This window comes from Silene latifolia, chromosome Y (assembly GCF_048544455.1).
Source record: "Silene latifolia isolate original U9 population chromosome Y, ASM4854445v1, whole genome shotgun sequence".
NCBI classification, from domain to species: Eukaryota; Viridiplantae; Streptophyta; class Magnoliopsida; order Caryophyllales; family Caryophyllaceae; genus Silene; species Silene latifolia.
In genome coordinates, this window is record NC_133538.1 from 474258404 (window position 1) to 474330492 (window position 72089).

At 39.1% G+C, this 72089-nt stretch overlaps 2 non-coding genes across 2 annotated transcripts; both read left to right on the forward strand.

The window, feature by feature from the left end:
* The first annotated feature begins 33884 nt into the window (after positions 1–33884).
* Positions 33885–33991, forward strand: LOC141636517 (small nucleolar RNA R71). The gene has a single exon (XR_012541123.1). It is a non-coding gene; the product is annotated as a small nucleolar RNA R71 (small nucleolar RNA).
* A 19022-nt stretch (positions 33992–53013) lies between these two features.
* LOC141634788 (small nucleolar RNA R71) lies at positions 53014–53120 on the forward strand. Its single transcript, XR_012539509.1, has one exon. It is a non-coding gene; the product is annotated as a small nucleolar RNA R71 (small nucleolar RNA).
* Positions 53121–72089: the final 18969 nt, after the last annotated feature.

Below are 72089 nucleotides of genomic sequence, written 5' to 3' on the forward strand. Positions count from 1 at the left end.
TCTTCTTTCCCTAAATAAAGATCCTCTTGGTCCCATTATTTGAATTTAGATTTGGAATTTGATTTGTTGAAATAAGGAGATGCTCTTTGTGAATTAGATCTTGCTTTTGCATCTTTTTAAAACCCTAGAATTTGGGAGTTTTTTGTTTTTGTGGAGTGAATGAGTGCTTGAGATATGTTTTGGAGTCATAAGAGAGGTGGTTTTTATATTGTAAGTGGAAGGAAGGATGAGGTGTCACAAATTGTGTGGTGGGGGAGAAATTAAGTTGCGAAAATCGGGAATAAAAGACGCAGGGAGACGAGCGGATTCGTCATTGGGACGCTCGGATTTCTGGGTACTGGGACAAGCGGATTCTCTAGGAGACGCTCGGATTCTCTTACAGAGAGAAATTTCAGAAATTATTGCTAATGAGTCGAGCGGATTCCCAATGCGACGGGCGTCCAGATTAAGACGAGCGGATTAGCACTTGAGACGCTCGGATTTTGGATCAGAACAAAACAGCTGCTTGTCAGCTCTCGTAGGACGAGCGGATTCCCTGTGCGACGCTCAGATTTCCTTCTTGGACGAGCATCTTTCTCGCGGGACGCTTGGATTTCTCCTGCTTTTCCTTTACTCGGATAAAAATGTTTCCCCACACTTGAAAATTAGTTCCTTCATTCATCAAAATGATTAGTGACCCTTCCTCACTTACTCTTATGGAAAGAATCATGTTTATGATAGAAATGCAATAAAATTAAAAGTATAAGTAAGAAGGGTTAGTATATTTACAAGTGGTGGTTTAGGGAGGACTCCACCAACTCTCCGTTTGATGATCTCTTCAAGGATGAGGAGGCCCGAGGTTGGTGACCTCGACCTCTCCAATCAATGATCCCTCATAATATGGCTTCAATCTTTGGCCATTGACCCTGATTTGCTTCCATCTTCCGATTTGATCTCAAAGTCTCCATACTTCCCTACCTCGGTGATCACATAAGGACCCATCCACCTAGAGTTCAATTTCCCGAGAAAGAGTCGATATCGGGAATTGAATAGAAGGAATTTATTTCCTTTGTGCAAGGCTTTTTGCTTGATTCTCTTATCATGAAGCAACTTTGTCCTTTCCTTGTAGATCTTGACATTCTCATAAGATTGTAGTCGGAATTCTTTCAACTCTTGAATTTGTATCATCCTCCTTTGACCACTTAATTTGAGATCAAGGTTGAGAGCTTTGATTGCCCAAAAAGCTTTGTATTCTAACTCAATTGGCAAGTGGCATGCCTTCCCATAGACAAGTTTGTAAGGGGAAGCTCCTATGTGAGTCTTATAGGCCGTCCTATAAGCCCAAAGAGCTTCATCAAGCTTCATGCTCTAATCTTTACGAGTCTTGTTTACAACTTTCTCAAGAATTTGCTTGATCTCTCTATTTGAAAATTCAACTTGACCGCTTGTTTGAGGATGGTATCCTAAGTCGGTTCTATGTTGAACACCATATTTGGTCAAAAAGGATGTGAGCTTCTTTTCGTGAAAACGCGTTCCTCCATCACTTATGATTGCTCTAGGGACTCCGAATCTTAGGAAGATTATTTTATTAAAGAGCTTAGTGACCGTTTTTGCATCATCGGTTGGGGTGGCAATTTCCTCCACCCATTTTGAGACGTAGTCTACGACCACAAGGATATATTTGTTTCCTTTGGATAACACGAACGACCCTTGGTAGTCGATCCCCCAAACGTCGAAGAGCTCCACCTCTAGTATGCCCCTTTGTGGCATCTCATTCCTCTTAGAGATATTTCCCGTCCTTTGACAAGCATTATAATGAAGGATGAATTCCCTTTCATCTGGGAACATGGTAGGCCAAAATAAGCCTCATTGAAGAATTTTTGCAATGGTTCTCCTTGCTCCATAGTGTCCACCGTAAGGTGATAAGTGGAATCCTTCCAAAACTCCTTGAATTTCCTATTGAGGGATGCACCTTCGGTAGAGCCCATCACTACACTCCTTGTAAATATTTGGGTCATCCCAAAAGTACCTCTTTACTTCGAATAAGAACCTCTTCCTTTGGTTGTATTTTAAGTTTGGAGGGAATACTCTTCCAACAATATAGTTGGAATAATCGGCAAACCATGGGGTGATATGTCTCTTAAGTTGTGTTTGAATAGCCATCAAGATATCATCGGGGAAAGAGTCATTGATCGGTGTTTCTCCTTCTTCATCATGAAACCGGATCCTTGACAAGTGATCCACCACTACATTCTCGGCTCCCTTCTTATCTCTTATTTCCAAGTCGAATTCTTGAAGAAGAAAAATCCATCTCAACAACCTTGGTTTTACCTCTTTCTTTATCAAGAGATGTCGAAGGGTACGGTGATCCGAAAAGACAATCACTTTGGATCCAAGTAAGTAGGAACGGAATTTGTCCAAAGCATAAACAATGACAAGAATCTCTTTCTTGGTGGTATCATAGTTCACTTGGGAAGAATAAAGAGTCTTGCTTATATAGTAGATAGCATGTAGAGCTCTCCCTACCCGTTGGCCAAGAACCGCTCCAACGGCGTAGTTACTAGCATCACACATAATCTCGAACGGTAGTTCCCAATTTGGTGGTTGAATGATCGGTGCCGAGGTTAGTGCTTCCTTGATTCTATTAAAGGCTTCAACACACTCATTAGTGAAATGGAATTGGGCATCTTTATCTAAGAGTTGAGTGTGGGGTTTCGCGATTTTTGAGAAATCTTTTATGAAACGGCGATAGAAACCCGCGTGACCGAGAAAACTTCTCACCCCCCTAACATTCACGGGAGGTGGGAGTTTCTCTATCACCTTAACCTTAGCGTTATCGACCTCGATGCCCTTTTCTGAGATTAAATGACCCAAAACAACTCCTTCATTGACCATGAAGTGACACTTTTCCCAATTTAAAACGAGACTAACATCTTCACATTTTTGCAATACAAGAGAAAGATTATGCAAACATGAGTCAAAGTCTTTTCCATAGACGCTAAAATCATCCATAAAAACTTCCATTATAGTCTCTAGGTAGTCGGAGAAGACACTCATCATGCATCTTTGGAAAGTGGTGGGGGCATTACACAAGCCAAAAGGCATCCTCCTATATGCAAAAGTACCATAAGGGCATGTGAAGGTGGTCTTGTGTTGGTCATCCGGGTGTATAGGGATTTGAAAGAATCCCGAATACCCGTCAAGGTAGAAAAAGAACTTGTTGGAGGCTAGCCTCTCAAGCATTTGGTCAATGAATGGTAGGGGAAATGTTTTTTTCTTGTCGCGGAATTAAATTTTCGATAGTCAATACACATACGCCAACCGGTGATCTTCCTTGTGGGTACTAGCTCATTCTTTTCAATTGTCACTACCATGGTACCTCCTTTCTTAGGTACCACTTGAACTGGGCTAACCCACAAAGAGTCCGATATGGGATATACGATTCCCGCATCAAGTAATTTCATAACCTCTCCTTTAACAACTTCTTGCATGTTAGGGTTTAATCTCTTTTGAGATTGGATGGTAGGTCTATGGTCCTCCTCTAGATGAATTCTATGCATACAAAAGTTGGGACTTATCCCCTTAAGGTCATCTAGACTATAACCTATAGCCTTTTCATGTTGTTTCAACACATCAAGCAATTTTCCCAATTGGTTTCCAACAAGTTTGTCATTAACAATCACGGGTTTGGTCTTAGATTCATCAAGATAAGCATATTTCAAATTTGGGGGAAGGGGTTTTAAAGTTGGAACTTGTACCTCACTTTCCTCCATTGAAGGTTCATTGAGAACTTGCTCCATTTCCATTAGACACTCCATTCTCATGGCATACTCAACTTGTTCTTCAAGCTCACTAATCTCATCATACTCAAATTCCATGACAAACTCTTCTTGATTTTCGGTTTGTGTGATGTCCTCTATGATTGCTTGCTCTTGTTCCATAGGTTGATATGCTTCCACAAGGATGTTATGTACTAATTCGGATTGCTCATGAGTAAGTTTTTTGTTAGCTAGAGCGGCCTCAAAAAAATCTACCTCCAACTCCCAATGCATATTTTTGGCCTCACTTACTTCCAAGGCTTCCAATGCTTGCATGGGGTCTTTGAAGAAAGATATACTCAAGTGGTCCTCAACAAAACGATCTATAATATCCATCTCGCAAAATATCGAACAACTTGAAAATAATTAGAACAAACCTTGAGGAGTCTTACTTCCCCAAGGCAAATAAAGACACAACTAATAACAATCAAAGAAAAATCAAATCAAGTTAACACCGTCCCCGGCAACGGCGCCATTTTTGGTCGGTCCGCTTAGAGCTTAGATTTCGGTTACTTGTCGTTAGGAGCACCTAGACCAAAACAATATTTATAACTTCACAAACAACTCTACTACTAGTAAAGAGGCAAGTACATGTCGGATCCCAAGGGACGGGTATTGATGTAGGATTTTCGATTGCAAGTAGTGGTGTCTAGGGGTGTCAGACTTTGGGTTGAGATAAGAAGATCACTAAACTAAATAACAATAAAAGTAAACAAGTAAGATGACTAAAATGAGATGTAAACAATTGATTAAAAGCACTAGGGTGTCATGGGTTCATAGGGGATTCATGGAAATTGATCATACAAACATATTCTCAAATTTTAAGCAAGCAATTACTGTTGTTATAGGATCGAGTTAGTTTATATCTTACAATCCTAGGAAGGTTTGGGTCTCGAAGCCGAATCGATTAGCTTGTACAACACCTACAAGTCGACTTAATCCTCCCTACTCAACTATATGCATGGTCTAATGAGACTCGAGTTGGTTTATGTCTTACAAGTCTCATTGAAAAGGTAAGTGATGGGTAAAAAATGCAAGGATTCATAGGCTCGCATTTCATCAAACATAACATGTGCATAAGTTGAGATCACAACAAGCAAGCAAATAAATTATGTGAACATATTAGATTAAGCATGAATCATCCCCCATGTTGTTTTCCTATAATTCCCCATTAACCCTAGTTAAGGAAACTACTCACTCATTATCAAGTTTAACATATTAACAAGGTTGTCAATCATATTAACAAAGCAAAACATGATGAATAAATGAAGATGATTAACAATAATTAAAAAGGGATTAAGAGAATTATACCTAATGATGATTCCAAAATAATAATGCAAAGAATAATAGAAGTACTTTATGATTGATGGAAGGTTGTGAATCTCCCAATAAACCCAAATAATCTTCAATTGCCCAAATAAAAGATCAACAATAGAGAAATTAAGGAAATGAGATTTGTATTAATACTTGATTAAAGTTGATTACAAGATTAAAGAGAGATTAGAATAATATAAACTACACTAAAGATTGATAAGAAGAACATGATAATCTAATTAGACTAATGGGGTATTTATAGTGGGGATTAGGTGCACAAATTAGGGTTACTAAGGGCTTAAATGACGATTAAGTCCTTGAGGAATCGCTCCTCTTAAGAAAAGATGCGGGTCTCCTTTTAGCTAGTATTTCAAAAATATACGCATCTCGAATGGAGAAGGAAGAGGACGTGTTGCTCTGGAGGACAATCCGAGCGTCCAGAAGGTCGGGACGAGCGGATTATGTAGGCATTGGACGAGCGGCCTTGCAGCTTGGACGCTCGGATTGTGGAGCTTCTGGACGGGCGTCCCGATAGGTAAGACGCTCGGATCCTAGTTCAGCATGCCATTTCTTCTTTTCTTCTTCTCTTATTCCAACAATCCTTCGGGATTTTGTCGGAGATGCAAGGATCTTCTTCATCATTGCCCATCTACTACATTATGTACAAAGGCCTTCTAGTCTTGTCTTCTCTTTGATGCTTGGTCATTAGATTCGATCAATTTAGCTCTATTTTGCCATGAAAATGCAAGGTTTGCACTCCTCTCCTACCAAGAAAACAAAACCTCAAAGAATATGCAAAACAAAGGACTAAAGATAGTAAATGACCCAAATATGCACTAAAAAGCATAGGAACGAGGCTAATTCGGGGACTAAATATGCTCAAATATTGATCACATCATTTGTTTCCATATCTGTGTCATTCCTAAACTCCTTCGTGTGTTTAGTAGAAATAGAGACCTTCGGTCTCCATATTTGGCACGCGAGTGTCCGCCCTTCTCTTCTCTCTTTGCATTCTAAGACCACGGTTTTGCTTTCGACGCCTACGTGCTTGATCAATCGACCACGTAAGATCAGATCATTCTGAGTCCCAGTGACGTTGCAAAGACCGACCAATTTGACCAACTCCACCTTAATCAATTTAATCAATCTTTTAAATCCTTCAACAAGGGCACTTTCCACGCATATTCGAGTCGAGCAATTACTAAACGATAACTTAAGTCAATCTCATTTCATCAAACATATAAGTCTGAGGGTGTAAATCCTATTTTATTTATTGTCCTTTTATTTTGCGTCATTAATGTAAGGTCTATATCAAAACCACGTTCAAAACCGTCTTTAAAAAAACCACCTTTTAAAACCGTATTTACAAAACAGCAGAGATCTGACGTCGAGAAGAAATGCAGCAGCAGCTGCACCTCTTCGAAGAATCGTAGCATATGTTGTTCCTCTTTCTGAGGCCGCCGCTGCTCCTGCTCTTCTTCTTCTTCCTCGATCTTTTGCAATCTTCTATTTGTGTTATTTCTTTCGTGTCTTTTGTTCGTTTCAATATATAATCATGTTTTAACTAATCCTTTTCAAATTATATCGTTTAATTCGACTTAAATCCCTTATAATTCAATATTGGCGGGTTTTTGTCATCTTATTCAAACCCGGATTTTAGAGGTTCGATTCATATCGATTCTCTGGAATTCATCTTTTGTACATGCTTTACTTTATTTAATTTCAATTTATTTGATTCTATTCAATTTTTGATTTCGAATTTCGTTCTTTTTATATTTTCGACATGAGTTCGTATAATCATGTAAATCACTGTAAAATCTCATCTTTAATTCATCTTATGACAATATTAGTATGCATGTAATCTGCTAAATACTTCTAATTGAGTTCTAGTATCAATAATCAATCTTAAATTACCAACGACCATTAAAAACTCGCGATTCTGACTTCACAGCCAGAATCCAAGTGGAGAACAGAGGAAGGAAGTGCCGCGCCTCTTCCAGAGGACGCAGCAGATGCTGCGCCTGTTCTGGGCTAGTTTCTGTCCCTGAACTCTTTCTAGCTTTGACGTAGCTTCTAATTACGTAATTAATCAACTATTAATCCTATTATCACTTCTAATCAGGCGTATTTTCATACTTTTATTTTAATTTCACTTTTCTTTTATTTTCTTCTTCAAAATCCCGTTTTGAGAGTGCTTTTGACGTAGATCAATTAAACCTTGTAATTTTAGTAATTTAATTATTGTAATTCTAATTATTTTAATTCGTTATTATTATGTATGAGTTATTTACTTGGTTTTCACATGTAATTAATCTAACTTCCAACTTCGACCCAATTGAGTGCTAAATACGTGTTCACCGACTTAGTTTAATTCACATGCTAGAATTAAAACATTGTTTGTTGCATTGCATGCATTACATCGACATCATATCAACTATGAACAACTTCCCTAATCATTAGTAGAGGCCGCTATCGAGGCGGGCGGGATTAGGTGTTCGATTAAAGTGCTTCCTAATACGTACCCTCACCCCTTACTCCAGTTATCTCTGGACATCCATGTTCATTGGCATCTTCGAGACTCATTCTAGACGTAGAATGCTAAGGGTAACGAGTTCTTGGTGTCTTTGTCATTACTTTGTGTCTTGACATAGCACAAGGTATTCGAACGGTTTCCAATTTTTCCACAATAAATTAGTGGCGACTCTACAAATGCAGACTTATTCAACCTTTCACCGGTTTCAATGCCTCACAAATCGGTAACAGCCCATGGCGTACTTTGGCAAACCAAGGGTCCGTGGGAGAAGTGTTGCCGCCTAGAGACCAACGCGCGGGTGGCCCATGTCTACATAACCAAACAATAAGAATCACAAACCATCACTAATAACTCCTTAATCCCCAAATCAACCCAAATCAGGGTTGCTTAACTTATAACAACAAATTGATAAGGCATAAAGAATACTTAATACCGCAATAGACACGGAAACAAGATGTAAAACTCCCAATTGATCACCCTTGGCCTTGAAAATAATGTAGATGATTAGAGAACGTAGTTAAGTAGTTTAGATTTTGTGAGAAATGATTTTAAAATTGATTATAATCTGCTTAACACGTCTTTTATACTTCTCTAATCATTTTAATCAAAACCGCGGAAATAACTCGTCAGACTGGGTATTCGGTCGAGTAGTAGACATACTCGACTGAGTACGTCCTACTCGACCGAGTATCTGTCATACTCGACCGAGTGCAACTAAGGCAATAGCCTGCCTCAAAACACTCGATGACCCAGTATGTCGAGTACAGCCTACTCAACCGATTTCACTATGCTCAGAAATATGTGGTATTACAGTCTTCCCTCATAAAAGCGAACTTCGCCCCCGATGTTCACACCCATACCTGTAAAACCATGCATAAACCAAACTACTAACCACACAAATCGAAAAGAACACCAACCATACCCCCAACCATAACCAAACTATGATCACACAACTCGAACCACAACCAAAACTGATCTTAAAACTACCTAAAAACATATGCTATCATCTCCAACCCCCCCTTAAAAGACAAACGTTACGACCACATAACCAAAAACTTAATCAAAGAGATATGGATAAGGCTCCCTCAATGCCTCTTCCGACTCCAATGTAGCTTCTTCAACATTATTGTTAGACAATAACAGCTTAAGGAAAATGGTTTCACCGTTCCCTGTCTCGCGCACCTTACGATCCAATATTTCCATTGGCCCTTTCATATAAGTAAGCGCTTCATCGAGCTCAATATTCTCCACCTCAACCACATGAGATGGATCACTCATATACTTTCGAAGTTCTGACACATGGAACACATTATGTACCCGATCAAGAGTTGGTGGCAAAGCTAGCCGGTAAGCCACTTCACCTATCCGGTCCAAAATATCATATAGCCCTATGAATTTCTGGCTCAACTTCCCTCTTTTTCAAAACCTCATAACGGCGCGTATATGCGATACTTTCAAAAGAACCTTGTTACCCACCTCGAACTCAATATCCCTACGATGCAAATCCGCATCTCTTTTGCCGATCCTGAGTTGCCTTCATCTTTTATCGAGTCAAATGTACTTGCTCAATCATATCTTGTACCACTTGTGGTCCCAAAACCATAGTTTCAGCGCTATTATCGCAACACAGTGGACTCGTACATTTCGTCTCATACAGTGCCTCACATGGTGCCATCCCAATACTCGTGTGATAGCCGTCTTGTATGAAAACTCAATCAAATCACGTCGATCATCCCAACTTCCACCAAACTCCATCACACAAGCTCGCAACATGTCTTCTAAGGTCTTGATGGTCCTTTCCGTTTGACCATATGTCGCAGGATGGAATGTCGTGCTATTCTTTAAGGTAGTTCATATCAAGTCTTGCAACTCTTGCCAAAATCGCGATATAAACCTCGCATCTCTATTGGACAAAATATCTTTTGGTATCCCGTGAGTCTTACCACATGCTTCCTGTATACATTAGCCAGCTGATCTTATTCCAAGTGTAACACCCCCTTCTTACCCGACCAAGGTAACTGGAAGATGTTACCATCTCGGTTTCCCGAGGCGGTAAATCGAAGATACAATCAAGAAACATCTTATATAAATAAAGATTTTAGTGGATTACATAACCATAAACAAAATATAAATGTAAACTATACAAATTACAAGTCGACTACCATCTATGTCATCTATGCTATACAACTCGACTCCGAGTCCAAGGCGCGGCCCAAATCCCGATCACGTCAAGAAGAAAAACCTGTACTCAACCAGCTCCCCATATGATCGGAAATATCATATGGATCTGAAGAGTCACGGGCGAGAACACCTAGAAGGGAGAGGGAGTGAATTAGGTGTCTATATAAAATTTAAGCTTAATGAAAGTTTATTGTAAAACTCTTAAACACTTTAAACAATGCTTAGATGAAAGAAGAAGTTGATACTTAGAACTAGAGAGTTAGAAGTAATCAACTACGATTAAGCAAGCAGAAGTTACAGTGTACTCAACTGTTGATTTTGAAGATATAAACGTGAGTATAGAGTGGCAGCAGAAATAAAACGAAATAAACACGACTAACGATGTTTTTAAAACTGGTTCGGTCACTACTCCGCGACCTACGTCCAACGCTATTTTATTAAACGTCTTAGAAGTAAACTCATACAAACTAAGACCACCCGGAATAATAAAACAACTCCCAAACCTACTCCGGTTGCTAATGCTTAAAAGCTACTCCGCTTCCAATACTTTTGCTTTGGGCAACTCCGCCGAAAGACTCGTGCTTAAAGCTACTTCGCAATAAGGCTTTTGCTTTGGTCTAATCCACCGAAAGACGCCGTGATCAAAAGCTAATCCTCTTCTGAGACTTCATGCTCAAGGATAACTCTATCCTAAGAATTTGGTTTGGTTCTACCCGGTTGTTACAAGACTCCACTTATCTCAATGTTGTTCACTCAATTGAACAGAGGAGATAAAGTTTACGTACACGGGATCCTTGAATACGATTAAACGACTAGATGTAACACAACAAACTCAATAAAAGACTCAAAGAGAAAAAAAACAAACTTGAAAAATGATTCAAAGATTTGTAAGTGATAAACGATTTTGCAAAGTTAATTTACTTGATAAAGCATAAGTCTTTTTCAGTTTAAAACTCGTTTGTTGCACACTTGTAAAAATAAATTAAACAAGGTATTTATAATGTCCAAGTAGTATACTTTACACATTAAAATATCTTACACTCATAAGCACAAGTGATTAAAATATTGTAAGTAGTTTGCTTGAGCAACATGCACAAGTTAACCGAATTCTTCATCAAGCAAGCGAGTATTCTTCGTCAAGAAATTGGTGCCAAAGAATGCAAGAAATCAGATTGTGCACCCACAAATATGGGTTGAGTTTTTTTTACCAAGAAACTAGCATAAATGGTTGTGTTTATGGGAACCATAAACATTTCCATAAATGTAAAAAGCAAACAACCCATTTATAGAAAGTGTCTTATTGTGCAAGCAAACTCCCTAGCAAGACATTGAAAGCTTTATTTTCTTCAAGGACATCAAAGCATTTTTCAGAAAACTATTTGTGAACATTGAAAGCATTTTAACAAAGGTTCAAATATTTTCAAAATAATTCTTTGAAGAACGAGTCAGAAGTAACAGTTAACTGAACTGTTGTTTTTGCACCTAAACGTAAATTCAGGTTAAAGATCTACTTACAACACATGACTTTAACACAATTGACTATCTTCATCTTTCATCTGCATGATGACTTTCTTGATAACCTTGAATTGATAATTGAAGCTTCATGCTACATGGTTAAAACTTAAGAGGCACACTGTAATACCCGGTAATTTAATGGCATGGTTAGTATCTAGTCAAGATGGAAATGTGTTTCATAAATAATAATTGGGCATTTTATAATTTATAACTTATAAATAATATTTACGTAACACCCGTCACAAGTATGTACTAAATTAGTTAATTAATTAGAAAGACGGAGTTAGATCGATGACTAAGTTAGGACGAAGTAGGAAAACAGAGTAAATAGTAATACTTTTATTAATGCTTTTATTAAATAATACCGTGTATATAATAATAATAATAATAATAGTAATAATAATAGTAATAATAAGTATGTAGCATCCAACGTATGATCCACACATATATAAACAAGCAAGAAACCTATAACCTATCTGATATTCGTATAATAACCGAAGAAAGAAAGAAAGAGAACGGCGCAGACGATAAGTGGATTACCAACGCGTATACGGTACACGATATCCATCTCCTTTCCGTCACCTCCTTTCTCTAATAAATCAGAGGTACTAACCGTTACTATTATTACGTTTTTCTTTTATGTGATACATGAACTACCCAGTCGTATAGGGTCTAAAGATAACGCCGATATTTCCGGCTGATATAGTGATTAGTGTAGGAGGTTAAGATGTCCGTGTTGGGTTGAATGATGATCAGTTTAAGAGTCCTTTGCATCACGGATAAGGGTCAGTTCCGAGTCATTTTCGTTCTCGTAATTAGCTAAGGCGTGCGCCTGTTTTGGCACATTTCTTGTTCATTATTGAGTCCGGTCTGAGGAGTCACGAGATGGATGACAAGGGATTGCTATGGCCTGATTAAGGGTGGTGTTTTATGGTGTTCTAAGGTAGTTTAGCGGGTGTCATGGTAGCTGGACCGAGCATGTTGTCCTACTCTGTTTTGCAACCGTTATGGCGAGTTTCACCGGTGTTTTGCTAGTACCAAGGAGTGAGTCGAATTCCGTAAACCATACCATGTATTAAGCTGACTATAGTGAGTAATTTGGGTAGCCATTTAAAGTCGATTCGTTTCGTTGACGCCGGGTCGGGGCCATATTAGATGCATCGTGTGGTGATTGTGAAGCGGGTTGTGCGAGGTTAAAGTGGAGATTGATCAAGGGGTCATCAGGTATGTCAGATTACGAGGTGCCTGGCCATGGGTGCTGCTTCGGGTCGGGGGCTGCTGATGAGGTACGAGATGGTGGTGTCGAGTGAGAACGATGAAGTCTAGAAAACCATTGTCGAGTCTGATTATATAGTTTGGGCTAGTACCATATGAATATATTTATATGGTGATAATGGCTGGTTGTCTAATTTCGTATTATGGGCAAGTGTAGCTTTTGGTTTTATTACTATTTGTGATTAGTGATGGTTTGTTTATTAATGTGGGTAATTAGGTAGATTATAATTAGTGGTAGTAGTGAAATCATTGGTCAACTAATAGCTTAAGGTAATTGGTTTTAAGTAATGATATAGTTAATTTAGTAATTAATGGCTATGTATAATATTGTAAGATCCGACTTCGTAGAGGATCACTATTACCTTGGTTTGAGTGCTCGAATTCGCCAAAAGGTAGGAATTTCCTACTTAACTCGGGTTTTATTGTTAAGTGGATGTATATTTAATTCTGACGGTTGCTGAGATTAAGGTTAATATTGTCATTTATTATTGGAGATATTGTATTTGTGTATGCTAAGATGTTGGCTGAGCTGTATAACGGGATTATTTTTGAGTATTTGTTGTTGGTTATATTTGGTATGGAGAGTTGATTATTCAGTTGAGCATAACACGGAGGGTGTTACTGCCAGTTGTGCATAGCGAGTGATCGTTACTGCCAGATGTGCATAGTAAGTAATTACTACTGCCAGAGATAGTTGTGGATAGTAAGTAATTACTACTGTCAGGTGAGCATGGTACGCAAGTACTACTGCCTGTTGAGCATAGCACGGTGTTAAGGGGGTTATGCTACTGCCAGTGATGTAAGTGAGTTGAACGGATGAAGTGATGAGAATTTGAAGGATGTCTATTTTGGTTGAATTATTATTGTTGTTTACTTTATTCCTACTCAACCTCGTGGTTGACAGTGTATTCGTGAACACCTGTGATGAACCGTAACTGGGGAGAAGACTTGGCAGGTACTAAAGATTAGCTGACTTGGGAGCATTAGGATGTGAGCTCGACTTGGACCATAGATGTTGTCTAGATCACTTAGTTGACTTATACAACCTTATTTATTTAATTTCCGCTACGTAGTGTATTGTAATGTTAAGGTTTAAATTTAATTGGTTGGCAATGTAATAAAACCATTATTTCAGTTAAAGTTATTAAAGTACTTTGGTTTGTTTTAATTTGTATCACATACCTCGGGCAACCGAGATGGTAACAGTCCTATTTATTGGGAATCTCTTGCTATAGGCTCCTAAATAAATGGGGTGTTAAACACACAATTAAATAACAATGAGATTAATTTGTCTTAAGGCAACATCAACATTAACTAATCAAATTGGGTCTCTTCAATTTCCCCCTTTGATGATGACAAGACAAATAAAATTGAGTGTGTCATTCCCCCATAGTCCATGGTCAAGGTTAACAAGTCAAAACATGATCAAAATAAGATGCATAAATACATGGTCATTGAAAATTAGTCAAATTTCTAATTTTCCTAAGTAGAACATTTTACCGTCAAGTTAATATAATTACGGTGTACGCAAGCCTAAGAGTTATTGAATCACCACCCGCAATTTTAAACAACTTCCCCCTCTTGACATCATCAAGTAGGAAGAACACATAGTTTAAACAAGGATTAGAGTTATACAAAACAAATTGTTCAACAACTAACAACATAACCAATATTAGCAAATAATATCATAAACATAATTTGTAGTTTCCTTTATTAATGAAATGAAATGATATCTTTTTGCAAAAAAATAATATCACAAACATAAAGCCAAGGCAAAAAAGAGATTAGAGAGGCTTTTGTATTGATTAGGCATTAGCCTTGGTTATGGCAAAAGGCTTGGCACGATATAGGCTAGGCACGATTTTGAGCAAGAGATTAATCATCCACTTCTTCATCTACCAACCCGTGAACCATCTCCACAAGCTCTTTATTTTGACCCTTAAGCTACTTGAGTTCCTTACGAAAACCTGTCACTTCCATACGAAGACCCGTACTCTCACCCATGAGAGTATGTTGAAGATCCAACAAAACCTTTACAACCTTGGTGAGACGTGTCAAAGAAGACGTATGCATAGAGGAGGAGTCAACATCCGTAGCCTTCATACCCGACCAAATACGAGCAACTTTATCATCTTCAATTTTCAAGTACATTTATGATAAAACTCCCAAGTTTATAGTGTCACACATGTGATCAACACCGAAACTTGTTGAGTCAACAAAGTCCATTTTCTCAAGAATGACCGATAACCACATCCCATAAGCTAACACGGTGGTACTATCAACCTTACGCTTTTCTACTATCTTAGCAAGATGATCAGTGTGAAAGAACATCAAAGCGGGTAGGTTAATGTGAGGGTGTTTAGCAAGATAAAAGATCAACCACATGTCTAGCACACCACACACGCCACGGCTCTCATTGCATGGTATCAAGGTTTTATAAATGAAATTGAAAAAGAAACGATGGTTTACTTTGATTTCTCTTGGCTTAAGTGTGATGGGGGATGAAGCTTTGGGACATAGAAACTTTGTGGCGGTCAAGGAAGTTACACCATCAATAGTCGGCCAACCACGCTTCGGAAATAAGGACAACCCGGTTATAGGAATACTGAGCAAATTCTCGACAATCTCAACATTTAGAAACAAGGGTTTGTTATTGATCATGGCGGTAAGACTACCCGATTGTACATCGACTTTAACCGTGGTATAAAATTGAACGATCTCCGCTAAATAAACTCGATTATAAAGATTAAGAAAGTTCTCCCACTTTTTTTCATGAATTGCATTTTTAAAGAACTTAAAAGCGGGGGACGAATCATACCATTCGAGTTCATAGCAACAGCCCGACATAAAGTTTCCTTGAATGACATGCTTGCAACAATCAAAGATCATCATTGGAAAGCGATAACCATGAAGAATCTCGAGTGCCTTGGACTTGTTCTCATCGAGAAGTTGCTCAATAGAAATCATAGCACTATTTGATTCATCATCAACTTACTTTGCCATTTACTCCACTTTCCTTTTCCTTCAGGTCAACCGAGTTGACACTTTCTTAGCCTTGCCTTTCGGTTTGGGAACGGATTCCTCCTTGAATAACTCGTCATTCTCAAAGACGACATTTAATTTCTCCTTCTCAACCTCCGTTTCCACAACCTTTGCCTCATTCACGGTTTTCCCTCTTCCCTTTCGCCTTTTATTAACTACCATATCCTTCAACATCACATCACTACTTACACTCTCTTTTGATTTTTGATTTTGATTTCGATTTTCCATCACTCTTCTCAACCGATTTCTCAACACTCTTTTATTTTTCCTCACCTTTTTCAATTAATTTTTCAACACTCTTTTCTTTTTCTTTTTCCATGCTTTTCTTATTTTCCTCTCCTTCTTTTTCATTTTTCTTTCCCTCAAAGATTTTCTCTCCTTCAATCCCGACATCCTCACCAACAATCTCCTTTTCTTTTTCTTTTTCCTTATTAACAACAACATCAACTTCCTCAACTTCTTGAATAATTAGAGTACCATCATCATCAACTTCACCAACAACCCTTGAGATACCTTCTTCACCCTCGGTTTGGGTTGCATGCGGCATATTCAAATCAAATTTCTGAATGAAAACCCGACTTGAGAATCTCCTAGCTTTGGACACTGTTTTAGGACGATTTGCAACTGATTTCTTTCTTGTCATTGGGGCGTTTGGTACAAAGACTCTAGGTTTCTTTGGTGGTTTTTGATTTTGGACAAATTTGGAACCAATATTTTCCGTTTGTGGTTCAACCGATGAAACTTTGGTTTGTATGAGTCTCCTATTTCCTTCAAAGTTTTCGGTTTAGTTGATTATGGAAGCATTACTTTTATAGTGAATGTAAAAGTAATAGTTGGGAGGGGTAGGCTTTTGACGGTTTTGGAGAATATTTGGGAAAGATGGAGTTTTTTGAATAATTTGAAAGTGAAAAGAGAAGTCATCATATAAGAGTTGAAAAAGTTACATGTAGTAAATGAGGTGTAGGTGAATAATGTTGTTTTTTATTTGATTGGTTGAGGGGTGGAGTGTGTAGCCGGTTTTGGGTAGGTTTGGGCGGCTAGTTGCATGGGTAGTGGGTAAAGTAGGATATGATGGATTGATGATAATTGAGTGGCTCCATCTGAACAATATATTTACCATTGGATTTACATGCAAATTAATCATCTAATTCATTGAGTAATTGGTCGGACTGAATCTTTCGGTTACTTGTCGTTAGGAGCACATAGACCAAAACACAATTTATAACTTCACAAACAACTCTACAATTAGTAAAGAGGCAAGTAAAGATCGGATCCTAAAGTACGGGAATTGAGATGAGATTTCTATTGCAACTAGTGGTGTCTTAAGGGGTGTCACAATTGGGGTTTGATGTAGAAGATCACTAAACTAAATAGCAATGAAAGTAAACAAGCAAGATGAATTAAAAGGGATGTAAACAATTGATAAAAGGCACTAGGGTGTCTTGGGGCCATAGGGGATTCATGGGAATTGATCATACAAACATATTCTCAAGTTATAAGCAAGCAATTATTGTTGTGATGGATCGAGTTGGTTTATATCTTACAATCCCAGGAAAGTTTGGGTCCCTGAGCCGAATCGATTAGATTGTATAACACCTACAAGTCGACTTAGTCTTCCCTACTCAACAACATGCATGGTCTAATGAGACTCGAGTTGGTTTATGTCTTACAAGTCTCATTGAAAAGATAGATGATGGGTAAAAATGCAAGGATTCATAGATGATCGGTCCGTTTCGTGTTCACAATTTAATAGATGTTGTCGTTGGGTCACGTCCGAATCAAAACACAATTTATAGCTTCACAAACAACTCTACAATTAGTAAAGAGGCAAGTAAAGGTCGAATCCCAAGGGACGGGAATTGAGATGAGATTTCTATTGATACTAGTGGTATCTTAGGGGTGTCACAATTTGGGTTGATGTAGAAGGTCACTAACTAAATAACAATGAAAGTAAAAAAATAAGATGAATTAAAAGGGTTGTAAACAATTGATAAAAAGCACTAGGGTATCATGGGGTCATAGGGGAATCATGGGAATTGATCATACAAACATGTTCTCAAATTATAAGCAAGCAATTATTGTTGTGATGGATTGAGTTTGGGTTATATCTTACATTCCTAGGAAAGTTTGGGTCCCGGAGCCGAATCGATTAGATTGTACAACACCTACAAGTCGACTTAGTCTTCCCTACTCAACAACATGCATGGTCTAATGAGACTCGAGTTGGTTTATGTTTTACAAGTCTCATTGAAAAGATAGGTGATGGGTAAAAAAATGCAAGTATTCATAGGCTCACATTTCATCAAACATAACATGTGCATGAGTTGAGATCAAAACAAGCAAGCAAATAAACCATGAAAGCATATTAATTTAAGCATGAATCATTCCCCATGTTGGTTTCCCCTAATTACCCATTAACCCTAGCTAGGTCACTACTCACTCATTATCATGTTGATCATGCTAGCAAGGTTGTCAATCATACCAACAAAAGGAAACATGATGAATAAATGAAAGTAATTAACAATAATTAAAGAGGGATTAAAAGAATTATACCTACTAATGATTCCAATAATAAAGCAAAGAATAAAAGAAGTACTTGATGCTTGATTGAGAGGTTGTCAATCTCCCAATAATAACTCAAATAATCTTCAATTACCCAAAATAAAGGATGAACAAAAGAAAGATTAAGAAAATAAAACTTGTATTAGAACTTGATTAATTGTTGATTACAATACTAAAGAGAGATTTGATTAATATTAACTACTCTAATTATTGATAAGAAGAACATGCTCTTCTAATTAGACTAATGGGGTATTTATAGTGGAAATTAGGTGGATGAATTAGGGTTAACTAAAGGCTAAACTAGTAATTACACTTTTTAGATTGAGCAGGGAGGAGCCGGTATTTTTCGAAGGAAGGGTTTCTTTCTTTGTAGCTTGGAGAAGACGAAATTTGGCTGCACTGGAATCCGTGCGTATTGGAGTCGGGACGGGCGGATTCAGGCGGGGGAAGACGGGCGTCTTCAGGATAATCCGGGCGGATTCTGTGGCTGCTGTCCGGGCGTCTTTGAAGGAAGACGCACGGATTGTGTTTGAGGAGGACGGACGGATTGTGGACAATCCGCTCGGAATTTAGCTCAGCACTATTTCTTCTTCTTTTCTTCTTTTTTCTTCATAAAATCCCTGGGGATTTCCTCGGAGATGCAAGGATCCTTTCTCAATCATTGCTCATCTACTATAATATGTACAAAGGCCTTCTAATCTTGTCTCTCCTTGATGCTTGGTCATTGAATTCAATCAATTTAGTCTCGTTTTGCCATGAAAATGCGAGATTTGCACTCCTTTCCTACCAAGGGTTCAAAATCTCAAAGAATATGCAAAACAAAGAACGAAAGACAATAAATGACCCAAATATGCACTAAAAAGCATGGTAACAAGGCTAATTGGGGGGCTAAATATGCGCTAATTATGGTCACATCAAATATCCCCAAACCGAACCTTTGCTCGTCCCGAGTAAAGAGGTGACAAAGACTAGGACCATTATTTAAACTAACCTAATAACATAGCCGATTTGAGACAATTAGCGGGTCTCACTCCGCCCCTTCAACTCACAACAAGACAACCATGAGGTAGGATGCCTTCTTGCAAGGCAAGGTGGGTCTTGCCAAAATGGCGACACATCCAAACATTAATCACACAAAATCAAATAATGGATGCATCTACAAAAGGAATAGCCACTTCCTCATCAAGTGGCGGAGGCACTAAGAGAGAACAAATTTAAGAGCATGTAATCCTTCACAAATACTAGTTCAACAAATTACTAAGGCTAAGAGGATGGCACTAAATCACCTCCAAATGGTGTTAAACTAGACTACTTTCGTCCTCAATTTCCAAATGCTTTCGTCAAGAGCGATCGGATGGTGGTGGAATGATGATCCTTATGATGCTAGTAGCATATGACATGACAAGTCTCGAATTCTCTACAAAAGTAAAGGTCATGGATCGTCCCAAGCTTGACAAAGTGGCTTGACAAAAGGCTTTTTGGGAATGAAATGCTCAAATCTTTATAAACAAAGGGTGGATATGACTAGTATTCAAAATTGTCTTCATTTCACTTTCACATTTCAAAAATTTTAAGATGGGGTTTGTCCCTTCCGGGCTAGTGTCCTTTGCTTTCGCCAATCGCTTATTAGGCAACCGGTTAACCTCTAGACAATAGCTTTTCGGGGTGATAGTCACTCTGTCTCTGGGCGGCCTAATTCACAACCGTGTGGGGGCCCAATTCAATGGATCCCGCTCCAAAGCACATCGAAGTGGTACGCCTCCATCAAAACAACTAAAATTTCTCAACATTTCAAGATTTCATAACATTCGAGGTTTCCTTGGCATTAAATTACTTCCACATGACAAAATTCTTTGAAATGAGCACTTCAAGCTTATTGATAGAAAATATTTTTGGGTTGCCTTACCACAAGGTCAATCGAGGTCACCTAGACAAGTTAACCAAGTCCACATTGCATCACGGGGTTGGATAGGTGACTCACATGCAAACCCTTGACTAGGCTTTGGGTCATGGGTCAAAAGACACTAGTATGACACTATCTAGGGTGTTTTACAACCATTCTAGTAGGCAAAGTCTTAAGTTGAAAAAGTATTTGTAATGGCTTAGTTGCTCTTGTCAAAGTTCTCAATTAGGCACTTTTCAAAATGTTTTATCTAAATGCAACTACATGCAATGATGCAACTAATATATACATCCTAATGCAAGTGATTCTATCAACTAATATGACATATAAACTAAATGCAAGTCCTAAATTCACATTGTTATACCGCATCAATCAAAATAAAGCCACATAGTCATTAACATAAAGAGGAAAAAGGAGATTGGAAAGATTATACCATGCGGTCTTCATGATCCTCATGTCTCGGATGTTGCGTAGTCATTCAATGTGAACAAGGATAGAACAAACACAATATATACAATATATATATAACTACACTGCAAAAGGAAAAAACATGTTTTTGGGTTTTTCAATTTTCAAATTTTTATGGTTTTTCGAAATTTTTCAATTTTTTAATAAAAGTTAAGTTAGAATTCCCCATCCCCACACTAATATGGGCATTGCCCTCAATGGCCAAAATGATGGGAAATTATGCAAACATGATGCATGATTTCTACACTAAATGCAATCTACACTAATCTATACTACATGATGCATGGTTTTTGTTTATGACGGCGAGGATAATTTAGATTACCTCCCGTTGTGTATGCTTTAACTTCCCCAAACCGATCTAGACATTATTGCTAATGTCCAAGGATGGGTGTAGTTCATGCACACACTATGCAATGCATGAAACTAATTTGTCATTTTGGATTTTGAAAGGTGGGAACAATAAAATGAGAACACCTCAAAAGTACCGAGGTGTGAGTCCTCAATGGTGCTAGGACTACTCCAAAAATGATCAAGAAAAATAAATAAATAGAACAAAGAGAGAAATAGACAAACCTTTAGAGGGTAGGAGCCTCCGAAGCTTGCTAATCTTCGATCATATCATCACTATCATCATCATCCTCATTAGAAGCGGTCTCATTGCCACTTCCCTCTTCACTTGCTTCTTCACCTTCTTCTTCACCTTGCTCATCATCCTCTTCTCCTTCTTCACTAGCTTCTTCATCAATGTTATCATCAACTTCTTCATTACCAACAACCTCATTATCACCCGGAACAACCCTAGATGCACTCGGAAATAGGACTTCCTTATCCGCCCAACTAGGCAAAGGACATGATGGGTCAAGTAGTCCTTGCCTAGCTAAGTGTAAGAGGGGTGGATATTGAGCTAAGTAAGCATTTTTCTGATCCTCAAAGGCTTGCTTGTGCATTGCTTGCATGAGAAGAGTCAAATAATCATTTCTTGCTTCAACACCTTCCGGCTTGAACTCTTGGTACTCAAAAGGGTAAGGTGGTGTGACAATGGAAGAGGAGGGTATTTCAAGTTCACCCTTTTGTTGTTGGATAATATACTCGGCCTCTTTTGAAAGGGGAAGTAGATAATTGGTCCGGTGGACACTCAATCGACAAATCTTTGAAGGCAAAGTGAAAGAACTAGCCTCACTAGTGAGCCATCCATACTTGGTGTCAAGAGGGTTATGGGCAACCCACTTGTACTTGTGTATCATAGTATGCAAATCAACGAGATGACCACCTTCTTTCGCCTCATACTTGTTATCTTTGTTGAAGTTAGGATCAAAGTATTTAGCTAGGATAGTGACTAGGCCTCCATTCACAATAACGGTAGTGCCTTTCTTCCCACAATCAATATTTAACCATCTATCCACCAAGAGCCTTAGAAAGTTAAAAGGCTTGGTGAATTTCCTACCAACGTTCAAAGCCGACTTAAGAAGAACAAAATCGAGTTTGGTGAAATGGTTGGTGTCTTTTCTTGCATTGATGGTGTTCCCTACAACCTTGTGATATACTCTTATGCCCAGATGGTGGACTAAAAGAGCACGACTCGCATGAAAGTCTTCAAATTTCCTTTCGGAAATCGCCTCCCAAAGAGGGTCGGGGTCATATTTGCCAACATTCTTAAAATAACTCGGAGAATCACTAAGACCCAAAGCTTTACCCATTTCCTCAAAGGAGATGCGCCTACTAACATTAGCTAGACGAAACTCGATGGTCTCCATGGTCTCAACCTTGTTAACTTTCAAAGAACTCAAAAATTCTAAGGTAAGGGAGGGGTATGTCAATTCTTTTGATTCAAACAATTTCTCCAACCAAATGGCTTTGAAAAAGGCTCTAGTTTGCTCAAGGACACCCAATTTTTCTAAGGTATCTTCACATATAAACTTGGTGGATTGAAATGATTTTCTAGCAAACTTGGCAAAAGTGTCCCTATGGGATTTTGAAATGGAAATTACCTCCGGATAGTTTGCAAGTTGATCAATTTCCGGAGTAGTAGATGTTGTTGCTCCCATGGGAGGTTGTTGTTGTTGTTGCACTTCCAAGTTTGGGTTTGCTACCACCATAGCCAATGCTTTCTTTGCTTGAAGAGTCTTTTACCTTAATGAAAGTGTCTTTGCCTTTGGTGCCTTTGCCTTTGTTGCCTTTGTTGCTTCCTTAGTCCTTGCCATTGATGAATTAACCAAGAAGGAGTGAAAAATATTCAATTTCTAGTGCACCCAAATCGATTTAAAGATGAAAGGCTTTGCCTTTATGAATTCAAAAATCGACTCAAAGGTTGAAGATTTTGTGCTTGGTTTTTATTTTTGTTGAAAAAGGAGTGATTGATTTGTTGTTAAAAGGACGTTTTGATTTGATTTTGGTGAATGTTGTTGAGGAATTTTGTTTTTGTGATGGAGAGGATGAGGGTTTTGAGGGTTTTGAGTAGTGTTATGAATGAAGGAACGAAGAAATGAATGTGGGAGGGGGTTTATAAAACCCGAAAATTTTGAACTGCAGGGGCAAGATGGGCGGATTCTGCTCGGGACGGGCGGATTCTGCCTTTTCTGGGTTGGGAAAAACTCGCCTAAAGACGGGCGTCTTTCAGTGAAGACACTCGGATTTGCAAACACGGGACGGGCGTCTTCTGTAGAAGACGGACGGATTTCAGTCCAGGAATTTTTCTTGTTTTCCTCAGCCAAGAAGACGGGCGTCTTCCTTTCAGGACGGGCGGATTTTTGAAGACGGGCGGATTAGGATGCAGGACGCCCGGATTCGCTGACAGTCAAAAATATCAAAAGTTCAGCTCATTTCAGGACGTGCGTCTTCTACCCAATACGTCCGGATTGCTTGAAGACGGGCGGATTCTCCGGAATCCGCTCGGATTCGACCCCTTTGTTCCCGGATTCAGTTCCATCCGTGTACAATGCATATCCCTTGTCATTCTTCCATTCTTCTTCATATCTTGTGCTCTTCATTGTGGGGGCACTACTAAGGCAAGGATAGCCTAGGCAATTGCCATCCCCACACTAAGCCAAAGCACTACACATTAATTGAAATTATTAGTCCCTCCCTCACTTCTCTCAAACATGATAATTGTCTTGATTAAAGTATAAAAATCCAAAAATAACAAAAATGCAATACAAGAATTGAAATGCAAGTTAGGGAGTTAGGAATATTTACAAATGGTGGTTTAGGGAGGACTCCACCAAACTCTCATTCTTGATGAGATGTCAAGGGGGCATGTTCAAGGTGTTGTTGATGTTGCTCAACACCTTGAAAAAGTAATCAAAAGCTTGTTCATTATCATGGTAGAGGTCTTCAATAGACCTTGGCCCTTGTTGTCGGTCTTGATCGATGGCATTACCAATGTAGGGATTAAAAATCCCTTCAAATTCGTCGTCCCAAAGACCACAAACTTCATTAAGTTGATCATTGAAAATCTCTTGATTTGATGGAGACAACTTTCCCATTTCCTTTTCTTGGCCAATGAGGCCATCTTCTTCATTGCTTGTCTTTGATGAGCTTTGCAAGCTCTCTTTGTCACAATTCACTTGCTCTTTGAATGGAGCATCTTCAATTTTCTTCTTCCATTGGAGTTCCGACTTCTTCCTTTCATCCTTCCGACTATAATGATCGATCATAAAACACGGTTCATGTAAACGGGGAGCTCTCATAGTCTTGTCAAGATTAAAAGTTATACTCTCATCTCCCACTTCTAGAGTGAGCTCACCATGTTTTACATCAATCACCGCACCCGCGGTGTGTAAGAAGGGTCTTCCAAGAATGATTGGAATGTTGGAGTCTTCCTCCATATCAACAATGACAAAGTCCACCGGGATGAAAAACTTCCCAATTCGCACGGGGACATCTTCCCATATCCCTAATGGTGTTTTTGTCGATCTATCGGCCATTTGGAGTGTGATATTGGTGCAATTTAAGCTCTCCCATCCCCAACCTTTTACTTAACGAGTATGGTATGACACTCACACTAGCCCCTAGATCACATAAGGCTTTGTTGATCGTGGTGTCGCCAATGGTACACGATATTGAGAAGCTTCCCGGATCCTTTAGTTTTGGAGGTGAACTCCCTTGAAGTATTGCACTACTCACCTTAGTGAAGGCGATAGTCTCAAGTTTCCGGATCGACTTCTTCTTTGTGAGGATGTCTTTCATGTATTTTGCATAGGCCGGCACGTGATTGATTAATTCCGTGAAAGGAATTGAGACTTCCAAATTCTTCACAGTTTCCATAAACTTTCCAAGTTGGTCATCAAATTTGGGCTTGGCTTGACGACTTGGAAAAGGAAGTCTAATCACAATGGGCTCCTTTTCCTTGGCCTTGTCTTCACTTTTCTTTGAAATCTCTTCTTTTGATGATTCTCCATCTTTGGAGTTTTGCACAATTTCTTCCTTATCACTAGCTTCCACAACTTCATCTTCAACTTGCTTCTTCGGTGCTTCATACCTTGTACCACTTCTCAAGTGAATGGCACTGACCGTTTCATGTCTTGGGGGATTACTTTGAGGTGGTAATTGCCCCTTTTGTCTTTGTGAGCTTGAAGATGCTAGTTGAGTCAATTGTGTTTCCAACATCTTGGTGTGAGCTAGAATGTTGTTGATGGTGGTTTCTTTTGCTTGGCTATCTTTTTGCATTTGAGTGAAAAACTCTTGTTGATTCTTTTGCATTTGGAGGACGGCTTTTTGAACATCGAAACCTTGGTCATTTTTGTAACACCCCCATATTCAGAGGAGCCTTAACTAGGCCTTCCCTAGCATATAAGGGCGTTACCATCTCGGTTGCCCGAGGATAGTAATAATCAAATGTCGATAAGAGAACTATTATGTTATATTACAAGTGATTTAAACAACAAACGATATAAAAGGTACAACTCAAAGACTACTCGCTACTGCTATCAAATCTCGTGAAGACTCATCCCCGCCTGGACTCACCTATCAACAACATCAAGACTGCTAAGACCGACCGCTCACCATAAGGGATCACGGCGGACACATAACAAACAAACAACCACACAAGGTCGATCGAGATAAGATACGACAACAGCAACTACAATTACCAACACAATACAATGCTATCAATCTCAAACACAATCACAATAACCCAACCAACTCTGTCACTGACTGTCCACTGGACCAGCCCTGCCAGTGGGGGACCGCATCCGTTCCCACCAAATCCCCGCTCCTCATAATGAGCGATAACCCTGTCCCTTAATGTGCACATCCCCTTCCGTGGCAGGTTCCACAAAGGGCGAAACTAGGGCGTGAAGCCACTCCCGCAAGTGACCCCACTCAGCCGAGGACACGCCTCGAGAACCAGAGACAAACAACCACGATCACAATCACAGCCGCCACAATACAACTACGATACTAAACAACCACAATCAGCCACAACGACCGACATACTAGACAATCTACAGAAACTGAGTAGACGAACCTACCTTTAAGCAACTGCAACCAATCCATGTCGACAAACAACATATCCAGCGACCGAGCAAAGCCTATAACCACAATACAATTATATATTACTAACAAGCAAACCCTAACAGTAAAGAACAAGGACACGAATGATGATTATGACATACCTATAGGGAGAAAACTCAGCAAAAGACCGCTACCCGACTCAAGTGACGCTCCCCTAAGGCACAAGGATCTTCAAAAGGCTTCCATGGAGGTTTTGAGGTGAAGGGAAGGGAAAGAGGCGACTGAAGGATAGGAGGAAAGCGGCGGAAGTGATATGCGGATTTAACAAAACGCGATATAAAACCCTCGCTGAAAACTCGGTACTCGATCGAGTACCCAACACACTCGTTCGAGTGGCCCCCTACTCGATCGAGTAACCTAGCTACTCGATCGAGTAACCTAGCTACTCGATCGAGTAGCCTCTACTCTATCGAGTACCACTCATATCACGCAACCTAAGATGGTTTTGGCACGCAATTCTAAGACTACTCCCGCTCCCAAGGTCAGTCAACGCTGGTCAAAGGTTCTCTAAAAGGGCGGGTATTACAGTCTTCCCCCCTTAAAAGAACTTCGTCCCCGACGTTCAACTCACCTATCTCCCGCTCAAGACACGGAAACAACACGACCTCACCAATCTTCCTGCTCAAACCATTACTCCCTGGAAATACCATCCCCCATGTCATCATCATCACCGTCTAACGCTCTATTCATACATATATATATATATCAATTCTTACAACTATCACACAAACATGCTCACCATCAATTGTCACTCTATATGTATACCACTATTCTTACAAACTATTGTCTACAAAACATTAATCTCGTAGTACGAACCAGCACAAACAACGATCTCCCATCATATGGTAACAACTATCAACCCGAAAGATATCTCATAACAACTCCATGTTGCACAACTACACCACCATGTTACTCAACAACGCAATTCTATTACAACACATTGTACCACAACTGACTTTTTACAGCCGTCCTTTAAAACATACTATCATTTTCACTTCAACGCATGAATTACTCAACAAACTAAGGTAACCAATTACACTTCATACAAGTAAAGTGACCAAGGTACTAGAAAATTTTGCAATTAAACAACAAAACATTATAGGTAAACAAAACATAATTTCAAAATCAACCTTTTTATTTCGCGACATTACTCTTCCCCTCTAAAAAGGAACTTCGTCCCCGAAGTTCACCACCAAAATTACAACACATATTACCTATTACTTGCATCATAACATTAAATAAAACCATATTATTTGTTATGGACATTACTCACTAACTATATACTTGTTAAATTAGAAATCATACACAAACCTCCGGAATATCTAGTCACCGTGGACAACGCATGTTAATATGGTATGCACAAGTGTACAAGAAGTTATAACTCCGATAAATAGATCGTAATAGGGCGTATGCAACATTAAAGTAACAAGAAACTATTACCGCTTCACTAATTGTGACAAATACGCTTATAAAACTTCAAACACGACTTCCAACATATGAAATTAACGGCTCAAAGGTGTTACTACGCACTACTAACCATGTTAAACATCAAGCTCGCAATTATCAAACAATTACACACTTTTAATTTCGAAAATCTCCTGTAACAGTGCTACTCGATCGAGTATATACTGGTACTCGATCGAGTGCCATGCTACTCGATCGAGTGTCTTGGCTACTCGATCGAGTAGCCCAAAGATCAGAAACTTTCTCTCTTTCCTTCCTGCAGCTACTCGATAGAGTACGGGGTACTCTGTCGAGTACCTACAGGCCAAATTCCTTATAAAGCCTATCATAACCCAACATATATATACATGGCCGTCACATAACTTGAGTCGGGATGATTTCCCGACCCTAAAATCAATCCTGCAACAAAGTTAACTAACAATTCCGGCCTTATGGCCAACAATACATAGCCATAACCAAAGTTTTAACGAAAACAACTACCAAAGTCTAACCATACTACCAACGTCAACTACTATAAACGAAGATAAAAACAAGGAGTATCACTCCTGCTGCTGCTGCTGCTGCTCAACCATCACCTCATCATTTCCACCACCGCCGAAAGTACCTGCTCCCGATGACCCAATCCCCGCATCCACTCCTGCTCCTGCTTCTGGGCCCACGTACCATGGAGTCAAGCCACCGTAGGCAAAAGACTGAGGTGTCCCCCACGTCGACTGATCCACCCCGTAGGAATGGAAAACCCCTGTGTAGTCCCCAACTCCACTCCACCACACCGGACGCAGTCCCTCGGTCCCTATCCCCTGAGCGTACGCCATCTCGTGCATGTTCCGGAGTGTCAAGGTAGATGACACTCTCTCCGCCAAGTAACTAGATCGCGTCTCCGGGGTGTCGAGGTAAGCGTAGCACGGAAAAGGATGCTGCTGCTGCTGTGGTGCCACCGGCCGTGGCCTAGTCTCCGAGGTCCTCTCCCTCACTCGACGGGGTCCTCTCCCCAACCTAGGTCTCTCCACTGCCACAACTGACGCATTCTCGCCCTTCTTCGGCTCTGGCATCACCTCGAAAATCGTGTCGTCGATGCGGTAGGTCTGTAGATGGCGGGGTCTATCATCATCATCCTCCTCCTCCTCATCATCGGAGTCCACCGTCACTACCGCCGGCTCTAAGGGCTCCGTGGGTGGGAGGTGCTCAGGAGCAGGAATCTTCATCCAGCTCACGCCCCACACCCTCCAAGCTAAGCTACCGTCAGCCAAAGTCCTCAACCATTTCAGGTCGAGATAGTAGTCACGATCCATGGTGGGCACCGGGGTAACTAGAAGAACGTACTCCGAAGAAGCCTCGAAAGAGGTTAGCTTTTGAGCTAACCGAGTGGCGATGGCGCCACAACTCAAGTATCGGGAAGAGGCAGTGGCCATCAAGGCAAGGGCAGCACAAACCATCGAAGGAGCATTAAAGACCACTTTCCTGGTCCGCTCCGGGTTCAAGTAAGACATCAGAAGTAACACCTCATGGTTGTTCCGCTTACTGATATCCGGTCGATCATAAAGGAGGTTCGAGAGAGAACGGAGAAAGATCCTCAATGTGACATGCTGAACGTCATTAATCAGCATGTTACTCGAGGTAGGAGCTGGTTTCCCGGTCAGACAAGGCATTAGGCGGCATACACCGCAATCAGCAGAGATATCGGTGATGGAGTCCTTTGGAGGCTTGGCCAACCCAAGGTGAGAAGCAAATTGGTCCATAGAAAGCAAGAAACTAGTGTTCATCAACCGGAACTCAACGGTCTGGCCAGCGGGGTCATAGATAAAAGAGCTCATAAACTCCAAGGTAAGAAAAGGATAAGAGTGTTTCCTCAGCCTATACAAACCCATAAGGCCCAAGGTCTCAAAAATGTGACGGACATCCGTCTCTATCTCCAAATCCTCCAACAAAGTAGTGTTTATACCCCTTGTAGGTCTCATTTTGCGTTTTTGTAAAGCTACAAAACGCTCTCTCTGCTTGAAATCAATAAAAACAACAGAAGGGTACTTTGGAACTGCAGGTACCACAGGTCCACTCCCTTCCCCCATCTCAGGTGCATTACCCCTCCCCCGTTTACTTTGACGGGTTCCTATGTTCAGTCTCGGCATCTGTTTCGGCATATGTTCAAACAAACTTGTATAAACATGCAAACATTTACTTCACGTAATTCGGACTTTACACATTCAGCTAGGCATACAAATTTCACCCACAAATTTGACATGTGAATCACATAATTCATGCTATTAACCTTGAATATTAAGCTATGTACACACACTCACCAACAGTTTCCCAAATTTAACATACAAGCTCAGTTTACCACTACTCATAAGCCACGGTTGTGAAAAATTTATCATGGTGATTACACATGCTCAACAAATTCGAATATCCTAGCATGATTCTAAAGGTTGTTCCAAATACACTTCTAATCACATGTGAGGCATTCTTACTAGTTCATGGAAAAGAATAACTTAGAACATATCATCATCACCCTTCAATATTATGAACAACAACTCAACTATATTTTTCAGACGGTCTTTACAGCTGTAACAATTTTGGCATATTTTCATCAATTATCATCCCTACAAACATATTGAAGTTTAACTTACACTTAGACAACCATACACCACACCAAATTCCAATTATAAATCACGAATTTCCATTTGAGGCACTTTTAAGACGGAGTTTTAAGGCAACTTTCTAAGATGAAAATCATCAAAATCCATCCTTCAACATGATATTAACAATGTATAATACCCAATCCCACCACCTAATCAATGTGAATCAATCAAAAATCAATTTCAATTTTGTAAACCCTAGAAATTTTGACCCCCAAATTGCAAGTTTCTAATCCATATTACAACAATTAATCATCAACAATCAAGAAAGACGACATGTGAATCATATTCCAGCAGTTAAAGGCAACAAATGGATCATATGAATCGAAATTTTCAAGCTATGGAATCATCCTCCACAAGTTTAAAGCATAAAAACATGTAAATAGAGTAGAAATCATACCTTGATCAAGTAGTGAAGTAAAGGAACGAAATTATACAGAGAAAATAACCCCAAATTAACCACCACCAACACTAGATATGAGAGATTTTTGAGGGTTTGAGAGGAAATAGGCTTAGGTTTTCGAATTATAGAGGAAGAATGGGAAGAAATAGAAAGGAGAAGGGTTTTAAGAAACCCGTAGGATTCTCTATACAGTAACCTACTCGATCGAGTGTCTAGGGTACTCGATCGAGTACCACCCTACTCGATCGAGTAGGAGCCATTTCGTCGAGTATCTGCAGAAAATCTTTCCACATCCCGACGTCATAGCTTCCTAACTAGATCGAGTGAGGTCTACTCGGTCTAGTAAACACTCGCACCCGGTCAAGTATAGTTAAGTACTCGGTCGGAAGTACAAAGTAAATCGAAAACACCTGCAAAACAACACCGCGTGTCGAGTCTAAACTAAGTTCGGAGTTCGGCACAAATTACCACGCGCATTCCCGCATTACTATTATTACTCAAGCATTAAGCATCGTCTCGACAAATAAAGTGTATGTCACATTACGCTACACAATCACCCAACTCGGTTTACCTGCTACCGAGTCCCTCATAAACATAAGTATGTCATTATATAACACTTAAACTTGCCTTAACATATCGCTACCAAACTCGCGTTCACAAAAACATGAAACATGTAATTAACATTAATTCATTCTTTCATGTAACATATAATTGTATACTCTTCATAACAAATCAATCTATCCATGTTCTCCAATGCAATTATAAGCAATTCATTTTACACAAATCAATTGTCACGCAGCGGAAAAGTTTCAACTACTAACAAAGCATATATACATTACCACATGCTATGATTCAAACTAAAACACAACAATTCTATAACCTTCATCATCGTACTCACGGCAGGGTCTATAGACTCGTACATGACTATCGTCACCATCAACTCACAGCAACACCAACATGTTCATCCTTCAATTATAACACACCCATTCACATTCCCAAGCATTTCTATCGAATAGACTTTTGTCACTTATCTCAAAATCATCATACAAGCTCACTAATCATGCCCACACTTCACTAAACACGGCCCAAATACAGCTATTACATCCCTATTAACGCTAACTAAGGCTCAACTACAGGTAGCTCCGACACAATTAGCATACACGTCACACATATACACACGGACTCCACATTCCCGTACCCTGTGACTAACTTAAGCATCATGGGGCCAAGATTTTGAAATGAGGGAGCCTACTCACCCAAAACCTAGCATCAGCTAGGGCTCCCATTACACATACACCAGGTTCATTTTATTAGACTCCCTACGTTCATTATGTTAATTTGTTACAGGTTCCAAAATCGTCGCTCTGATACCACTTTGTAACACCCCCATATTCAAAGGAGCCTTAACTAGGCCTTCCCTAGCATATAAGGGCGTTACCATCTCGGTTGCCCGAGGATAGTAATAATCAAATGTCGATAAGAGAACTATTATGTTATATTACAAGTAATTTAAACAACAAACGATATAAAAGGTACAACTCAAAGACTACTCGCTACTGCTATCAAATCTCGTGAAGACTCATCCCCGCCCAGACTCCAGCTATCAACAACATCAGCACCTGCTAAGACCGACTGCTCACCATAAGGGATCACGGCAGACACATAACAAACAAACAACCACACAAGGTCAGTACTGAGATAAGATACGACAACAGCAACTACAATTACCAACACAATACAATGCTATCAATCTCAAACACAATCACAATTACCCAACCAACTCTGTCACTGACTGTCCACTGGACCAGCCCTGCCAGTGGGGGACCGCAGCCGTTCCCACCAAATCCCCGCTCCTCATAATGAGCGATAACCCTGTCCCTTAATGTGCACATCCCCTTCCGTGGCGGGTTCCACAAAGGGCGAAACTAGGGCGTGAAGCCACTCCCGCAAGTGACCCCACTCAGCCGAGGACACGCCTCGAGAACCAGAGACAAACAACCACGATCACAATCACAGCCGTCACAATACAACTACGATACTAAACAACCACAATCAGCCACAACGACCGACATACTAGACAATCTACATAAACTGAGTAGGCGAACCTACCTTTAAGCAACTGCAACCAATCCATGTCGACAAACAACATATCCAACGACCGGGCAAAGCCTATAACCACAATACAATTATCTATTACTAACAAGCAAACCCTAACAGTAAAGAACAAGGACACGGATGATGATTATGACATACCTATAGGGAGAAAACTTAGCAAAAGACCGCTACCCGACTCAAGTGACGCTCCCCTAAGGCACAAGGATCTTCAAAAGGCTTCCATGGAGGTTTTGAGGTGAAGGGAAGGGAAAGAGGCGACTGAAGGATAGGAGGAAAGTGGCGGAAGTGATATGCGGATTTAACAAAACGCGATATAAAACCCTCACTGAAAACTCGGTACTCGATCGAGTACCCAACACACTCGATCGAGTGGCCCCCTACTCGATCGAGTAACCTTGCTACTCGATCGAGTAGCCTCTACTATATCGAGTACCACTCATATCACGCAACCCAAGATGGTTTTGGCACGCAATTCTAAGACTACTCCCGCTCTCAAGGTCAGTCAACGCTGGTCAAAGGGTCTCTAAAAGGGCGGGTAGTACAACTTTGGTGATTGTATGGATTTTGATTTTGGTAACCTTGGTTTTGGTTGTAAAAGGGTCTTTGATTTTGGTTTCTCATGGGAGGTGGGGTGTATGTTGTTTGAGGGTTTTGAACATTTTGGCTTTTGTATGAGAGATTTGGATGAAACTTGGTGTTTTCATTGTAATAGTTGGAATAAGGGGTACCACTCTTGTATGCTTGTAAAGCATTCACTTGTTCATTTGTTCCCCTTCATTCACCTTGGTCATGTCCCAAAGTTCCACAATTCTCACATATCCCACTTGGGATTGATGAGGATGCCGTCATGGCATTAACATGATGCTTTGGTGATTTTGAGGCTTCTTCAAGTCTAGCCATAGCTTGTTCACACTTCAAATTGATTGTGTCAATGTGAGCACTAAGTTGAGCACCCAATTGAGTAACGGAGTCCACTTCATGCCTTCTTCCTCTAGTAGCCTTGCGAGGTCTACTATATTGTGAGTTATGGACCGCCATTTCCTCAATCTTGTTCCATGTTTGATTGTCATCAACTTCGGTGAACATTCCATTTGATCCCATGTTGAGAATGTTCCTTGAATCATCATATAAACCGTACCAAAATTGTTGTACCAAGAACCACTCGCTAAGTCCATGGTGAGGACATGAGCGACAAATTCCCTTAAACCGCTCCCAAGCTTCATACAAAGATTCTTCATCCCTTTGCTTAAAACCCGTAATTTGAGCTCTTAGTATGTTAGTCTTTTCCGGTGGGTAGAACTTTTTGTAGAAAGCTAGAGCCAACTTCTTCCAAGAATCTATTCCGAGAGTGGTCTTATCAAGGCCCTTCAACCATTGTTTCGCGGTGCCGATTAGAGAAAAAGGAAATAAGACCCATCGAATTTGGTCTTCAGTCACACCGGTTTGAGAAATCGCATCACAATAGTCACAAAAGGTTTCCATATGAGAATGAGGGTCTTCACTAGGCATCCCCCCAAATTGGCTCCTTTCGACTAATTGGATAAAGGCGGATTTGGCAATAAAAGTTCCGGTCAAATGTTGTGGTGTGGGAGTACCATTGGGTAGGTTCTCCTCGTTGGGTACGGAATGTGATGAAAATTTAGGCATTGTAGGTTGATTTTGTGGGGTATCTTGTGTTGGGTTCTCCTCACCTTCTCTTGCAAAAGGGTTGATGAACTCAATAGTTGGTTGAACAACCTCACTAATACCTCTCAAATTCCTCCTAGCAAATCTCCTATTGTTTGTCAAGGTTCTTTCAATTTCACGGTCAAAAGGTAACAAATCACCTTGTGACCTTCTAGACATGCAAAATATCAAACAACTCGAAAACAATTAGAACAAACCTTGAGGAGTTTTACTTCCCCAAGGCAAAGAAAGACACAACTAATAACAATATAAGAAAATCTAAATCACGTTAACACCGTCCCCGGCAACGGCGCCATTTTTGATCGGTCCGTTTCGTGTTCACAATTTAATAGATGTTGTCGTTGGGTCACGTCCGAATCAAAACACAATTTATAGCTTCACAAACAACTCTACAATTAGTAAAGTGGCAAGTAAAGGTCGGATCCCAAGGGACAGGAATTGAGATGAGATTTCTATTGATACTAGTGGTGTCTTAGGGGTGTCACAATTTGGGTTGATGTAGAAGGTCACTAACTAAATAACAATGAAAGTAAAAAAGCAAGATGAATTAAAAGGGTTGTAAACAATTGATAAAAAGCACTAGGGTGTCATGGGGTCATAGGGGAATCATGGGAATTGATCATACAAACATGTTCTCAAATTATAAGCAAGCAATTATTGTTGTGATGGATTGAGTTGGGTTATATCTTACAATCCTAGGAAAGTTTGGGTCCCGGAGCAGAATCGATTAGATTGTACAACACCTACAAGTCGACTTAGTCTTCCCTACTCAACAACATGCATGGTCTAATGAGACTCGAGTTGGTTTATGTCTTACAAGTCTCATTGAAAAGATTGGTGATGGGTAAAAAAATGCAAGGATTCATAGGCTCACATTTCATCAAACATAACATGTGCATGAGTTGAGATCAAAACAAGCAAGCAAATAAACCATGAAAGCATATTAATTTAAGCATAAATCATTCCCCATGTTGGTTTCCCCTAATTACCCATTAACCCTAGCTAGGTCACTACTCACTCATTATCATGTTGATCATGCTAGCAAGGTTGTCAATCATACCAACAAAAGGAAACATGATGAATAAATGAAAGTAATTAACAATAATTAAAGAGGGATTAAGAGAATTATACCTGTTGGGAAATGTGTCCTCAACAATAGTGCGATCATGTGATTAAAATATCATTATTAAATCTCATTTTAAAGAATACAAATTCGGAAGTAATTTTGTTACTGTCAACTGGTCAACATATATCGGTAATGATTGGCTGACTAGAGTTTGACATTACTGTCGTGTGACGGTGGTGATCAGTTGACCCCCTAGGTCATACCTATAGGGCAATACTCTTAATTGATCATTTAATTAATCGTATAGTGTTACGAGTTAATTAAATTACTTGAAAAATTGACGGACGATTTTGGAAGTAAAATTTACGCATCAAATTGAAATGTGATTAAATGAGATGCGGTTTGAGTAATCGAATTGTATCATTACTCGGATGAAATTATTGTTTAAAGAAACAATTGGATTTGAATGAATTATTATAAATGCGATTTATAAACGGTAAAATATTTTGGTACAAGTAATTATGAATTACTATGTCGATTTTTGTATATGACGTATTTTTATTAATACGTTGATTTTTAATATGTTAAAAATACATAACAAATTTATGTTACATATGACATGTGACATATTGACAATTGACAAAAATAAAATGGATTTCATATTATCCATTTGGACCGAAATATTGGACTTAATTAACATTTTCTTATAATGTTAATTAGTGTAGTGGAAGATGTAATCATTCCTTTTACACTAGGCATGCATACCTAGTGCTTCTTGTGGAAGAGCACCTAGCCCATGCATTGGCCTTCCTCTTCCACCCAACCGTTTTTTCCCTTGGATAGAACAAGGGTGCTTTTGCTTAAATTATTATCATTCTCTATATGGATGTTTTTGGTAGTAATTTATTCATTCACTTCACAACATATTATTTTTAGAGAGATAAAAATAATACTCTTCCTACTTACTACTCCTACCCTTTTTGAGAGAGTAAAAATCAAATATTTTTGGTTCAATTTTTCACTAGATTAATATTATACTAGCTCAAATAATATTAATTAGATTAAGAGTTAGCTTTGGGTATTATTCCTAAGGAGAGATCCTACACTTGGATCTTGTTCTTCCATTAAAGGAAAGCTCAAGAACAAAAGAAAAGGAGATTTCTTTTGTGCCCCATTAAACCGAAATACCATTGTAAGGATATGATTTCTTCTCTATTTTATTATTGTTTGCATGCATAAAATCCGTTTTAATTTTATGACAAATTAGTTTAGACATATATGAGTATGTTATTAATGTATATGAATCTACATTTCCTTCAATCGGTATCAAGAGCCAGGTTGTTTGCATGCAAATTGGTTAAAAGTTTTTCCGAGTTATAAGAATAACAAATAAAACTTGTAAAATTTGTGTTATTATGATATATCACGAAATCATTACATGCATGTTAATATTTCTGGTCCTAAAATGTTTTAGGATATTTTGGTTATTTTTCGGATTTTTATTGTTCATAATTTACAATAATGGCATTTAAATGTGATTTTATGAGTAAAAATGTCATTTTTGGTCTAAAAATAGCTATACTTCGAATTTTCCATTGATTTTTGGATATGTTTTCACATATATTATTTTGAGATAACCTGTAAATTTTCATAATATTTGGACTTGTTATGCTCGAAAAATGGATTTTTCATTATTAAATTCGGATTTAGGTGAAAAATAGGTTAATATGAGTTAAATTTCGAATCTGGTCATAGAAATTTAATATGTTGTCACATGCAATTTTACAAGATGTGTGTAAAATAATTGGCTATAAAGAAGTCTTTTTGCATGATTTATGGATTTTTGAAGAAAAATAGCATAAATAGTGACATTATTAGTGAAAAATTAATAAAACATAATCTATGACTTAGGAAAAACGTCTAATGTTGCATTTTATTATCTTTTTCAGATCTAAAATTGAAAAGTTAATGAAAATAATTTTTCCATGTTTTTATGATTATTTTATTAAAAATCGATAAACCGCAACATTGTTTTTCCGGGAAAATTTCGAAATTTTTAAACCTAAGATTTTGAACATTATGAGTGTCATGGTATTTTTCCAGAATTTTCATGAATTTAAATTTCAAATTTTGAATTTATTTGAAGTTTTATGATTTATTTGAAGTTTAATAGCTTATTTTTGTAATTTTGGTCCATTTATGAACAAATTTTATAAAATATGGGTTAATTATGGTCAAATTATTAGTGAAGACTAAATTTTGAGTCCTAAGATGCTTAGGGTAATTAACTTGTGCATAAATATGAGTTTATGTATTCTTGTGATTGTAAAATGTTGAAATCACGCAAATCCGTAAAAACCGAGTAATATACGATATTGGCTAATTAAAGGCGATTTAGCATAAAATTGAGCATGTTCATACATATTATAATGCTGCATTTTCTTTATGATTGTCATAATTTTAATTTATGTAATTTTGAATTATGTATTTTTTTCCTTATTATGGCCTTAGATTTTAATTGGTATTTCCCGAAATGTATGGGAATATCGATTCGGTTGTAATTTTATTGTGATCTCGTATCACCGTTTTGTAATTTAATAGATTTATTTTATTTTAGTTACAAATGTATAATAGGAAATTATGTAATTTATTATGTAATTTTATTCATTCCGGAATTCCAAAAGACGGATTTCTTCAAGAATGACGATACATAAAGACGGTGTTACCTCGAGATGCGTGCCACAACCGAAGTTCAAGGGACCAATGGAGTTGGTTTCCGAATATGTAATAGTTAAAGAGTTTTTCTATTTTAGGAAGGCCATACTAGGATTTATTTATTTTATGCTTGCATTTTATTTTATGTCACATGCATTGCTAAATCGCCATAACTAAACATGCATTGTCTTATCGAGTTTATCGACCGTGTCAATTAGAATTATCGTAGTTCACCGCTTTAGTTCACTTAAAACGTGATAGATAATAAATTGACATGACCTCTCGCTAAAACAATCAATTGAGACATAGCCTTACCAAATAGTAGAAACCATGAAAACCTATTTCGTGAGGGAGTGCACTCGGCCACACCGGGGTACGAACCTTGTTACGTAGGGGAAGTGGGTGATGAATGTTAATCCACCGAATTCATGTTGATAAGGGATGTATCGGCTACCCCGTGCCCAAGTTGATGTGGGTTTGGATAATGGACACATTTATTCGAAATTTGGATTGAACTCAACAAAAGTAATTGATAAGGGTTGCATCGGCTACCCCGTGCCCTTGTTGATGTGTTTTGGGCTATAGATAAACATTAGAGTAATTTTTTCGACCAAGAGTTCTAAAAGTAGAATCGATTAAAGGGTTAATCCACCGAGTTATATTAATGAAGGTTGCATCGGCTACCCCGTGCCTAAGTTGATATGAATTTGGGTCTTGGAATCATTTATCATAGTTGGGTAGAGGTCACTATGTAAATGCTTTACTTGTTATTTACAAGTATTAATAAAACGATAAATGTTAAGTTTTCCACTATTCCGTTATTATATTGTTCTATTTCTTTACCACATTTCATATTCGATATCATTTCGTTTTTGATTCAAAACTCCATTAAAACATCGTAGCTAAAGACAAATATGAATTTGCTTCTAAAACCTCATATGAACCATTGTTAAGGATCTCTTGTAAAGAGTATAGATTAAAGTTATTCATTATCAAATAGGCTTTTGATTCTTGACTAACACATCTACTTACAATGGATTATTTTTCATGTACTTAAATGAATTAAGTACCTTGAAGCGATAAATTGTTTTGGTAATTAGTTTTGTCAGAATTCAAAATTGACCAAAATAACGCAACCACTTCAATGAAAGTTTTAAGACTAAAACGAACAAATGAAGAGTGAATCTTCATGAATTCAATTTTGCTTCTCAAAGCAAAGACTCATTGAATTAAGTGGGAGCATTCTCTTAAACCGTTAAGATGAGGACGAGGTTCAAGAAGTAAGGATTATGATGGAATTGATACAAGGTAATGTTAAAGGTAAAGTTGTTGAGAATGACAATACCAAACCTATCAATCCCGACCGATAAAGTTTCCATTGTCTTAAATGTTGGACACGAGAAAGGAAACTACCCCAAATTATTGAAGAATTATCAAGTTAGTTGTGGGACATCTAATGGGACCTTCTTCTTTAAAAATGTTTATTTGATTAAACATAAAATTTTGTTAGTACTACTTCGTCAATATTAGAAACCAATGGAGGTTTTCATCATTGTACTTAATACATAGGATGATTAGAATATGACGACTAGCAACAATAATGTCGAGAGATAGAGTAATTGTGTACTCAATCTAGTTTTTGGATTTAAAGTTGTACTTAATTATGACTATTAAGTGCATAAACTCTAAATAAGAATATAAACTTGTTAAGATACAAAAGAGGTTTTCACCTTTGTGACCCTTTACACCATGATTTGATGTATGGCTAGCCCATCATCAAGGTGATTATATTCTAAACCAAACTAGAATGATATATCATGAAGATGATGTAAGACTCAAATTGGTAACCCAAGATTAAACCTTAAATTTTGGAATGATGAACGCAAAGAGTTATCGAGTACTCTTGAAACCATTAGATTGTTAATGGTATATGCGTATCTTGTATTCAAAGCAAGATGTCTCGTGCCTTTTGGTTGAAAAGGAGATCGAGGTTGTAAATCATCGATCCAAAATAGGTTGATCATTTTCTTTTACCAACGATTTAAGTTGACACTAATATGTTCACTTAATAAGGTAAATAGAGAAATCTTTGAAGAATTTCAAAGAGTTCAAGGAATCACGATTTAGTCGTGATGGGATTATCAAAGTGAAGACTTTGATATAAGCCAAATGAATTGTGATATAGTATCACAAATTAATCTCTCTTAGCACGCATTATGGAATAATGTGTGGTTGGATAAGAAATCAAACGCTATTCGATATGGTTTGGACTTCAATCAAGTTACTTTGAGTTACTTGATCCTTTTGGGGATTTTATCATTTTTGTCTAAATTATTTTTCCACTAAATCGTATCATATGAGATATGAAATGGTAAGGGTACCATGGTTGTAAGCTTACACAAGAAACAAATGCTCATTTTTCCTTTTCCATTATCACGAGTACGACGTGTTTGCGGCTCGTGAAGCTGTCTTACTATAATACAAGTTTATTTCTAGAAGACAGAGTGGGAGAAATTATTCAAGAGCCACAAAGTATGTTATATCGCAAGAAACTGGTCTTTCTTGGCTACATGAGACGTTTTGTGTAAGACATTATTTCTTCAAAACCTAGGAGGTTAAATTCGTCACTTGTTGAAAATGATGAATTCATGATACTTTTAAGAAAGTAAAGAGCTTATAACTTACAAAAGAAATTGTTTGATTCAAATTGACTACTTCTAGAAAGTAATGAACATATGACTTACATAAGAGTGTTTAAGTCACAACTCAATATAAGGCTTAAAGCCATGAAAATCCGAAATAAAGGGGCTTGATTAGTTGCAAAGGGTTTTGCACTAATAAAGACAGTTTTCAAGGCTTGATTGGTTGCAAAGAGTTTTGCACAAATTGAAATGCTTAAGTCTATTTGGATCTTCTTAGGGATTGTGTTTCATTATTATGAAATACATAGCGAGTGAATCTAAAACACACTTCTTCAATAGAAGGAATGTATTCCATACATGTCATGAGTTTTATAGATTCTTGCAATCCTAAGATAATGTGAAACTTAAGAGAGGGTCTTAAGTAGGACATCAATGAGTTGGAATCAACATTTTGGATCATGTGATAAAACATTTCTCGAAAAGTCAAGAAGTTGTGTTTATACATGGAGTTTAGTGGGAGTTACGGAAATTTTAATTAGTCCGATATGTGGATGACATATTGATCATTGAGAATGATTTAAGACTTTTGGAGTATTATAATACATCTGGAATATCCGGATTTATGAAGATAAATCCACATGATATTAGCGTCAGTAAGAAGTCTTATGTTGATAAGATTCATGACTAGTTCAATTAAATTGAACGTACTTGATTGATTCCATTTGTTTCCGCTGCCGGATCAATTAAATGAGTAATGATGTATAACACTTCATATACTTTGAGTATGATGAATTGTTTTCAAAATCGAATTTAAGTAATCTTTACCTAGTATATAAAGATTACCCTTAAATGCTTGCAGAAACATTAAGGAAGTAAAGCAAAGTGTTTATGATGCAATTTTGTGTAAGGGTGTTACACAAGTGACAATTGACAATTGAGATTGCGCATGGTTTCCGACAAAATCATAATCAAAACACATTAGGATGGTTAAGATACCATTGTGGCTATGTTAATTAAGAAGTAGATTTTCTAGAATCGTTCTAGACAATAGAACAATAAGAGATATTTATAACGGAAATTGAGTACACTTGCAATCATGAGATGTGCAAGAGGATGAGTCCCACACACTGTGAAAACAGTGGGAGCTATTCGTAGGCTAGAGGACCTATGTCTTGATTGGATCTCGACACCTACTCAGAAAGTTTTGTGATGCAAATGTATACATTACAAAGGAAAGCGAGTATGTAGTAAGGTTGAGTAAGGTACAAGAAATTGATAAAACCTACTAACCAAAGCCTTCTCAAAGGCTAAACATGATGAGTCATGCCATTTCAATTGAATTGAAATGAACAACTACATACAAGATCAAATTAGATTATAGAACATGAAATAGTAATCAAGCATTGGCTATTCACATGTGATAATCGCATTTGTCGTTTGAGTTTTACTTCAAAAACTCTTTTATTATACCTTGTTACATCCAAACGGGTTGTAGAGACAATTGAACCCCGTTAAAGTGAACACGGATTAGCATGGTATTCGCCCATAGTCACTTGTATGAGGTGACGTCTCGAAGTGACTAGAGTGTGATGCGATTGATGGCAAGTTCAAGTGCCATAGAGTCATGTGAGATGACTAGTCGATCACATAGGCAGACAGTTAGGAACTTTTTGTCGGGCCTAATGACCGCTTATAGAGTTCTGGCAAATTTATATAGCCTTGTCGTGGCGAGAGCTGCTATAGTATTCAAATGAGTCGATTCTTTTGACTAAAGACTATTCACCTAAGATGGCTCAGTTTCAGATTAACTTTGATTTGTGTTACTACGACCTTCGTAAATGGGGTCAAATGGGCATATTTTGGGTTATGATAGCTGTGGCTAGTCGAAGGGAATGAGTGCGATAGGAATTGTCCACCCCCTTGTCAGGGTTAAAACAATATCTCAGGGCCACTCGAGGAGTAATGAACTGGAAATGCGTGGCCACGCTCGGAAGGTATCCAGAGTGGATAAATCCGGTCAAACAGTTATTCTCCAGATCGAGGAAACCACTCTCGATATGATCACTTGCAAGTACGACCTGAAAGACACCTTGCATTGAGTGGGAGATAGTAATAAGACAAGAGAATTGGTGACGCACACTTGTCGAGGACAAGTGGGAGATTGTTGGGAAATGTGTCCTCAACAATAGTGCGATCATGTGATTAAAATATCATTATTAAATCTCATTTTAAAGAATACAAATTGGGAAGTAATTTTGTTCTTCATCAATGGTCAACATATATCGGTAATGATTGGTCGACTAGAGTTTGACATTACTGTCGTGTGACGGTGGTGATCAGTTGACCCCCTAGGTCATACCTATAGGGCAATACTCTTAATTGATCATTTAATTAATCGTATAGTGTTACGAGTTAATTAAATTACTTGAAAAATTGACGGACGATTTTGGAAGTAAAATTTACGCATCAAATTGAAATGTGATTAAATGAGATGCGGTTTGAGTAATCGAATTGTATCATTACTCGGATGAAATTATTGTTTAAAGAAACAATTGGATTTGAATGAATTATTATAAATGCGATTTATAAACGGTAAAATATTTTGGTACAAGTAATTATGAATTACTATGTCGATTTTTGTATATGACGTATTTTTATTAATACGTTGATTTTTAATATGTTAAAAATACATAACAAATTTATGTTACATATGACATGTGACATATTGACAATTGACAAAAATAAAATGGATTTCATATTATCCATTTGGACCGAAATATTGGACTTAATTAACATTTTCTTATAATGTTAATTAGTGTAGTGGAAGATGTAATCATTCCTTTTACACTAGGCATGCATACCTAGTGCTTCTTGTGGAAGAGCACCTAGCCCATGCATTGGCCTTCCTCTTCCACCCAACCGTTTTTTCCCTTGGATAGAACAAGGGTGCTTTTGCTTAAATTATTATCATTCTCTATATGGATGTTTTTGGTAGTAATTTATTCATTCACTTCACAACATATTATTTTTAGAGAGATAAAAATAATACTCTTCCTACTTACTACTCCTACCCTTTTTGAGAGAGTAAAAATCAAATATTTTTGGTTCAATTTTTCACTAGATTAATATTATACTAGCTCAAATAATATTAATTAGATTAAGAGTTAGCTTTGGGTATTATTCCTAAGGAGAGATCCTACACTTGGATCTTGTTCTTCCATTAAAGGAAAGCTCAAGAACAAAAGAAAAGGAGATTTCTTTTGTGCCCCATTAAACCGAAATACCATTGTAAGGATATGATTTCTTCTCTATTTTATTATTGTTTGCATGCATAAAATCCGTTTTAATTTTATGACAAATTAGTTTAGACATATATGAGTATGTTATTAATGTATATGAATCTACATTTCCTTCAATACCTACTAATAATTCCAATAATAAAGCAAAGAATAAAAGAAGTACTTGATGCTTGATTGAGAGGTTGTCAATCTCCCAATAATAACTCAAATAATCTTCAATTACCCAAAATAAAGGATGAACAAAAGAAAGATTAAGGAAATAAAACTTGTATTAGAACTTGATTAATTGTTGATTACAATACTAAAGAGAGATTTGATTGATATTAAATACTCTAATTATTGATAAGAAGAACATGCTCTTCTAATTAGACTAATGGGGTATTTATAGTGGAAATTAGGTGGATGCATTAGGGTTAACTAAAGGCTAAACTAGTAATTACACTTTTTAGATTGAGCAGAGAGGAGCCGGTATTTTTCGAAGGAAGGGCTTCTTTCTTTGTAGCTTGGAGAAGACGAAATTTGGCTGCACTGGAATCCGTGCGTATTGGAGTCGAGACGGTCGGATTCAGGCGGGGGAAGACGGGCGTCTTCAGGAGAATCCGGGCGGATTCTGTGGCTGATGTCCGGGCGTCTTTGAAGGAAGACGCACGGATTGTGCTTGAGGAGGACGGACGGATTGTGGACAATCCGCTCGGATTGTAGCTCAGCACTATTTCTTCTTCTTTTCTTCCCTTTTCTTCATAAAATCCTTGGGGATTTCCTCGGAGATGCAAGGATCCTTTCTCAATCATTGCTCATCTACTATAATATGTACAAAGGCCTTCTAATCTTGTCTCTCCTTGATGCTTGGTCATTGAATTCAATCAATTTAGTCTCGTTTTGCCATGAAAATGCAAGATTTGCACTCCATTCCTACCAAGGGATCAAAATCTCAAAGAATATGCAAAACAAAGAACTAAAGACAATAAATGACCCAAATATGCACTAAAAAGCATGGGAACAAGGCTAATTCGGGGGCTAAATATGCGCTAATTATGGTCACATCAATAGGCTAGCATTTCATCAAACATAACATGTGCATAAGTTGAGATCACAACAAGCAAGCAAATAAACTATGAAAGCATATTAATTTAAGCATGAATCATCCCCCATGTTGGTTTCCCCTAATTACCCATTAACCCTAGCTAAGAAACTACTCACTCATTATCATGTTGAACATGCTAGCAAGGTTGTCAATCATACCAACAAAGTGAAACATGATGAATAAATGAAAGTGATTAACAATAATTAAAGAGGGATTAAGAGAATTATACCTACTAATGATTCCAATAATAAAGCAAAGAATAAAAGAAGTACTTGATGCTTGATTGAAATGTTGTCAATCTCCCAATAATAACCCAAATAATCTTCAATTACCCAAAATAAAGGATGAACAAGAGAGAGATTAAGGAAATAAAACTTGTATTTAAACTTGATTAATTGTTGATTACAAGATTAAAGAGAGATTTGATTGATATTAACTACTCTAAAGATTGCTAAGAAGAACATGCTCTTCTAATTAGACTAATGGGGTATTTATAGTGGGGATTAGGTGCATGAATTAGGGTTAACTAAGGGCTTAAATGACGATTAAGTCCCTTGTTGAGGAAACGCCGGTCTTTTTGGAAAGACTCCGGTCTCTAGGGAGACTCCGGTCTCTAGAAAAAGATGTGCATCCTTCCTTGAAGCTTGAAGAAGACGAAATGGGTCTGCCTGGGAATCCGGGCGTCTTTAGCACGGGACGGGCGGATTTTGTGGTCTATACCCGGGCGTCTTGGGAGTGAAGACGGGCGTCTTCTGGAGTTTTTTCCCGGGCGTCTTGGTGGTGAAGACGCACGAATTGTAGGGTGAAGACGGGCGTCTTCTGGGTAAGACGCACGGATTGCTGGGCAGTCTTGTTTCTTCTTCTTTTCTTCCTTTTTCTTCATAAAATACTTGGGGATTTCCTCGGGGATGCAAGGATCTTTCTCATCATTGCCCATCTACTATAGTATGTACAAAGGCCTTCTAATCTTGTCTCTCCTTGATGCTTGGTCATTGAATTCAATCAATTTAGCCTCATTTTGCCATGAAAATGCAAGGTTTGCACTCCTTTCCTACCAAGGGATCAAAACCTCAAAGAATATGCAAAACAAAGAACTAAAGACAATAAATGACCCAAATATGCACTAAAAAGCATGGGAACAAGGCTAATTCGGGGATTAAATATGCTCTAATTATGGTCAAATCAAATATCCCCAAACCGAACCTTTGCTCGTCCCGAGTAAAGAGGTGACAAAGACTAGGACCATTATTTTAAACTAACCTAATAACATAGCCGATATGAGACAATTAGCGGGTCTCACTCCGCCCCTTCAACTCACAACAAGACAACCATGAGGTAGGATGCCTTCTTGCAAGACAAGGTGGGTCTTGCCAAAATGGTGACACATCAAAACATTAAGCACACAAAATCAAGTAATGGATGCATCAACAAAAGAATAGCCACTTTCCGCATCTAAGTGGCGGAAATGATCTACAAGGGAAGCAATTCAAGGGTACACACTCCTTCATAGATGCAATTTCTTCAAACTACTAAGCCTAGAAGGATACCAATAAATCACCTCCAAATTGTGTCAAGCTAGGGTACCTTTGTCCTCAATCGTTAAATGCTTTTGTCAAGAATAGACTCCCTATGGTGTTAGAAACACTGGAGGATCGCGGAATTCCCCCTCTTGCCTAGACAAGAAGAAGGGTCGTCTCCTCTCCACCATGCACAAAAATGGATACGATGGATAAAGGGATCAATAGGATTTGAGTTTCATTTGGGAGTTTGCTTTTGTTGTTGTTTTTCCCCCAAATTTCTTGTGGCATTTGACATTTGAAAACACTTTCTTGCCATTTCTTTTTTTTTTTTTTTTTTTTTGGCATTTCAATACTTGACAACTTTTCAACTTTTTGCATTTTATTTTGAACATTTTCAAAGTCACTCCATATGTAGTGAGGGTGGCTTATATTTGAAGCTTTAGGAGTTCTATTTTAGCTCCTGTTTTCATTAGATGCATTTTTTTGCAAACTTTCTTTCACTTTTCAATTCATTGAACTCAAATTGATTTCTTTTTGTGCCCATTCCCTTTGATGACAAAAATGTGGTAGAACATGGATGATGGATGGATGCATGGTTTCAAGGGTCACCTTGGAATAAACGGTAGCCAAGGAGTTATCACACCACAAAGTACTCTTGACTAGGCCTTAATCCATGGGTCAAAGGATACTAGCATGACACATACTAGGGCCTATATACACTTGTCAAACTTCCCAAGTAGACGGTTTCGCAAAATTTTCTAACATGCAAACTACATGCCATGATGCAACTACCATATAAACATCCTAATGAAAATGATTCTACCAACTAATATGACATATAAACTAAATGCAAGTCCTAAGTTCACATTGTTATACCGCATCAATCAAAATAAAGCCATATAGTCATTAACATAAAGAGAAAAAAGGAGATTGGAAAAATCATACCATGCGGTCTTAAATATCCTCATGTCTCGGATGTGGCGTAGTCAATCAATGTGAACAAGAATAAAACAAATACAATATATACAACAATATATACATGACTACACTACAAAGGAAATGAACTTGTTTTTGGTTTTTCAATTTTTTTGGATTTTTGAATAAAAGTTAAGTTAAAATTCCCCATCCCCACACTAATATGGGCATTGTCCTCAATGGCCAAAATGATGGGAAATCATGCAAGCATGATGCATGAATTCTACTCTAAATGCAAGCTACACTAATCTACACTACATGATGCATGGGTTTTTGTTTATAACGGAGAGCGTAATTTAGATTACCTCCCGTTGCGTATGCATGTACTTCCCCAAACCAAGTTAGACATTATTTCTAATGTCCTAAAGTTGGGGTAGTTCATACACACAAGATGCAATGCATGAAACTAAATTGTCATTTTGGATTTTCAAAAGTGGGAACAATGAAATAAGAACACCTCAATGGGGCCGAGGTGTTAGTCCTCTATGTTGCTAGGACTCTCCATCCATGATCAAGATAAAGTAAATAAAACAAAGAAAGAAGTAAGCAAACCTCAAGAGGGTAGGAGCCTCCAAAGCTTGCTAGTCTTCCACCATATCATCATTATCATCATCTTCCTCAATAGAAGTGGACTAATCAGCACTTCCCTCTTCACTTTCTTGCTCACTTTCTTCATCATCCTCTTCTTCTTCTTCATTAGCCTCTTCCTCGATGCTATCAACAACCTCATCACCGACAACCTCATCGTCACCCGGAATCTCACCCCTAGATGCACTCGGAAATAAGACTTCCCTATCCTCCCAACTAGGCAAAGGACATGAAGGATCAAGTAGTCCTTGCTTAGCTAAATGAAGGAGGGGTGGAAATTGGGCTGAGTAAGCATCTTCCCGATCCTTAAAAGCTTGCTTGTGCATCTCTTGCATAAATAGAGTCATGTAGTCATTGCTTTCTTCAACACCTTCGGGTTTGAACTCTTGGTACTTGAATGGATAGGGTGGTGTGACAATGGAGGAGGAGGGCATTTCAATTTCACCCCTTTGTGGTCGGATGATGTATTCGGCTTCTTTTGAGAGGGGAAGAAGGTAGTTGGTCCGATGGACACTCAAACGGCAAATCTTAGAAGGCAAAGTAAAAGATCTAGCCTCATTGGTGAGCCACCCATACTTGGTGTCAAGAGGGTTATGAGTGTCCCACTTGTACTTGTTAATCATGGCATCCATATCAAAGAGATGACCCCCTTTTTCGCCACATACTTGTTATCCTTGTGGAAATTCGGATCAAAGTACTTAGCCAAAAGAGTGACTAGACCTCCATTTCCAATAACGGTGGTGCCTTGCTTTCCACAATCAACATTTAGCCATCTTTCCACCAAAAGCCTTAGAGAATTGTAAGGCTTGGTGAATTCCCTTCTAATATTTAAGGCCGACTCAAGAAGAACACAATCGAGCTTGGTAAAGTGGTTGGTGACTTTTCTTGCAATGATGGTATTCCCCATGACCTTATGCCACACTATAATGCCCGGATGGTGGACTAATAGAGCGCGACTAGCATGATAGTTCTCAAATTTCCTTCCGGAAATCGCCTCCCAAAGAGGAGCGGGGTCATACTTTCCGGGATTCTTGAAATAACTAGGTGAATAACTAAGACCCAATGCTTTACCCAATTCATCAAAGGTGATGCACCTACTCACATTAGCTAGGTGGAACTCGATGTTTTCTCTTGTCTCTACCTTAGTAACTTTCAAAGAACTCAAGAATTCTAAGGTAAGGGAGGGGTATGTCAATTCTCTTGTAGCAAACAATTTTCCCAACCCCATGGCTTCAAAGAAGGCTTTGGTTTGTTCAAGGACACCCAACTTATTCAAGGCATCTTCACAAATAAACTTGGTGGATAGAAAGGATTTTCTAGCATACTTGGCAAATGTTTCCCTATGGGAGTTAGAATGAAAATTACTTCCGGATAGTTCGAAAGTTGAGCGATTTCCGGAGTTGTTGATGTTGTTGCTTCCAAGGGAGGTTGTTGTTGTTGCACTTCCAAGTTTGAGCTAGATACCAACATAGCCAATGAGGCTTTCTTTGCTTGAAGACTCTTTTGTCTTGTTGAGAGTGCCTTTGCCTTAGGTGCCTTTGTTGCTTCTTTTGTCCTTGCCATTGATGATTTAACCAAGAAAAGAGTGAAAATCTTCAATTTCCATGTATACCTAAATCGATTTTAAGGTGAAAGGCTTTGCCTTTATAATTTCAAAAATCGACTCAAAGGTTGAAGATTTTGGTGCTTGGTTTGATTTTTGTTGAAAGAGGAGTGATTAATTGTTGTTAAAAGGAAGTTTTGATTTGATTTTGTTGAATGTGGTTGAGGAAATCTTGTTTTGGTGATGGAGAGGATGAGGGTTTTGAGTTTTGGGGGTTTATGAGTAGTGTTGTGAATGAAGGAATGAAGAAATGAATGGGGGATGTGGTATTTAAAATAACCGAAAAATTTGAAATAGCAGGGGAAGACAGGCGTCTTTCCTTCGGGACGCTCGGATTCTGTCTGTTTTGGTTTGGGAATTCTCGCCTAAAGACGAGCGTCTTTTAGTAAACACGCTCAGATTTATCAACTGCGGGACGGGCGTCTTCTGCTGAAGACGGGCGGATTCTCTTCCAGTGAGTTTTCTTGTTTTTCCCAGCCAAAAAGACGGGCGTCTTTCCTTCAGGACGGGCATCTTTCTGAAGACGAGCGGATTCTCTTCCAGGACGCTCGGATTTATCAACAGTCCCAAAATTTTAAAATTTCAGCTCAGATGGACGGGCGGATTCTGACAATGACGCCCAGATTGCCTGAAGACGGGCGGATTCCTTAGAAAACGCTCGGATTCTGCCCCTTTTACCCGGATTCAGTTCCATCCGTGTACTTGCATATCCCTTGTCATTTTTCATTCTTCAAATCTCGTGTTCTTCATTGTAGGGGCACTACTAAGGCATGAATAGCCTAGGCAATTGTTATCCCCACACTAAACTAAAGCACTACACGTCAATTGAATCATTAGTCCCTCCCTCACTTCTCTCAAAAATGATAATTATCTTAATCAAAGCATTAAAATCCAAAAATGACAAAAAATGCAATGTAAGAATTAAAATGCGAGTTAGGGAGTTAGAAATATTTACAAATGGTTGTTTAGGGAGGACTCCACAAAACTCTCATCCTTAGTGAGATGACATGGGGGCATGTCCAAGGTGTTGTTGATGTTGCTCAACACCTTGAAGAAGTAATCAAAAGCTTGTTCATTGTCATGATAAAGATCTTCAATAGACCTTTGCCCTTGTTGTAGGTCTTAATCGATAGCATTACCAATATAGGGATTGAAACTCCCTTCAAACTCATCGTCCCAAAGACCACAAACTTCATCTAGTTGATCACTAAAGATCTCTTGAGTTGATAGAGACAACTCTTCCACTTTCTTGTCTTGGCCAATGAGGCCATCCTCTTCATTGCTTGACTTTGGTGAGCTTTTCAAGCTCTCTTTGTTACAATTCACTTGCTCTTTGAATGGAGCATCTTCAATTTTCTTTTTCTATTGGAATTCCGACTTCTTCCTATCATCCTTCCGGCTATAATGATCAACCATAAAACATGGTTCATGCAAACGGGGAGCTCTCATGGTCTTGTGAAGATTGAAAGTTATGCTCTCATCTCCCACTTCTAGAGTGAGTTCTCCATGCTTCACATCAATCACCGCACCCGCGGTGTGTAAGAAAGGTCTTCCTAGAATGATTGGAATGTTGGAGTCTTCTTCCATGTCAACAATGACAAAGTCCACCGGGATGAAAAATTTCGCAATTCTTATGGGAACATCTTCCCATATCCCTAATGGTGTCTTCGCCGATCTATCGGCCATTTGGAGTGTGATATTGGTGCATTTAAGCTCTCCCATCCCCAACCTTCTACTCACCGAGTACGGCATAACACTCACACTAGCCCCTAAATCACATAAGGCTTTGTTGATCGTAGCGTCCCAATGGTACACGGTATTGAGAAGCTTCCCGGATCTTTGAGTTTTTGAGGTGAACTCCATTGAAGTATTGCACTACTCACATTAGTGAAGGCGATAGTCTCAAGCTTCCGGATTGACTTCTTCTTTGTGAGGATGTCTTTCATGTATTTTGCATAGGTCGGCACGTGATTGACTAATTCTGTGAAAGGAATTGAGACTTCCAAATTCTTCACAATTTCCATATATTTTCCAAGTTGGTCATCAAATTTGGGCTTGGCTTGACGACTCAGAAAAGGAAGTCTAATCACAATGGGCTCCTTCTCCTTGACCATGTCTTCATTTTTCTTTGAAATTTCTTCTTTTGGTGGTTCTCCATCCTTGGAGTTTTGCACAATTTCTTCTTTGTCACTAGCTTCCACAACTTCATCCACAACTTTCTTCTTCGGTGCTTCATACCTTGTACCACTCCTCAAGTGAATGGCACTAACCGTTTCATGTCTTGGGGGATTACTTTGAGGTGGTAATTGCCCCTTTTGTCTTTGGGAGCTTGAAGATGCTAGTTGAGTCTATTGGGTTTCCAACATTTTGGTGTGAGCTAGGATGTTGTTGATGGTGGTTTCCTTTGCTTGACTATCCTTTTGCATTTGAGTGAAAAACTCTTGTTGATTCTTTTGCATTTGGAGGACCGCTTTTTGAACATCAAAACCTTGGTCATTTTGTTGATTGTATGGAGATTGATTTTGGTAACCTTGGTTTTGGTTGGAAAAAGGTCTTTGATTTTGGTTTCTCATGGGAGGTGCGGTGTATGTTGGTTGAGGGTTTTGAACATTTTGGCTTTTGTATGAGAGATTTGGATGGAATTTGGTGTTTTCATTGTAATAGTTTGAAAAAGGGGTACCACTCTTGTATGCTTGGAAAGCATTTACTTGTTCATTTGTTCCCCTACATTCATTTTGGTCATGTCCCAAAGTTCCACAATTCTCACATATCCCACTTGGATTGATGAAGATGCCGTCATGGCATTAACATGATGCTTTGGTGATTTTGAGGCTTCTTCAAGTCTAGCCATAGCTTTTTCAAACTTCAAATTGATGGTATCAATGTGAGCACTAAGTTGAGCACCCAATTGATTAATGGAGTCCACTTCATGCTTTCCTCCTCTAGTAGCCTTGCGAGGTCTACTATATTTTGAGTTATGGACCGCCATTTCCTCAATTTTGTTCCAAGTTTGATTGTCATCAACTTCGGTGAACATTCCATTTGATCCCATGTTGAGAATGTTCCTTGAATCTTCATAAAGACCGTTCCAAAATTGTTGTACCAAGATCCACGCGCTAAGTCCATGGTGAGGACATAAGCGACAAATTCCCTTAAACCGCCCCCAAGCTTCATACAAAGATTCTTCATCCCTTTGCTTAAAACCCGTAATTTGAGCTCTTAGCATGTTAGTCTTTTCCGGTGGATAGAACTTTTTGTAGAAAGCTAGAGCCAACTTTTTCCAAGAATCAATTCCGAGAGTAGCCTAATCAAGGCCTTTCAACCATTGTTTCGCGGTGCCAATTAGAGAAAAAGGAAATAAGACCCATCGAATTTGGTCTTGAGTTACACCGGTTTGAGAAATCGCATCACAATAGTCACAAAAAGTCTCCATATGAGAATGAGGGTCTTCACTAGGCATCCCCCCAAATTGGCTTCTTTCGACTAATTAGATAAATGTGGATTTGGCAATAAAATTTCCGGTTAGATGTTGTGGTGTGGGAGTACCATTGGGTAGGTTCTCCTCGGTGGGTACGGAATGTGATGAAAACTTAGGCATTGTGGGTTGATTTTGTGTTAGATTTTGTGTTGGGTTCTCCTCACCTTCTCTTGCAAAAGGGTTGATGAACTCAATAGTATTTGGTTGAATATCTACAACCTCACCAATACCTCTCAAAGTTCTCCTAGCAAGTCTTCTATTGGTTGTCAAAGTCCTTTCAATTTCGTGATCAAAGGGTAACAAGTCACCTTGTGACCTTCTAGACATGCAAAATATCAAACAACTCGAAAACAATTAGAAGAAACCTTGAGGAGTTTTACTTCCTCAAGGCAAAGAAAGACACAACAAATAACACTATAAGAAAATCTAAATCAAGTTAACACCGTCCCCGGCAACGGCGCCATTTTTTGGTCGGACTGAATCTTTCGGTTACTTGTCGTTAGGAGCACCTAGACCAAAACACAATTTATAACTTCACAAACAACTCTACAATTAGTAAAGAGGCAAGTAAAGGTCGGATCCCAAGGGACAGGAATTGAGATGAGATTTCTATTGCAACTAGTGGTGTGTTAAGGGGTGTCACAATTGGGGTTTGATGTAGAAGATCACAGAACTAAATAGCAATGAAAGTAAACAAGCAAGATGAATTAAAAGGGATGTGAACAATTGATAAAAGGCACTAGGGTGTCATGGGGTCATAGGGGATTCATGGGAATTTATCATACAAACATATTCTCAAGTTATAAGCAAGCAATTATTGTTGTGATGGATCGAGTTGGTTTATATCTTACAATCCTAGGAAAGTTTGGGTCCCGGAGCCGAATCAATTAGATTATACAACATCTACAAGTCGACTTAGTCTTCCCTACTCAACAACATGCATTGTCTAATAAGACTCGAGTTGTTTTATGTCTTACAAGTCTCATTGAAAAGATAGGTGATGGGTAAAAATGCAAGGATTCATAGGCTCGCATTTCATCAAACATAACCTGTGCATAAGTTGAGATCACAACAAGCAAGCAAATAAACTATGAAAGCATATTAATTGAAGCATGAATCATCCCCCATGTTGGTTTTCCCTAATTACCCATTAACCATAGCTAAGGAACTACTCACTCATTATCATGTTGAACATGCTAGCAAGGTTGTCAATCATACCAACAAAGTGAAACATGATGAATAAATGAAAGTGATTAACAATAATTAAAGAGGGATTAAGAGAATTATACCTAGTAATGATTCCAATAATAAAGCAAAGAATAAAAGAAGTACTTGATGCTTGATTGGAAGGTTGTCAATCTCCCAATAATAACCCAAATAATCTTCAATTACCCAAAATAAAGGATGAACAAGAGAGAGATTAAGGAAATAAAACTTGATTAATTGTTTATTACAAGATTAAAGAGAGATTTGATTGATATTAACTACTCTAAAGATTGCTAAGAAGAACATGCTCTTCTAATTAGACTAATGGGGTATTTATAGTGGGGATTAGGTGCATAAATTAGGGTTAACTAAGGGCTTAAATGACGATTAAGTCCCTTGTTGAGGAAACGCCGGTCTTTTTGGAAAGACTCCGGTCTCTAGGGAGACTCCGGTCTCTAGAAAAAGATGTGCATCCTTCCTTGAAGCTTGAAGAAGACGAAATGGGTCTGCCTGGGAATCCGGGCGTCTTTAGCACGGGACGGGCGGATTTGGTGGTCTCTGCCCGGGCGTCTTGGGAGTGAAGACGGGCGTCTTCTGGAGTTTTTGCCCGGGCGTCTTGGTGGTGAAGACGCACGGATTGTAGGGTGAAGACGGGCGTCTTCTGGGTAAGACGCACGGATTGCTGAGCAGTCTTGTTTCTTCTTCTTTTCTTCTTTTTTCTTCATAAAATACTTGGGGATTTCCTCGGGGATGCAAGGATCTTTTCTCATCATTACCCATCTACTATAGTATGTACAAAGGCCTTCTAATCTTGTCTCTCCTTGATGCTTGGTCATTAAATTCAATCAATTTAGCTTCATTTTGCCATGAAAATGCAAGGTTTGCACTCCTTTCCTACCAAGGAAACAAAACCTTAAAGAATATGCAAAACAAAGGACTAAAGACAATAAATGACCCAAATATGCTCTAAAAAGCATAGGAACAAGGCTAATTCGGGGACTAAATATGCTCTAATTATGGTCACATCAGTAATATTAACACATAATCACTTATAAAAAACATGTAAACATCTACTCTAGTTAATCATCGTGGGCAAGTCGTCATAAAATTTTACGCGGAATATAACAAACCAATTTCCAACCGAAGTTTTACGAATTGTTCTCTTTCAAGCGGTTTTGTAAACATGTCGTCTATTTGATTTTCCGTTCTACAAAATTTAAGACGAATTTGACCTTTTTCCACATGATCACGTAAAAAATGATGTCTTATGTCAATATGCATAGTCCTTGAGTGTTGTATTGGGTTCTTTAAAATGTTAACGGCACTAGTATTATCACAGAAGATAGGAGTTGAATTAAAGATAATACCATAGTCCCTTAGTTGTTGTCGAACCCAAAGAACTTGCACGCAACACAATGCGGCACTTACGTACTCGCTTTCGGCGGTGGAAAAAGCAACGGTATTTTGTTTCTTAGACGGCCATGAGATCAAACACGGACCTAAGAAAGTAGCCATCCCGGATGTACTCTTTCGATCAACAACGCTTCCGGCATAATCTGCATCCGAGTATCCTAAGAGCTCAAAAGGACAATGTGAGGGATACCAAAGATACAAATTAGACGTTCCAACCAAGTAACTAAGAATACGTTCTACGGCAATGAAATGCGATTCTCTAGGACTAGCTTGGAAACGAGCACATCGACATACACTATATAAAATATCCGGACGACTAGCTGTTAAATAAAGTAATGAACCGATCATACCTCGATACATCGCTTCATCAACTTTCTTACCATTCTCATCTTTGTCAAGCTTGGTGGACAAAACCCATAGGTGTAGAGAATGGTTTAGAATTAGTCATACCGAACTTATATAGCGTCTCCTTTATGTACTTTTGTTGAGGAATCATCACACCATCTTGAGTTTTTTTTATTTGAAGCCCAAGGAAGAACCCTAATTCTCCCATCATACTCATCCCAAACTCAGATTTCATTAGTTCCGAAAAGTAGAAATAAAGGAGTTAATTCGTTGCACCAATTATTATGTCATCGACATAAATCTGCACAATCAACAGTTCACCACACTGTGACTTTATGAACAATGACTTATCAACCGATCCACACATAAAACCATTTTCCAAAAGAAATTTTGAAAAGCGATCATACCAAGCTCTTGGAGCTTGTTTTAAACTATAAAGCGCCTTGTCCAATTTAAAAACATGGTTTGGAAAAGCCGGTGGTTGCTCCACAAAGACTTCCTCTTCTAAATAACCATTTAGAAAAGCCGTTTTGACATCGATTTGAAAATGTTTGATGCCTTTGTGAGCTGCAAAAGCTATTAGCATACGTATGGCTTCAAGCCTAGCTACTGGTGTGAAGGTTTCATTATAATTAATACCTTCTTGTTTTTTAAATCCTTGCACCACTAGTCTAGCTTTTTTTCCTTATGATATTGCCCGAATCATCTAGCTTCTTGTAAAAGACCCATTTGGTACCAATCACGGTACAACCAGTACGTCTAGGGACAAGATGCCATACCTGATTCCTTTTTAATTGATTAAGTTCCTCTTGCATCTCCATCACCCAACTTGGATCTTCAAGTGCCATGGTGATGTTTGCCGGTTCAATTTGTGAGAGGAACGCATGAAATGTAAAGAAATTATTGAGGGACGATCTTGTTTTCCTTCCTGAATTCAAGTCACTGGTCAAGTTTGAAAGGGGGTGAGATTTTTGGTGTTTCCCCTTCTTTGGTACGATTAAGGATGATGAGGCTTCTTGGGGTTCTGACTCAACAGTTAACTCAACTGTTGGTTCTGGTTCATTTTGTGTTTGAGGGTTTATTTCTATTTGTTCGTTTTGTTCAAGTGTACCCTCATTCCCCCTGGATGTCGTAGCCTCATTTTGTGGTTCAAGTGGTTATGTTCCCCCTATCTCTTGGCCAGTTCCTTTAATCAACAGTTGCTCCCACTGTTGATTCTGCTCCTCTTTTTCGTTCTCCTAGTGTACATCATCCATGTCATGTCGGATCATTCCAAGCTCAAAGTCCTCATCATCTTCATCATCCTCTTCCTGTGTATTAGAATGAAAAAGACTAGACTCATCAAATATGACATGCACACTTTCTTCCATTTTCATGGTTCGTTTATTATACACTTTATAAGCCTTGCTACGATCCGAATAACCGAGAAATACGGCCTCATCATTACGAGCATCGAATTTACTCAAATTATCCTTTCCATTGTTGTGAACAAAGCATTTGCTTCCAAAGCATTCAAAATAGGATAAATTAGGCTTTCTTCCGTTAAGCAACTCGTAGGGTGTTTTGTTAAGCATTTTTCGGATCATAACACGGTTATAAATGTGACATGATGTGTTGACGGCTTCGGCCCTAAAATTCTTTGGCAACTTACTACTAATGAGCATAGTCCTAGGCATGTTTTCAAGTGTACGATTCATATGCTCTACAACCCCGTTTTGTTGAGGTGTAGCACGCGCGAAAAAGTTATGGCTAATATCGTGCTCATCACAATAAGTAATAAATGAGGAATTTTCAAATTCGGTTCCATGGTTGGATCTTAAAGATATGTGTTTTTTATCAAACTGGTTTTGGACCTTTTTCAAACAAATTAAAAATTCATCAAATAATTCATCTTTAGAACTCAAGTAGAGAAGCCAAACAAATCGTCAAAAATCGTCAACAATCACACATAAAAAATGACTATTTCCGTTACTTCTAACACGCATTGGACCACATAAATCAATATGAAGTAACTCAAGAGGTTTAGATTTACTAACGAACTTTTTGGATTTAAAGGAGTTTCTTACTTGTTTTCCTTTAGCACAATCATCAACCAAGCTATTAAAGTCGAATTTAATATTAGGAATGTCGTCGACTAAGTCAAGTCGCTTAAGGGTGTTCAATGTTCTAGCATTTATGTGACCTAATCTTTTATGCCAAAGCCATGGGTCGTTCTTTTTCAAAGCTTTCATACAAGACATGGTACGACTAGACAATGCAAAAAGATTAGTGAAGTTACAATCTTTAACACGTTTTCCTTCTAAAACAATTTCCCTTGTATTACCATCTAGAACACGACATTCACTAGCACAAAATTCAACGATATTACCATTATCACACAATTGAGATATGCTAAGGAGATTATGCTTCAAACCTTTGACAAGCAACACTTTATCGACACATTGTGACGATGACTTACCAACCTTCCCGATTGCAATAATTTCACTTTTCTTGTTGTCACCAAACATCACGATGCCACCATTGTAGGCTTCTAGTGAGAGGAATTGGTCTTTAATTCCCGTCATATGACATGAACATCCATTGTCTAAGTACCAATTGTTGTAGCCTCTCACTAATGCCTATAAGAAATCAAGAGGTTAGTTTAGAAATCCAAACGAATTTGGATCTCTTTTTGTGAGTTGCATTGTTAATAAATTCTTTGCAAACCCACACCTTTTTAGCAACCTTGATATTCTTGTTTAAGTCGTTTAATCTGTTAGGTCACCATTAAATTCATGACCGGTCTTACCACAAATATTGTAAACAATATATTCGGGAAGGCCTGCATATTTTCTCCTTCGAAAATCAGTCTTGCTTGGTTCCTAGTTTCGAAAGTTACAGTTCACTGAACTGTTTCTCTTGAAACCAAGTCTAGCTTTCTCTTCAGATTTTTGGGACTGATTTATGCGGGAGTGTAAAATGTTTTGGCTACCTTCCCATTTCCTGTAAAACTCATTTGCATCCTGCAACTCTTTGGTCAATGTTTCAATTTTAGCAAGATGGTCAAGATTTAGTTGGCCTACTTTGTCAAAAGCAGATTTAGCATGACTACATTCATCACCAAGCAACAAAGCAATTTTCTCGAGTTGCTTATTATCATGTCGACAAGAGGTAAGGTCAGCAAGCAATGAGTCTCGTTCTTTAATCAAAATATCAGCTTGAATAATTAAAGACTCGTTTTCTTTTTCAACATCAGAAACAACAGTAGAAGTTACTGTTGCTTTTGACGAGCAAGCAATATTCGTGAGAACGAGGTTTTCTTTTCTCAATTTCTTAATTTCTTTTTTGAGTGATGGAATGATGTTACTTTCTTTTATCTCGTCTAGACACTCTCTAAGACCAACAATTTCTTCGGCAATCTCCTCAATTTGAGTTTTCAAGTCATAGAGTTTATCATTTTTAGCTAGACTCTTGTCAAGTACGTCATCAAACATCAAACAAAGCTTATCTTTAGAAAGAGTTCTAACCTTGTTCTTGATATTAATTACCTCGGTGTCGGAGTCATCGCTGGAGTCATCGGAGTGAGTCATAAGACATAGTGCGGATTATTTCTATGAAGACTTGGATCCGTCAAGATCAAGGCGAGTTGTCATACAAACTTTGGCATCTAATTCTTCCTCAAGGACTTCATCCTTATCGGAATCACATACACCCCATATTGCAGACATGACTTTATGCTTAAAATCTATCTTTGCAAAATATCTTTTTTCTCTAGATTTGAACTCATTCCACTTGGGACAATCTTTGATAAGGTGACCTTTCTCACCACATTTGAAACAAGCCATCGTGGAATAAGATCTCTTCTTTTGAAAACGTTTTCTATTAGAATTGTTGAACTTCTTAAGATTGTGACTGCTGATCATATCCACCATGTTACGTGAGTACATAGCTTGTTCGTCATCTCCATCATCTTCCTCATCACTTCAGGTTAATTTGAGAGCGAAACCACTAGCTTTAGAAGTTTCACCCGAGTGCTTTGCGAGACTTAAGTCATGTGCCATGAGTGAGCCCATTAGTTCATTGAGGGACAATTTGGATATATCTTTAGGCTCCTCAATAGCCGTCACCTTCGGTTTCCATTTATCACTTAGGCTACGAAGGATCTTCCGGACTATATCCTCGGATTCGAACTCTCTACGTAGACTCTTAAGTTCATTGACAATACTAAAAAAGCGAGAAGAAAGACAATTGATTGACTCGTCTTTCATCATATTGAACATCTCATATTGTTGCATGAGAAGGTCAATATGATGCTTCTTGGCTTGAGACGTTCCCTCATAAGCAAGGTTTAAGTTGTCCCAAATCTTTATAGCCGAGGTACATCCGGAGATGCGATTAATATCTTGATCACCGATGCCATATTGAAGAATGGACATGGCTTTAGAATTTTTCCCGACTTTACGATCATCAACCTCGACATAACTTTCCTCACTTTTTACAACATTGTTCCCATCAGAGTCAGTGACCGTTATATCAAGGGGAACCTTTTGAATATTGACCCAACACTCATAATCCGTACTTTTGACATAGTGTTCCATGCGGTGCTTCCACAAGAAGTAGTTATCCCCTTTGAAGATAGGGTACTTAGTATGTTTCCGGTCCATGACTATAGGATCAAATCTCTGGTAATTAACCAGTATCAAGAGCAGAACGCTCTGATACCAATTGAAGAGTCATGGGCGAGAACACCTAAGAGGGGGAAGGAGTGAATTAGGAGTCTATATAAAATTTAAGCTTAATGAAATCGTCTTTTAAAACTCTTAAACACTTTAAACAATGCTTAGATGAAAGGAGAAGTTGATATTTAGAACTAGAGAGTTAGAAGTAATCAACAACGATTCAGCAAGCAGAAGTTACAGTGTACTCAACTGTTGATTATGAAGATATAAACGTGAGTATAGAGTGGCAGCGGAAATAAAACGAAATAGACACGACTAACGATGTTTTTAAAACTGGTTCGGTCACTACTCCGCGACCTACGTCTATTGCTATTTGATACGTGCCTAATGTATAGTCTTTTTAGCCTATTTCAGCACGTATTTCCATGCAGTTTTATACTGTTTATATAGCATTATGCCCCGAATTGGCTACTTTGGTTCGTTTTGTCCGTTTTGTAGCAATGAACGCGAAAGTAGTGGAATCGTACCATTTTCTGTCCTTTTTGCATGCATTTAGAGGAGACGGGATTTTCCAGAGTGAGATACTGCATTGGAGTGCGTCAAGGCACGGATTACGAGGCAGACGGTGACGAGTCTAAGCTGAATTGAAGACAGAGGACTCGATCGAGTGGTTTAGTACTCGATCGAGTGGTTTCTGCATCCCCAGTTGGTCGATCGAGTAGTTTTCTACTCGATCCAGAAGTGCTGAGTAAGAGAGTTACTCGATCGAGTAACTATTCTACTCGATTGAGTAGATTATGCTGAGGTTTGCTCGATCGAGTGGTTTTATTCCACTCGATCGAGTGGTTTTTGTTTTCATAGTATTTAATTAGCCCGTGAGTTGTTTTATTTCGATAAACTTAGTTATTTTCTTTTTAAGCATTACGTTACTAGGTTATTAGGTGTCGAATTTTCTACTGTCAAAGTTTATAAAACATTACTGCGTTACTTTTCTCTTCACTGTAACTTTACTTTGGGATTTATTTCGCTTCGGATTTGATTGTTCTTTACGCCGGATTCGCACGATTGTTATTCCTTTCTCTTCTCTCAATAATAATCAATCGTTTGTTTGCTTTAATTCCTCGTTTACTTCATTTATTCCTTTGCCCTAATTCACTTTTATGCATTTTATTTTTTATTTCATCATGTTTATTGTTAATTCATCATTTGTTATTAGTTTTGATATTAATAGCGATATGAGTAGCTAAATTTAATGCATGTTGGGATTAGGGGATCTACGGTAGGAATGTGACGATTTAGTAAATGAAATAGATGAATTAATTATGAGATTCTGTCACCATAGCAATTTAATTGTATTTATCGACTTAGTTGAGTGCACGCTTCTGAGCCACCTCTTTAATCTGGCTAAAATTAATCCTAGATCGAAAGATTGGACTAAGTAGGCCTGCTATGAACAGTAGGCTACCTTGACGAGGATGAAAGTTAAGTTAGTGGTATTTTAGGATAGAAAGTGGACCGAAAGGACCTTTCAACATCCGTCTTGTATTAATTCGTCTGAGTTTACAGCTGAGTCACTGGACTACCGTAGTGAACCGAATTCCCGATATATCCCATCTCTATCTGGTAGTTTAATCATATTTTCTTCCCTTGCTGCTCTTGTCTCTACTTCTCTTCCTTTAAACTTTGTAGTTTAGAAAACAATTCAAACAACCCCCCCATTTGTGACCAAATAGACGGACTTCTACAGATATCTTGCCTCCCTGAGGTGATCGACCTGACTTCCCTAGCTATATAGTTAGTTTAGTTAGTTTATTTTTGATAGGTACACGACAGACGTATCAAATTTTGGGGTCGTTGTCGGGGAGGCAATTGCCCTATCTGTCTTTGTTTCGTTTATTTTATCCGTCTCATGGAATTTTTATTCCTTGAGGCAGTTCTTATTTATTTTCTTTCAGTGTTGTTTATGCCCAGGTCAGACAGGTTTGAGTTAGTTTCAGCTGATTCAGAACCAGAAAGATTATTCAGGCATAGACTCCGTCTGCAGAGAAAATCACGAAAGGAAGACTTGGGTACTTTCGAGCCAGAGCTATATCATTCTCTCTTCGCATAAGATATTCCTATTTTTGCCGATCAACCAGTAAAGATGCCAAAACATTCTAGTCATTCGGTGCCTAAAGCAACCTCGATTCCAAAGGGTTTTAATCTCCAGACCGAGGATGGGAATACATTCGACATCCGTCCTTCCTATATCAATCTGGTGGAAAGAAATCTATATAGAGGTGTGGCAGGTGAAGACCCGAGGAAGCACATGGAGGTCTTTACAGATTATTGTTCTACTATCCCCGCCACAAAGGGGGTAACTCAAGACAAGATTAAGGAGGTCTTATTTCCTTTTTCTTTGACCGACTCAGCCAGGGAGTGGGTGACTGACTTGGACCGCAGGCCTTGCACGGTGCGGGGTTCTGATTGGGAGTGTCTTGCTCTTGCCTTTTACAAGAAATATTTCCCCCACAGGCGCACCAATCTGCTTTGAGGGCCAAGATTACCGTTTGGGGCGGGCTCCGATGAGACTTTATATGAGGCGTGCTCCCGATTCAAGAAATTGGTGAGGTATATTCCTCACCATGGTTTTGACCCATGGTTTATAGCTAACCAGCTCTACAATGGGTTGTACGATGACCACATAGCCATACTTGATGCGCCATCTAGTGGGAGATTCCAAGAAAATATCGATGATGATAAGGGATGGGCCCTTATTGAAGAGATGGCGAATCACAGTGCTGAGTATGGAAACCCGAGGGATAGTATAAGAACAGTTCATGCTGTCGATAAGCAGGTTGTGGCTCAGCTGGAAGCCATGAATGCTAGATTTGACAAGTTGGAGTTACATGCTGCTGGGGAGCCTCAGACGGTCCATGTTCTTACTAGAGGGGAGACCGTCACATGTGAGAGGTGTGGGAGCAATGATGGCCACACTGCTGTTGGCTGTCTTACGGAGAAGAACAAGTCCTTGCCTTTCAACAATACAGGCAAGGAGAGGGTTCCTATTACAATAACCAAGGGGCAGTCCATCCCAATTTGAGGTGGACTAGTCAAAATGTGCTCAATCCTACCCCTCCTCCGCACCAGCAGCAGCCGTATATTCCTCCACATAAGAATCAACAAGGCTTTCAGAAGCCTCCTTCCTTCCCTCCTCCCAATCACGGAGCATCATCATCTAGAGGGGTGAGTGAAATAGTTGAGCTTAAGTCTATGTTGCAGTCCTTTACAAAGCAATGGCAGCTGAGTGATCAACAGAAAGATGCATCCATTAAGGCACTTGAAACTCAAGTTGCCCAGTTAGCCACGAATCAATCCACAAGAAATCAAGGTCAATTACCGTCTCAAACTGAGAAAAATCCACATGAGACGGTAAATTTAATCAATTTGAGAAGCGGTCTTTCATATGAGGGACCGGAAGTGTTAAAATCAGACCCAAGGAAGGCTATAACTGATGATGAACAGTGTTCTGGGGAAGGAAATGAGCTGACAGCTAAGAAAATACTCGATCGACTGGTTTCTGGAGGTCGATCGAGTAGAATTGATGAAGAAAGTTCTCGATCGAGTAGAAATTCCACTCGATCGAGTGAACAGCGAAAGGCGACTGCTCGATCGAGTGAATTTTCCACTCGATCGAGTGATTCTATTGAAGAAACTACTCGATCGAATGGGAATTTTGGTCGATCGAGTAGTTTGGATGACGGAGAGCTTGATCGAGAGCCTGCTAGTGCTCGATTAAGCGATAAATCACCTGAAAGACCTCGTTCGAGAGGAAAGAAGCGTCCAAAGGATACAGAACTTGATCCGGCTGATACATTAGAAGAGAGAAACAAGGGACTTGAGATACCCATCACGGTTCCCTTCCCGAGGCGTCTACATAATACTAAGGCTAAGCAACAATTTGGCAAATTTGCTGAAATTTTGAAAAGCTTATAGGTCACTGTACCGTTCGCCGAACTGCTGACACAAGTACCCTCTTACCTTAAATTTATGAAAGAAATTTTGACGCGTAAGAGGCATATCAGTGATAATGAGATGGTAGCTTTGACTGAGGTGGGGATGACCCTAGTTCAAAATAAGTTACCTCCAAAACAGTCAGACCCGGGTAGTTTCTCAATTCCATGTCATATAGGTACCCATTTTATTGATAACGCGTTATGCGATCTAGGCGCTAGCGTGAGTGTCTTACCGTTGTATCTAGCTAAGAGACGTGGTTTGACAAAGTTCAATTGCACAAACATGACTGTCCAGATGGTCGACCGTAGTATATCACGGCCACTAGGTGTAATAGAAGACGTACCTGTTAAGATCGGGAGGTTCTTTATTCCCGTTGACTTCGTCGTCTTAGACATCCCCGAAGATGCACATACCCCTATTATTTTAGGGAGACCATTTTTGTCTACTGCCCGTGCAGTTATAGACGTCGGGGAGAAGAGTTTGACCTTTCAGGTAGGGGACGAGGAGCTGATATTCCATCAGTCTAAGTTCCGGAGGGCTCCCATGAAAGCTCAGCCTTGCAATGCCCTCTCTTCTATTGACCCTATTATTGACACTCCAAATGAAAATTTGGAGTATTGTGCTGCTATTGCTACCCCTCCACCTCAGATTGAGAGCAAAAAAGAGGAAAGTTCGCCTGTTTTCCTTGCTGTAGGTACAGATGAAAGCAATGAAGGAGCTGTCAAAGGGCAATGTGCAATTAAAGTCAGTCAAGCTGGGAGTGATAGTGCTACAGCCGATGAGAATGGAGCAAGGGTGAGAAAATTTTGAGCATATGTGGATGTGAACTATTCTCCTCCAAATGACTAAAGTTTAAGCTCATGGAAGCTGAAGAGGACAATCAATGTTGCTGAGGTGACGTCCTCCAGTCAGGAGCCCTCCAAGGGGCTACTGAATTGCATTGGGAAGTGAGCGGGGAAATGCCCCGTGTAACACCTTGTAAAAACAATTTTTGAATTTTTCGTTGAATTTCTTTTATTGCTTTTAATTAGGACAATTAGATTTTAGACAATTTTTAGCGTAGATTTAAGACTATAGACTGTTATTTTGCGTATTTGGTTTTTTGGGATATTTTTGCACGTGTTTTTATGCAGGTTTGGGGAATTTTTACGCAAGTTCAAAGGAAGAGTAACGAATTAAGGAGCCTACACGAGAAAAAGAGCTCGATCGAGTACTTTTTGTACTCGATCGAGTGAAATGTGGTCGATCGAGTGCTTCTTTTTCAGTCGATCGAGTAAAGCACATATGGGGGGTTCTCGATCGAGTATAATTCTACTCGATCGAGTAGATGGAGCATCAAAGTGCTCGATCGAGCGGTTGTAAACCACTCGATCGAGTAGATTGGGAAAGGACGCGCAGGGAGTTTTCATTTAACTTCATTATTTTTGTTCTTATTTCATTTCTTCCCCAAATTTTCGACACCCTCTCCTATATTGCGATTAAAATCCCCCAAATCCCCATTTTTTCTTGCCCATTCACTAAATCCGTCACGTACAACTTGTTACTTGTTAATTAATCATTCAAAACCCCTTATTTCTTCCTTGATTTGTGCTAGTTTACACGGTCTTTTAGCGGGTTTAGGGTTCGCGGTTTTTGATCAAAAAAATTGCCACTTTGCTTATTATTTGAGGATTAATTGCACTTTGTAGGTCTTTTCTCATCAAGTAAGTAATTACTCCATCCTCATTGCATTTTAATTTCGTTTATTTCGAATTTTTATGTGGTAATCTGAAATTAGGGTTCGAAATTCACTATTTAGTCGAATTTTTCTACTTTAACTGTCATTTTTGCCCTTACTTGTCTTGCTTGATGATCAATCCCCATTCCTCATTGCTTTACCATGTTTAAATTCGAATTTTGCGCGAGATTTGCATTAAGGGGTGATTTTCAGTCGGAATTTCCGTCTGTCATCTGGGTTTTCAGTCGAATTTCGTCTGTCATATGCTTTATTCGTTTCATTTGTTGCTTAATTATTGCTGTTGATGCCTGCTACCCCACCCCTATCGCTGTTTACATACTGCCATTCGAAATTTTCAGGAAATGTTGGGAATTTTGTGTTGTAAGTCGACTTTTTCGTCTGGTAGGGGAACTGTAATGTTGTTACCATGCTGATTGTCATACTGTTTTCATGCTTTTTCTCATAAAATCCCCTACCCTTTGTATACAGGATGGATTCTAGCTCACTGGCCTCCACTAGCTCGTATTTTAGTCCATCCTTCACTGAGACGGTGGTCCATGCTATTACCACCGCCTCCGCTTTAGTTAGTACCGTGACCCCCTTTTTCCTAGTTTTTTCACCAGTCGTTTTTACTCGGACTAGCTCTGCTGCTAGCTCAGTTTCGGCCGCCACTTCCGTTACGGCCACCACCACTACTAGCACTGCTGCTAGTCTTTCTGCGTCAGTGGTGGCCACAGCAGCCACAGACTCTACTCCAGCCGCTGTTTTTACACTCGCCTGCAGTTGCAGCTGCCTTTAGAGCGGCCCTAGTCCCACGCACCGTCACTGAGTGGGCTTCTACTTTGGGTTCTAGAGGCCGGGGCCGAGGTCGTGGACGTTACTGTTCTACATCTGCTCCTGCTACCTCTACTTCTGATGCTCCCTCTACTTCAGCTGCTTCTACTTCTGGCACGGTTACGGTCCGAGGGGACACCTCCCTCGACTCTTACCCAGACTATCCACAGGTAATTTTTGTTAACGCCGTACATCGTAAGAGATTTTATCACCTCCTAGGCTGTGAGTTTGTTCCTTCCCGGTTTTTAGATAAACGGGCACTAGAGAGACTCGATTTTTACGAGTCAGTTTATGCACTTCTACGGGGCACGGGGATGGCCGGACTCATCACTATGAGCGGCCGTACCTTTCTGAAGCTAAGCCTTGAGTTCCTCAGCTCCTTCACCTTCTCCTCCGGGGCACACGATGCTACCCCCACTAGTTCTTCAGTGAATTTCCGGTTGTTTAACCGGACCTTTCCGATGACTTTGGAGGAGTTTGGTAGGAGACTTGGCCTCACTTCTACGGGCGACACTACCGCCCCTAGGAGGGTCATTCGTTAGCTTTGGCGGACCTTGGCCCAGACCACCTTTCCCGAGCGAAAGCTCGCTAGGTCCACCTTTCCCCTGCCCGTTACTATCTTCGTTTGATGGGGAGCACTATTTTCGGCCGAAAGGAGCCGAACAACATAACAAACACCGAGCTCTCCATCCTGGGCGGTTACCTGAACATTGACTGTGAGGGTCCTTTTACCCTCAACATTGCCTACCTGACCGCCCAGTACTTTCAGGCCCAGGGGCTGAAGGAGACGGGATCTATTGCCTGCGGTGGCATAGCCACCATTCTTGCCTATTCCCTCTTCCCCGCCTGGCCTCGTGAGTTGTAGTACCTCGAGGGAGAGATGTTACTGAGTCTGGATGCCATGCTTTCCCAGCATTGGCTGACCCCAGACTACCGAACATGGAAGATAGGCGGTTCCTTGTCTGTGGACTTACCCTGTGACACTCTCCCCCGTCTGGCCCCTTTGCCTACTGCCGCTAGGGGCGACCGACTGCCACCTTCACCGGACTACCACCTTTCACTCCGACCACCTCCCACTTTACCCGCCGCCAAGAAGCGGCGCAGACTTGAGACTGGAGAGGGGTCCACACCTTCAGGAAGTACCCAGCCTTCCACGGCTACTCCCATCCCGACCCCTACTCCTACTCCTACTCCTACCCCTACTCCCACTCCCACCGACCAGACACAGGCTCAGCCGGTTTTTCCGGCTACTTTCGTACCACCTCCTCCCTTTGTGGCTTCCGCGGTCATGGACCAAGGGCGCCGTGACGGTTTGTTGCTTGAGATTGCAGAGCGACAGGCTCGTATGGAGAGGGACTTAGCTTTTACCTTACACCCTCTGTACGAGTACCACTTGCGGCGACACCGTCCGATCCCAGAGGGTTGGCCACACCCTTCCTTTTTCCGGTACCCAGCTGAGGGGTAACCGGAGTCTGCTGAGGAGGAGGAGGAGAACGAGGACCCTGAGGTGGCAGTGGAGAGAGCTCGCGCTGAGGAGCGGAGGAGGAGAGAGGAGGAGGCTGATCCGGAGTTCACGGTGGTGGAAGACGATGATGACGACGACGCTGATGGGTAGCTACTGGTCTACTCACTTCCTTAGTTTTCTGGCTGGTTTGGGGAAGTTCGTATTTTGTATGTATTTCTTACTCTTTTATTTTGTCTCCTCTTTATTTTATTGTTTTTGTTCTTTATTGGTTGTATATTCCCGTTCCCCTGTATATATCTGCTGGTGTATGCTGGAGGACAACGAGGGCGTTGTCCGTTTTGGTTTGGGGAGGGTATTGCATCCTTTTGAGTCTGCATTTGCATTTGTTTGCATTCACGTTTATTTATTTCAGCTTGCATTGTTATTTATTTCATTAAAAAAATCAAAAAATCAAAAAAAAATTAGAAAAATTCAAAAAATTAAAAAATATTCACGTTTACTTTTGCATATAGGTTGAGTCGGAACGGTAGATTTCCGTGATGAAACTGCACTATAACTTGTCATTTTACTTGAGCCTTGCACTTTTGTTGATAGTGATTAGCTTTGTCATACGCATAGTCTACGAGTTTCTATTCAAATGTAGCTGACTGTTTAGACTTGACCTGATAAATTGGCAAACAACTTTATAAATTCTGAGTTTTAGAGCCCATAACTGGTGACATTCATGACCAGTTCATTAGGAATTGAGAGTAGTACTCCTTGCATAGAATGTTCATCATTTTTGCACTTTTATGACATTCAATTTCTTGTCAAATGAACATATTCGGGTTTGTGGTTGGTGTCACGTGCAGGGAGGTGCTTGCAAATTTTTCCTTTTCCTTATATTTTTCACCCATTTAGCTCCACATAAGCCAAAACTTGCCTTATTGACCCATTAGCTACATCCAAAATTAAGCCTGCCTAGTCAAGCTAGTTTAGTATGTCCTTTTGTGGTACGATCTTTCCATCTGCATTTTGGCCCGTATCTTTTGTATGGAGTTGGTGTAAATAGAGGAAGAAAAAAAAAGAATTGAAAAAAAAGAGGAAAAACATGAAAGAAAAGGAAGAAAGAAAAAAAAAATGAAAAATGAAAAAAAGGTGATTACGTGAAAAAAAGAAAAGAAGACAAAAAAAAGTTTGAAAAAAAAGGTTTGATTTGTCTGATTTGGTTTATTTAGACAGTGTTAAAAAAGGAAAGTTTGTGACCGTCTAACTCCTCCATTCTTATTCTATATTTTTGAGGAGATTGTGTTTGAGTTTAGTGAGCTGTGTGCCAAATGAAGGGCACTTATACTTATTTTTTCAGTCAGTTGAGATTCGGATGGTCTTATATGGTCCTGTTTAGGAACTAGCTTGACGCTTTTACCTCCACATTACCATAACTTGTTTTGCCTTTTCTCACCTGAACCTCACTATTCCCATATTATTTGTAAGCCCTCGGCTGTGACGGACATTATTGGTTGGAGTGTGTGCATTAGTACTTGAATTGTCTTTCAATTTTGTTGCATGCATGCTATGTAGGTCGCAGTTAGGTGAGTGACTGTCTTTCCTTCTATCTTTTACATATAACATTCACCCTTTTCTTCATGAGAGAAGAGTGACCACGAGAGAGTCCGATTTTGTTGGTCTTGCAAGGTCGATAGGTTGGCTATATTTCTGAACAGCTTATACCTCATTTGCGTATTGACTGCTTAGCTTTAACTGTTAGCTTTTGTTGCATTAAATTGGTTCAAATAGACAAGTTAAGCTAGCTCTGAGTTTTCATTTCCGTTCCATTAGTTGCATTTTGGTTTACTCGTGGACGAGTAAAGGTTCGGTTTGGAGAGATTTGATACGTGCCTAATGTATAGTCTTTTTAGCCTATTTCAGCACGTATTTCCATGCATTTTTATACTGTTTATATAGCATTATGCCCCGAATTGGCTACTTTGGTTCGTTTTGTCCGTTTTGTAGAAATGAACGCGAAAGTAGTGGAATCGTACCATTTTCTTTCCTATTTGCATGCATTTAGAGGAGACGGGATTTTCCAGAGTGAGATACTCCATTGGAGTGCGTCAAGGCACGGATTACGAGGCAGTCGGTGACGAGTTAAGCTGAATTTAAGACAGAGGACTCGATCGAGTGGTTTTATTACTCGATCGAGTGGTTTCTGCATCCCCAGTTGGTCGATCGAGTAGTTTTCTACTCGATCCAGAAGTGCTGAGAAAGAGAGTTACTCGATCGAGTAACTATTCTACTCGATCGAGTAGATTATGCTGAGGTTTGCTCGATCGAGTTGTTTTATTCCACTCGATCGAGTGGTTTTTGTTTTCATGGGATTTAATTAGCCCGTGAGTTGTTTTATTTCGATAAACTTAGTTCTTTTCTATTTAAGCATTACTTTACTAGGTTATTAGGTATCGAATTTTCTACTATCAAAGTTTATAAAACATTACTGCGTTACTTTTCTCTTCACTGTAACTTTACTTTGGGATTTATTTTGCTTCGGATTTGATTGTTCTTTACGCCGGATTCGCACCATTGTAATTCCTTTCTTTTCTCTCAATAATAATCAATCGTTTGTTTGCTTTAATTCCTCGTTTACTTCATTTATTCCTTTGCCCTAATTCACTTTTATGCATTTTATTTGTTATTTCATCATGTTTATTGTTAATTCGTCATTTGTTATTAGTTTTGATATTAATAGCGATATGAGTAGCTAAATTTAATGCATGTTAGGATTAGGGGATCTACGGTAGGAATGTGACGATGTAGTAAATGAAATAAATGAATTAATTGTGAGATTCTGTCACCATAGCAATTTAATTGTATTTATAGACTTAGTTGAGTGCACGCTTCTGAGTCACCTCTTTAATCTGGCTAAAATTAATCCTAGATCGAAAGATTGGACTAAGTAGGCCTGCTATGAACAGTAGACTACCCTGACGAGGATGAAAGTTAAGTTAGTGGTATTTTAGGATAGAAAGTGGACCGAAAGGACATTTCCACATCCGTCTTGCATTAATTCGTCTGAGTTGTTTACAGCTGAGTCACTGGACTACCGT